The 67330-nt window shown below is 40.1% G+C and overlaps 3 protein-coding genes, 3 long non-coding RNA genes and 2 pseudogenes across 6 annotated transcripts; 3 read left to right on the top strand and 5 right to left on the bottom strand.

The window, feature by feature from the left end:
* The first annotated feature begins 469 nt into the window (after positions 1-469).
* Positions 470-1161, top strand: LOC121790011. Its single transcript, XR_006048179.1, has 3 exons — positions 470-614; positions 705-864; positions 948-1161. It is a non-coding gene; the product is annotated as an uncharacterized LOC121790011 (long non-coding RNA).
* Positions 1162-3167: 2006 nt separating this feature from the next.
* On the top strand, positions 3168-5552 carry LOC121790009. Its single transcript, XR_006048177.1, has 3 exons — positions 3168-3670; positions 4058-4783; positions 5472-5552. It is a non-coding gene; the product is annotated as an uncharacterized LOC121790009 (long non-coding RNA).
* A 189-nt stretch (positions 5553-5741) lies between these two features.
* On the bottom strand, positions 5742-8159 carry LOC121790010. The gene is made up of 5 exons (XR_006048178.1): positions 8039-8159; positions 7870-7935; positions 6912-6976; positions 5961-6047; positions 5742-5882 (listed from the first exon to the last, which is right to left on the bottom strand). It is a non-coding gene; the product is annotated as an uncharacterized LOC121790010 (long non-coding RNA).
* Positions 8160-16531: 8372 nt separating this feature from the next.
* On the bottom strand, positions 16532-18536 carry LOC121790012. The gene is made up of 3 exons (XM_042188316.1): positions 18355-18536; positions 17349-17409; positions 16532-17073 (listed from the first exon to the last, which is right to left on the bottom strand). Exons 1-3 carry the CDS (start codon positions 18519-18521, stop codon positions 16669-16671), a joined length of 633 nt encoding a protein of 210 aa, XP_042044250.1. The 5' UTR covers positions 18522-18536; the 3' UTR covers positions 16532-16668.
* Positions 18537-24618: 6082 nt separating this feature from the next.
* LOC121790013 lies at positions 24619-29436 on the bottom strand (annotated as a pseudogene).
* Positions 29437-36281: 6845 nt separating this feature from the next.
* On the bottom strand, positions 36282-36839 carry LOC121790016. The gene has a single exon (XM_042188318.1). The coding sequence runs from the start codon at positions 36837-36839 to the stop codon at positions 36282-36284; it is 558 nt and encodes a 185-aa protein (XP_042044252.1).
* Positions 36840-37082: 243 nt separating this feature from the next.
* On the bottom strand, positions 37083-37709 carry LOC121790015. The gene has a single exon (XM_042188317.1). It carries the CDS (start codon positions 37707-37709, stop codon positions 37083-37085), a length of 627 nt encoding a protein of 208 aa, XP_042044251.1.
* Positions 37710-56328: 18619 nt separating this feature from the next.
* On the top strand, positions 56329-67255 carry LOC121790014 (annotated as a pseudogene).
* The last annotated feature ends 75 nt before the right edge of the window (positions 67256-67330 follow it).

Genomic DNA, 67330 nt, shown 5'->3' with positions numbered 1-67330 from the left:
ACCGGACCACCTACCGGTTCGCGGTTGAACCGGTCGAACTGGCCGGTCCGGTCCGGTTTTTAAAATATTGTGAGAAACCATATGGTTATTAAGTATAGTTTTTGATACTCCTACTTACTGTGGTTCTTTCATAGTTTTCGTTCTTTGCTTGTTTAGGTGCATTGATTTTAATGCTCCCTCCACGCATAACAATGTGTTTTCATAAAGGATTTCTACGGATCTACATATTTATAGAAGAATTCTATCTCTATGAATTTGTAGATTAAAAAATCCTCTTATTTATTAGGGGAAAATTAGAAAATTCTTGATGCATCTATAAACACCTTTTCTATCATTTCAGATCATGTTACACACTAAAATTACTAACTTAATATATACAATTAATTAGTTTGTGCATATAAAGATGATTCGGTAGTTGGTTTTGGCAAAGTCAATTTTGTAAAATGTTGAATTTTGGGGGCTTCTGGCAATTATTTGAGAAAATAGGGGCTATAAGTATAGGCTACTGCACTTATTTGTTATCAGCGTTTGAGAAATACTTCAAAGAAAATTTCTCGTCGGTCAAAATGGCGGACAAAGAAACCCCACTGCCGTCTCCGTCGTCCGAAATCACGGTATATTCTCTTTTCTACTGTTCCAGTTATTTCTTTCACTTATATTTCATAGTGAATTTCCTATTCAAATTTCACGTTTCTATTTTGCAGCCGTCGCCGTCGTCCGAAATCTCGTCCAAGCAGATTCTTCTACTGTTCCAGTTGTTTCTTTTCCTTATATTACATCATAGTGAAAATTTCCCTCATTCAACTTCACGTTTCTATTTTGCAGCCGTCGCCGTCGGCCGAAATCTCGTTCACTGCTATGACGGTAGATTATTCATTTTCTTTTCCAGTTGTTTTTGCTTCACTATATCCCTCGTTCACTCTACCATCTACCATTCTATTTTGCAGAGGTTTAAGGAATCCATGCCATCTAAAGACAAGATAATTCTTGATCAACCACTACCAAATGCTCTTGGTGAACAGAAGCTGAAGGGGCATTGAGAAATCGTTTCGCCCGCTCAATGGAGACGCAGATTGAACAGGGCATAAGTGCGCGCTAGAGAAGATAAAACCCGATGCTCTTGTTGCCGTTGCTGCCATGAAAATTTGTCCCGGTGATGTTGCTGCCTGCAATCTTAATGGTCAGAGCTCAACTGCTGCAGCCAAGAAAGAAGGTCCGACGACAGAAGGTCCGACCTCAACCATTGTCGATTGCACCAAAAATGATGAGGTGACTGATGAGGAGAAGGACGAGGAGGGTGATCGGGTGGCTAGGGAGTTAATTGCATCTAAGGAAGAGGCGGTAAATGCACTGTTCGACCTGGTGGAGAAATGGGTGGCTTTTCACCTCCACAAGACCACTCCGGCTATGGGAATGGCCTACCGTGCTGCAGGACTCGTCCTCATCACAATTCTGGCGATGCTTGTGCGTACCCACAAGAATAATGGGTAAGCTGGCTTGGGAGTGAGTGGTAGGCTACATAATTAACACTAGATTTGTTGATTGTAGTTCTCATTCAAACAACAATTTTCAGTGAACTTTGTCACTTGTAAGTAAGTGTTACATACTTCATCTACACTTTTACAAGAATGGTCTTTCCCAATGACTTTCTCCATTATTATTACATAGCCAAGTTTTTTATCACAAGAATCAAAATTTCAAAAACAACCCAAAAATAAATGAACATTACTAAATGCTAAGTTCTCCCCATCAGGCGTCACCTTGATTCTAGAAGTCGAGGTTTCAAACCTCAAATCCACCCTCTACAAATAATCTGAAATTCAATCAGTATGCTCTGTTTTATAGATTTATGTTTATTTTGCTTTTTCCTTATTTTGTCTTTCAACAAATCTGACTCACCTATCCAGGATTTTCAGATGAATTTATTCTTGTGTCACTGATGCAAAAGTAGTTAATTTTCCAGAAAATGAAGATTGTGTTTCTTTTAAAGGGACAGTTATGGCAGAACTTAGCATTTAGTAATGTTCATTTATTTTTGGGTTGTTTTTGAAATTTTGATTCTTGTGATAAAAACTTGGCTATGTAATAATAATGGAGAAAGTCATTGGGAAAGACCATTCTTGTAAAAGTGTAGATGAAGTATGTAACACTTACTTACAAGTGACAAAGTTCACTGAAAATTGTTGTTTGAATGAGAACTACAATCAGCAAATCTAGTGTTAATTATGTAGCCTACCACTCACTCCCAAGCCAGCTTACCCATTATTCTTGTGGGTACGCACAAGCATCGCCAGAATTGTGATGAGGACGAGTCCTGCAGCACGGTAGGCCATTCCCATAGCCGGAGTGGTCTTGTGGAGGTGAAAAGCCACCCATTTCTCCGCCTGGTTGAACAGTGCCTTTACCGCCTCTTCCTTAGATGCAATTAACTCCCTAGCCACCCGATCACCCTCCTCGTCCTTCTCCTCATCAGTCACCTCATCATTTTTGGTGCAATCGACAATGGTTGAGGTCGGACCTTCTTTCTTGGCTGCAGCAGTTGAGCTCTGACCATTAAGATTGGCAGCAATAGCACCGGGACAAATTTTCATGGCAGCAACGGCAACAAGAGCATCAGGTTTTATCTTCTCTAGCGCGCACTTATCCCCTGTTTAATCTGCGTCTCCCTTTAAAAGAAACACAATCTTCATTTTCTGGAAAATTAACTACTTTTGCATCAGTGACACAAGAATAAATTCATCTGAAAATCCTGGATAGGTGAGTCAGATTTGTGATAGACAAAATAAGGAAAAAGCAAAATAAACATAAATCTATAAAACAGAGCATACTGATTGAATTTCAGATTATTTGTAGAGGGTGGATTTGAGGTTTGAAACCTCGACTTAACTCTTATACAAGAGGACTTTGTTATCATATTCTGGTTTTTGTTGGTTTTGTCGTCTTAACTCTTACGTGCTAAGACACTTTATTAGTATCTGGGAAATGATATTAAACTGATACAATTGCAAACTGCTGATTCAGATTAGGTAGCGGTGTTCCAGAAAATGGGTTGTCACAAAAATGAAATTCCTATATATGATATGGAGTAGTATCATTAACTATCATGCATGTGTCTTTTTTATGCATGAGAGGACAGCACACAAATATCGTCTTGCTTCATCCAGCACTTGTGTTCTTATTTGGAGAGTTTTACAGTACGGATATCTTATGTTATTGGCCGCCGTAGAGAAGATGTTACACTTTCTTGATTTTAATTAATTATACTTTGTGGTTTCAAAGGAAGAGCTTGAGGAGGGTGTACAAACAACCATATATGATGATTACAAATTTTTGACAAAAGAGGACTTCACTAAACTGAATCTGACAAATTTGATTGGGACCAATCTTATGCATGGTTACTTTGTACGTTATCGATTGTATAAAAAGGTTAAAACTCATAACTTGGGAACAGCCAGATATGAGCATCAAGTTCTTTGCCTCCAAATGTTACTCACTGCTTTAGTCTGCCAATTGTTTACAATATGAACCTCCCACTGTGGCATATGTTAGCTGTGCTAATTAATTGACTATCTTAATGCAGGCACAAAGCTTGGCTGAACCGTTTGCTTATGAGTCTAACATAGAAAAGCAAAAGCAGGAAAAATCAGTCTGATGCGAGAATAGAATTACGGTATGTTTTACTTCACTTGCATTTTGTGTTTAATTGTATCTTTGCTATTTCACTTACATTGTGCAAGCAACTCTATGGGAAGGATTGATGTAAAATGAAACAAGTAATTTTTTATCCTATGGTTGGAGGTGAGTCAGGTGCCATTTGTTCGTAGCAGCCAAAAGTAATGAATGGCCTCTGATTGCCGAAAAAGTGCAATTTTATCCTAAATCAGTTAAAATGATAGAATTAAATTTATGACAACCATGGCAGTCTTAGCTTTGTTTGCTTGGAGATTCAGGGGGAGGAGTTACTATTTTGATATTATCTGCTTTATAACATGAATCATTCTTTAAAGTTGTTGATATATAATTTGTAGGAGTATTTACCTTGCGTTCCTGTTAATAGGACTTTGGCAGCCCGACTTGTTGAAGCAGAGGAGAGCAAAATGATGAGAAGGTTGCTGAAGGTGCTAAGAAGGGACCAAAGAGGAAGAGAGGTCTCACCACTGAAGTTGTTAAGGATGAGCTGTGTACTTTATATATGTTTGAAGATAACTTCAAATTTTTGTAGAGTAAATGATGATTGCTTGTGAAATTAACTAGTAACCATAATAGAACTTATGTCCCTACTCAAGTATGTTGTGTCTTACTGTATATAATTACATAAAACATGAAAACAGGGATAAAAGGCATAGAGAGGTTGGGTATCATATGCTTTTGAGGCACTAGCTGACATGAGTTCATCAATTCAGTTATGTTTGTCCTCTTATTTTAGGTAGTTGGCTGGTTTTTATGGTAGTTTATGGTACTACAAGAGGAGAAATGGACAGTTTTGGCAGTGGAGAGATTTCTTACATAATGTCACGGGTGTGTAAAATCTGTTCAGTGGGTGTTGTAGGTTTAATTTTTGTGGTATATTCTCTCTTCTCCAATGTTATCAGCACCCACCCTTTCTGTAGCAGTCACTCTTATTGCTTCTCTGGTTTTCTTCCACGACAAGATGAATGCTGCGAAGATAATTGCTATGTTGTTGGCGTTTTGCGGCTTTGCTTCTTACACATATATCAGAACTGTCTTGATGATCTTGAGGTGAGGAAGAATCAAAATGAATCTTGTGATGCCATCAACACAGGTGATCCTTGTTAACTGATTCTCCACTTCAAAAACTCGACATTTAGAGGTTCAAATTATTACTCATTTTCTCATTGCAAGAATATTACCAGTACTTGTTAATGCTGCTGACGATTTTGAGACTGCACATGTTAATAGTTTATAGTAGTAATAGAAGATTGGAGGCAGATTTTGCTGATCAAGAAATCTGTGCAATAATAGTTTATAGTTTATATCAGACCAAATATTTCTTATACAGAAGTGTAGAGATATTGCTGATCAAGAAATCTGTGCAATAATAAAAATCCGAATTGAGGTTTCAAATTTTATGTGGGATGGTTTGGTCCATTTATATATTCTGTGAGGGGAATAATAAGAAAAAGAAGAGAGAGAAAAGAGATAAAGCCAAAAGCACTTATTATGAAAAATTTGCATTACTCGACTTCACATTCTAATACGTCAACAAATTTAATCCCAAATTTTAAAAGGTGAACAAACCATATTTTGAAATTTCTCAAAGAATTCTCTGCACAATGAATTTTTTTATAATCAAAAGGATAATCCTACATCACCCGATTTAGCCATTAATCCATCTTTGTAAAGCTTTACCCAATACAGTTATTGTTTGCTTTCATCTTACCATATCATTTTCTGTCTATTGCTATCAGTTAAATATTTTAATAACAATAATAATTCTTATACAAAACCAGATATTGCACAAGATGAAATATGCCTCAAATGAAAATGAACCCACCAACCCAGACAGAATAGAAGACAATGGAATTAGCCTCAGATTATGGAGGCGGACAGAGGAGTCAGGAAAGGAGCCGGTGGCATCAAAGAGCCTTAAACCAGCTCTCATGTCGGCCTTAAGCCATCCATATGTTTGCATACAATGCAGGAAGGAATACGCTACGCTACAAGCCTTCATAAATACAAATAGCAGACTTGCATAGATGTCGTCATGTCATGTACATAATCTCTAACAGCGGCAGTAGTGATTATTCATGAGAGATGGCAGCTACTGGTTTTGCACATCAGACTTCTACTAGTACCACTTTGTACAATATGTTACAGCTCAAACAAGCAGTGGAAACTAGCATCGAGCATCGAGCAAAAATCTACGTTCATAAGGGCATCAAATTAGAATCATTATGTAAAGCAATAGCTACAGAAGGTGGGGTTTTTGGAAATTATACCATAACTTTGTATCTTCACTGTACAATGTCCAATCCAATTGTTCAATCATTTGTTGAGCATCTGTATTTCTTTTGATGCTCTAGATCCTGCCACACACAGAATACTTTTTAGAAATGGATGAACTGACAACAAGGAACACGACACAAGAAATCAGAAATAGCTAAAGAAGAAATCAAGTTCTAAACAGCAAGCACGCCAGCATGTGCTTCAAAGATTTGTGAAGTAGACTAAAGTCCAGTTCAAAACTAATTGCAAGATCAATTTATGTAGTGGAATCAAGTGTACAATAATGGATCATAATCTCTTAAACTGGGATGCCATACATTTCCACATATAACCTCGCTCAACAACCAAAGTCCCTGTATTTGAGTTGGATGGGGAAGGGCCGCCTTCCATGATCTTTTATAAAGTGATGTATACATGCATGCCTTAGTTACTTTGCTTGAGAATTTTGGCTACTTAAAATGGTGCTTCAAAGTTACTGGTCAGCCTGAACCATTGTAGCACTCAAGAGAAGACGAGAATACAAGTACTCCAGCATAAGTGAAACACTAACAAGTTAAAATTGTTTGCACTAACGCTCATCACGCAAATGGGATTCAAGATAAACCATGTAAAGAAGAAACGTGATTTTCCTTCTAGTGATATTAGAGCTATTACCATGTTAGAAAATGTACACATGTTTCACAGTCAACCATACAGATCTTCACCAGGCTGATAATGGACATGGAAAAAAGAATGTGGCCTAGGGAAAAGTTTCCAGATCATCACCTAGTAACCACATTTTTTTCTACTTTTTTATATTTCTCAGGGGTAAGGGACAAAAACACAAAACGAGGTAGTTGCATGCATTGAGATCAAACAACTAGATCAAGTAGGAATGAAGAAAATCCTGAATTATTGACAATATGATTGATCAACCCTAAACTGTATGATGGGAAATGAACAACCTGGATCTCTATCTGCAGGTGACATAAGCTACGGCTTCTTCTAACATGTCTGCAGTGTTCGTTTGCTGCAAACAGTAAAATCAAAAGACAACATCATAACAGTTTTAAACTCTTGAGAATTTGGAAACCAGTTTGTAAAAGGAATGGAGTTAAATCATTTAGGCAGTTGCTCATTTAAAAAGTGAAAGGATTAGTTCTACAGCACTCCAATACGAATGCTGAAAGATATCCAATTTTGACTTGAATAAAGTTCACCAGTTATATAGTAAGACATCAATTCACATCATAAGTCCCCACATCAAAATATCTACGTCTACTTCTTAGTGTAAAGCAGAAAGAAGACACATCATCTAGTAAAGCCATGGGTTCTCATCTCACTTATCCAACGTGGAAAGGGTGCTTGGTCAAAGGGTCTTGATAAGCTTGTGCACCCTACCTGCATCTTGTACATCCGAGAGTTAATGAGGAGCATGAATCAGTTATGCACTATTGTATGTTGTTGGACTTGTCTTGTAGTTGAACTAGGGTTTAGCTAGTCTTCTAGTAGCTTCGTTTATACAATACATAACTGATGCAGCAGTCATTTTGTAGGAGACTCACATTTTATAAAAGAAAGGTTTCATGGCTATTATCCTTTTTAGCTTAGTTTGCAAGATGAAAATGTGTTCAGTGTGTAGAGAGGCCATTTTCAACACTACTAGCATAACATCAAAAGTTCTATCCATGCCATAAGTAGTCTTTCTTGTCTAAAACCTGATATCATATAAATATTTGTAGTGATTAACTATCTGAGTACACTACCGTACATGTAGTGATATCAAATAAATATTTGCTTGTCTAAAAGAGAGGAAATATCTGGGCAGGAACTGATGGAAAGTCATGAGTCATTTAGGCAGCATATTATGTGTTCCTTTTTTAGCACACGACCATTTAGATTAGAAGGGAATGTGATATTCACCTTATCCATATTAGGGACAAGTTCTTGCAGCTTCCTTATCCTGTCACTGATCTGTGTTCTTCTCTCCTATATATAAATTCAAAAGGGGAACCAGTTGGCCAAATGCATAACCAAATCCGTGCCCATAAATAATATGAATGGAAATAATAAAAATGGATTACTTGAGTACCCTTTCAGCAATGCTGCGAGGATGAGTAGCACATAACTGAGTCTTCCAAAAGATTCTCCATCTCAAGATCCAATGACCCACAGGAACCTTGCAGTTGCCTAGGCTTCTCTCGTTTCTTCAGCAATGAAAACAAACATTTACGAAGGATGTCATCAGCATGAAGCACCAAACTTAAAGCTATTTATTGCTGAGAAGAACCTAATCTATTTTTTCCAGTAAGCCACATACACTCCCAATGGAAAAAGATTAGGTCATTCAGTACAGTAAAGACATACTAGATTTAGACCATCCACTACGCGTCCCGCGCCGGGCTCGCGTTTCATCCCGGAGGGACGGGTCCTCCGCGGGACCCGTTGCAACGATCATCCCGTCCCGAGCCCGCGCCCGTCTCGTCCCGTAGCCCGTAGACGCGAGACACGGGACGCGCCGTCCTGCCACATGCCCGATGCTTGCGTGACGCCCACTCACTGGCCCGCGAGTGAGCGTCGTCTCGGATGATGCAATAATTCTTTTTTTTTAATTCGAATTTTAATAATTAAAAAAAATAATTTTCAAACGGTAACCGTTAATTTTTTATTTTCCTTTTATTAATTTTTTTTTACTTTATAAATAATCCTATTTCATACTTATTTCAAACACAAACACACATCTATTCCTCTCAATCCTCTCTATCACTCCAATTTCCATCTTAAATCAACTCAAACAAATGGATCATTTTGAGCAAATGCGTCAATTAATGGAACAATCACTTGAAAAAGATCGACGACGAGAGGCGGAGGAAGCCGCGCCACCCCCACGATGCTCCCGGAAGTACATCAATCGGAACCGGGAGGAAGCCGCCGCACGGTTAGTACGCGACTACTTCTGCGATAACCCGATTTGGGAAGATACCTACTTCCGTCGCCGTTTCCGCATGAATAAACCTCTATTTCTCCACATAGCGAATGTTAATTATGCAAACCGCTACTTCCGTCGCCGGAATTGTAATTATGTCTTTTTTTTTAAAGTTTAAGTTGTAATGTTGTTTTAATTTTAATGAATTGTGTTTGTTTAAATTGAATTGGGTTAAAAAAATTAAAAAATGAAATTGAATGAATAGTAATTAAGGGACGGAGCGTTGCAGGTTCTGTCCCTTAATTAAGGGATGGAGGAAAAAAGGATAGTGGGGCCCTCAAATAGTGGTCAAATAGTAGTTAAGAAACGGTATAGAGACAGCGTAGTGGATGGCCTTAGTGATGTGTCAAATATGTTGAGTTTCCTATTTAAATATAAATAAACAACAGTGACTCAAAGTTGCTATTACCATACAACCAAAGCGCACAAGATTATACTCTCCACTATCAAATACGAATACATGGGAAGTTCAATATGAAGTAAGAACTATCATCACAGCAATTCTCCATATCAATGGGCACAAAATACTACTAGTAAATCATATCACCAAAGAATTTTCACTATGCTTCACATGCGTCGTAACTAAAATGCTTTCTTGCTATCCTTTAAATTTTTGACCTATTGGAAATATGAGCTTACGTACTTCAAATTTAAAGTCCATACTTTAAAATACAGAACTCCACATTCAGAAATCAAAATAATAGTAGTATTTTCCATAAAATTCACTTCACAAAAGTTAATTTGAGGCTATATTTCCCAACTCAACGAGCACATACGTAATTCCAAGAAACCAGTCATCCGTAGTCTTTTCTGAAAAACAGATAGTAATTCATAAATTTCCTTAAATTTCACGGTCAAATGTTCCTATTATCATATGCTTCAACAAGATTCCACCTTTTACTAAAATTATCGTACGAGTTTTGTTCTCACTAAAACCTAGTCTAACCAAAAGCACATATAGAAGCAAAAAATAACGTTGATGATTACTTGCTGAAGCCCTGAACCATTGATCATAATTCATAGCAATCGAGTAGAAGAAGACGACGACTCACGACGAGACTTTTTCGTCGAAATCCTATCCAAATCCTCCGCCTCGCGTGCCCGCTTAGCTGGAATTCCTAAATTTGAAAGAAACTGTAGAATTTGTAAAAACAAACTTATATCAAATCAATTCTCAATATAGAGAAGATAGAAAAGATAGAAAGATATTTTTATTGATTGAAAATATATGAAAGTTACAGAGAAAGAAAGCTAGCTACTTATTTATACTATGGCTCATTGAGCTAAGTTCTAGCTACGGTGCATGTAGGTGCATGAGGGTGATCACATGCGATCATCTCTCGTTTAACTAACTATCAACTAACTAACTAACTGCCAGCTCACAACTGAATTCCTTCTTATTTCTTCGGATCTTCTTCACTTCATTGTCTTCATGCAACGGCTCTTTTCTTCTCTTCACTTTCAACACCCCACTTCAAGATGGACAATACAAACTCTTAAAGTTCATCTTGTCCAATACTCCTTGAAAAGCAGCAACTCCCAAAGGTTTGGTAAATATATCAGCAAGCTGCAAAGTATTCCGAATATGCATAGGCTTGACAATTCCATCCAAGTACTTCTCTCTCACTGTATGACAATCTATTTCAATGTGTTTCGTACGCTCATGGAAGACTGGATTAGAACAAATATGAACTGCAGCCTGGTTATCACAATATAAAGGAATAGCCTTTTCTGTTTTTGTTCCAAAATCTGCCAAAATAGTTGAAGCCCATACAACTTCACAACATGCTTGAGCCATTGCCCTATATTCAGCCTAGCCTGAAGATCTTGATATAGTGTGTTGTTTCTTGGCTCTCCATGATATCAAAGAAGTTCCCAGATATAAGCAATATCATGTCATTGATCTTCTAGTGTCTGGGCAAGCTGCCCAATCAGCATCCGAGAATATGCTCAAGGAAGGCTCTGATTTTCTGGAGTAAAACAAACCGTGTCCTGGTGTTCCTTTCACATATCTCAGTATTTTCTCAGCTGCTATCCAATGTTGTAATCCAATGTTCTTCACAAGGTTTAGAGACATATTGACTAAGTTTATGGACAACAAATGTTATATCTGGTCTTGTGATGCACAAATATAGAAGCCTCCCAATTAATCTTCTATATTTTGAAGACTCTTTCATTACTTTTCCTGCATCTTGTCCCAGCTGCTTTCAGGGATCCATAGGGACTGAAGATGGCTTGCAGCCTAGCAAGCCAGCATCTCTCAATAGATCCATAGCGTATTTCCTCTGAGATACAAGAATGCCATCTTTGCTTCTAGCAATTTCCAATCCCATAAAATATTTAGGGATGCCTAAGTCTTTGAACTTAAAATGTTGAGCCAAAAATTCCTTGAAACTTTCAATCTTCTTTCTGTCATTTGTGGATACTAAAGTATCATCTACATAGACCACTATGCCAAAGAAACCTGCATTATCTTTCTTAAAGAAGAATGAATGGTCTGAGGCTGACTGTTGAAGCCCAAATCCACTCAAAACTTTAGACAACTTTAGGTACCATTGTCTCGAGGCTTGTTTGAGACCATATAAAGATTTCTTAAGTCTACAAACAAGTTTGGTCCCTGGTTCACAGTCGACCCCCTCAACAGACAGCCCAGGAGGTATGTTCATGTAAATCTCCTCTTCTAAGTCTCCATACAGAAAAGCATTGTTTATATCAAGATGGCAGAGTTCCCAATTATTTATAGCTGCTAGTGCAAGTATAAACTTCACAGTAGTGAGTTTAGCTACAGGGGAAAAAGTGTCCAAAAAGTCTACACCTTCCAATTGTGTATAACCTTTGGCAACTAGCCTTGCCTTATATCTTTCTACTGTTCCATCAGCATGGAATTTCACCTTGAAAACCCATTTACAATCGATGGGTTCTTTCCCAGGTGGAAGAGTTGTGATATACCAAGTGCTTGTCTTATTTAGAGCACTCAACTCATCTTGAATAGCTATATGCCATTCTGGAATTGGAGCTGCCTAGAATAGTTGGCTGGCTCAAATACTGCAGTCATCAGAATGACATATCGAAGGTATGTTGGGGATAGTTTTGATAAGGTGAAGTAAGAGGAAATTGGGTAGGGAGTAGTTGAAGAAACTGAGTTACATAAGTAATCAGTTAGATGAGCTGGTGGTATTGTTAGTCTGCCAGCTCTGGTAGTGGTGGAAGAAGGAGGCTGCTGGTGAGATTCTGAAGAAGACGTGAAGGGAGTATTTGATGAAGAAGGATCTTTATTTTGTGCGGCTGAAATATCTAGTGAGGTTGAGTTTGGAGAGTTTGGAAAATTGGATACAGTGAGGTGAGAAAAAGGAAAGATGTTCTTATGAAAAACAACATTGCGAGTGATAATCTCTTGCATGTTGTCAATTTCAAGAAGTTTGTACCCTTTACATCCAGATGGATACCCCAGAAATATACACTTGGAGGCTCTTGGTGAAAACTTGGTTCTATCTCTATTAAGAGTTGATGCATAACACAAGCATCCAAAAACTTTCAAATGAGAATATGAGGGTTCTTTGTTGTATAGGATATGGAAAGGAGTGGTGTTATGAGGGAGAACAGATGATGGGGTTCTATGAATCAAGTATGCTGCAGTAAGAATGCAATCTCCCCAGAAAGTATTAGGTAAATGAGATTGAAAAAGGAGACTTCTTGCAACATTTAGAAGGTGTTGGTGTTTCCTTTCCACTCGAGCATTTTGTTGTGGAGTTTCCACACAAGAATGTTGGTGAATTGTTCCAAAAGGGGTGTATATGGAGGGTATAAGGAATTCTGGGGCATTATCAGTTCTGAGCATTTTAATATTCTTATTGAACTGAGTATGAATTGTGTTAAAGAATTGGAGAAGAATATCTTTAACATCAGATTTGTGTTTCATGAGAAAGGTCCAAACAAATCTAGAGGCATCATCAACAATGGTGAGAAAATAGGTATAACCTTGTGATGTGCAAGGATTTAAAGGACCCCAAACATCACAATGTATCAAATCAAAGGGTGTATCTGCTATAGAATTAGATGATGTGAAACTGAGGTGTTTTTGTTTGGCCATGGGACAGATATCACAAACAGATAGGTTTTTATTAAGCAAATGCAAAGTATCAGAAATACATTTGAGTTTATTTATGGAAGGATGGCCTAGTCTCATATGCCAAGTCAACAGAGACAACTGCATTAACAGCAGATACAGAAACAGAAGGAATAGTACCAGCATCAACAATGAGAGTGTAAAGATTTCCAACTCGTTTACCCTTCCCAATCAAAGTCCCCTGTGAAGTTTCCTGGATTGTGAGTGAATCATGAGTAAAATTCACAACACAAGGCAAAGAAGAAGTTAAGGAGCTGACTGAGATAAGATTGAAAGTGAAGGAAGGTACACAAAGGACAGAGGAAAGAGTTATTGAAGAAGTGAGATGAATTGTGCCTATGTGTGTCACAGTGGCTGTTTCACCATTAGGCAGATTCACAAAGGTCTTACTAACAGGTGAAGATGAATCAAACATGGATAGATTGCAACATACATGGTGTGTAGCACCAGTATCAATTAGCCAAGAATTAGGAGCAGTAATATTAGCAACAAAAGGAGTAAATGAGAATGTACCAGCAAAGCGAGATGGTTGTGGAGAAGGAATTTGAGGTGAGGAGATAGGTGCGGCAGAGATATTTTCTGGTGGAGCCGAAATGGTTTGAGGAGAGGAAGATGTGCCAAGCTGAGACTGCAGTAAAGCCATGAGTTGTTGGCATTGCTCCATAGTTGAATGTATAGAACCTGCTGTAACAGATGAATTTGCAGCAGTGTTAGTAAACTGTTTTTCACTATAATCAGTGATGTTATCCTCCACCAAATTCACTGATTAGGTTGCATAGAGTCTCTGAATGTAGGCTTTCCTCTGCCTCTTCCAAAACTTGGTGGAAAACCATGTAGAACAAAACAACGATCAATAGTGTGATTGGTTTTACCACAATGAGTGCATAATCTTCCTCTGCCATAGGAGGAAGAAGCCGCATTTGCAGCAAACAACTGTTCAATTGAAGAATGAGAAGGAGAAATATAGGCTTGATCAATATTCCTTTGCCTCTCCTCCTGCACAACCATAGAAAACACCTTCGACAGAGATGGCAAAGGCACCACAGAGAGGATAGCAGATCTAATTTGAGAGAATGATGAATTGAGACCAATGAGGAATTGCATTGTGCAATCTTCCTCTTGAGCAGTTTGCCATCGCCGAGCACTATTGCATCGGCAAGTCGAGCATGTACACCAAGCGATCGGTTGAAAATGCTTAAATTCATTCCAAACTATTCTTAGATTGGTAAAATATGAGCTAACATCGTTCTGACCTTGAGTGAGGTTCATGATCTGCTGTCGAAGTTGATAGGATCTAGCTGAATCAGATTGAGAGAATCGATCATGTAGATCTAGCCAGATTTCATAAGAATTCTCCAGATACATTATGCTTGAGCAGATCTGTGGTGAAATAGAGTTTCGAAGCCATGAAACTATCATGCTGTTACATCGAATCCAAGCCGGAAGAAGAAGGTGATCATCATCCGGTCGGAGAAGAGTATCGTTGACAAAAGGCTGTTTATTCTTAGCTAGAAGAGCTGTAGTCACCGATCTACTCCAATTGATGTAGTTTGATCCGGTTAAAACTTGAGATACCAGTTGCAAATTAGGATTGTCGCTTGGATGTAGATAGTATGGACTTGAACTGTCCTCCAAAGTAGAGTGGTTGGATGATCCGCTGCTTTCGGCATTGCCGGAGTTACCGGTGTTGCCGCCATTGCCGCGAGCCATCACAGAAAACCAGAGATAAAATGCGGAAGCTAAAAAGTATTCACTGATACCATGTAGAATTTGTAAAAACAAACTTATATCAAATCAATTCTCAATATAAAGAAGATAGAAAGATATTTTTATTGATTGAAAATATATGAAAGTTACAGAGAAAGAAAGCTAGCTACTTATTTATACTATGGCTCATTGAGCTAAGTTCTAGCTACGGTGCATGTAGGTGCATGAGGGTGATCACATGCGATCATCTCTCGTTTAACTAACTATCAACTAACTAACTAACTGCCAGCTCACAACTGAATTCCTTCTTCTTATTTCTTCGGATCTTCTTCACTTCATTGTCTTCATGCAACTGCTCTTTTCTTCTCTTCACTTTCAACCGAAACCCTTCTGAGCCATTTAGCAGAGACACAAATTCCGCAGGCGAGCTGTTCATTCTCCAGGAAATTACTAAACCCACCGCGATCGACGTCGGAGGCGGTCTAGGTATATCCAAAACGACTTCGGGCAAAACCTGCTCATCGTCCGATTCGAGTAACGCTTCCAACCAAGTTACCGGAGCTGACTGTATTTAGCGAGGCCACCGCCGTCGCTCCGATTCAGCTCAGCGCTTCCGCTGCCGCGCGACGTTTGCATAATTGCATCTGCCGAATCAATTCAATTTAGGAGTAGTTTTTAGGAGTATTATAATTTTTGCATCGCCTCAAGTTCGATTTCGTACAGTTCATTGCAGTCCAGTTCTTTTATATCCAAAATCGCGAGTCTCTAACATTTTTGTGTAAGATTGTTGCTTCTTGTAATAATCATACACTAAAGTACTTTGCAACTTCTTAATCATATGTGGTAATGGTGAACGATTCTTGAATCCAAATCCCTCCAAACACTAAATAGCTAATTTTGGGATAATAAAATGTCTGCATAGGATGAAAATAGAGAGAGGTCACATTTTATTGTATCTTCTTAATCATATTTTAACTAGGTTAGCTATCTTGTTATGCATCCTTTTATTTAGATTAGATTGAGTATTTTTTTTAATCATTTTAATCATATTTTAGATTTTTAGTTTTTGCTTTTTCACTTAATTTTTATATATTAAAAAACGTGCATATATATGGGCCAGCCATTAATCAATAATTAACATAATATTAATAGAATTATTTAGGTTTTTATTTGTTATTTCTTCTCCAACCTGCCGTGTGCGTCTGCTCTTCCTAATAGAATTATTTAGGTTTCTTCTCTTCCTTCCATTATTCTATTTTGATAAACATAAAATTATTTGGACTTGAATGCAATAAATCAAAATCTGAGTATTTTTCATAAAAAACCTTCAATAGGATTGGTTTTGAAGTTTTGAAGCACCGTTGGAGATGCTCTTAAATTTTTACAGATTTTGATGTAATGGAGTTTAGTAATCAACAGTCCAAATTAATTAATTAATTTCATCACTACAAAAAGGATGCTGCAGAGTGCAGAGCTTGTCCATTCCAATGTATCTTCCCATTCGCGTTTAACTTATCATGGCATCAATAACAAACTCTATATAATCTAGAATAAATTTGATATTCCTGTAAATTCTCCTCACAAACAAGTTGGAGCCCAGATATCCAACGGCACCTGAAATTCGAGCAAATTGTGTTATTTTTGCTGGTTTCTCATTTATGCTGAGTTTAAAGACATGCAAACTTACCACAGAGGACTCCCAGACCGAGACAGAACATCATAATGTATCCAAAATAAAAAAATGACTCAATTATGAGGGAATAGAGGGAGTAGAAAGTTAAGTGACTAATTTGAAACAAATCAAAGTTTAGTAATTTGATACAAAGCTCATAGTTTAGTAACCCATTTATAAAATTAACCTATATTTTCAAAACTTCATACACAAAAAAACTCCACCTAAAACTTAAACAGAGCGCTTCCTTACGCCAAAGATGAAGCACCCGACCGCAATAGCAATGACAATAATAGTCGATCCCCCGACCACAAGCATTGGTCCCCTAACCACAGGCTTGTCCTTGATTTTTTCTTCGAGTACCCAAAGCTTGCTTTCTCCTACGGCCACATTCTTTTTCCTTTCAGCCTTTATCTTGCCAATTACAGCATTTATGATGATGAACCTCCGAATCTTCATGATCCAAATCTCCTCCTCCGGATAAAAAAAACCTATTTCTATTAGATTGCGCCATGATTTGCAAACACATTTGCACCTTATAATGCATTCAAGCTGGAGTTTTCTCATGATATATCTAAAGATGTCAGGTGGTAGCTTTCTAAACAAATCAGTTTCCCCTTCCAAAAAGTCGGCGATCTTCATCAACACATGAAAAAACAATTATCACAGAGGATGAAGGAAAAACTATTCTTGTAATTACAGTATGCTCTAATTCAGTTGTTTCTTTTTATCAATCTTACTATGGGTGAATTATGGAAAATTTAGTGCTGCAATAAAATTTCTGACTTTAATAACCTATATTTTGTGCTTCTATCTATGACAAATTCATTGCATACATGTCGTGAATTATATAAAACGGCTACAGATAATACACATGGTGAGAAAGTGCTAAATGAACATGAACATCTAACCTGTGAGTCTGGGGCATTGAAACGAGCCTTGAAAGAGGCCTCACCAACAACAACCATTAGCCTATAGGGGCAGAAATTGAGTAACTAAGGAAACGAATGTTCCATAAGCAGGATAAGTTAATTCATTTTCTTGATTTGAAGCTGAATTATGATGACAAAGAACAAGACACCTAAAGCTATGTACTGTTAGAATTGGAGCTAAAAAAGGTCCTTCATTTCATCGATTAAAAACATGGCAATTTGAGATTTAGTGAATTCCATTGAAGAAGCTAAAAGTATTGAGTGAGTTTAGACCTTCGCAAATCACAAGAGCTAGGCCATTACTTGGAACATGAATGTTTGGCGATAAAGGTAACATCAGGACCTATGCAAACATTTTTATAATGAAAAACAAATAGCCCTATATTAAAGTTTTCTAGTAAAGAGTTGATAGTTGACTCAGGAGGGACTCCTACTTCACATATATTGAGTTTAGAATAACTTCAAGACCCAAGATATGACTTTGCAAAATTGAAACAAAGATAATCTTCACACATGTATCCCTCCCAGTTTGTGTTTTTCTTGAACAAATTTCTACCCTGATTTTGGATCATATACATCCAATTCAACATCTGGTTTTCGCTTACTAATACAACCAATTCAAGATCTGATTTTTAGTTACGGAACCCAAAAAAAAAAAAAAGACATGTGTGTTTTTCTTGAACAAACTCCTACCCTAATTTTGAAGCATATACATCTTGTGTTTGCTTATAAATACAATTCACGTCCAAATTATGGACCATATACAACCAATTCAAGATCTGATTTTTGAATTACGGAAAAAAACGACCTTTGTCTAAACTTGAAATACAGTAGTTTCTATTTTACTGCCGATTCATAGTCTAAACTTGAAAAAAGTTTCAATTTTACTGTCAATTCATAGTATAAACTTGAAATAGTTTTCACTATTTTACTGGCAATTCATAGGGCAGAAAGTAAAATAGACGAGAAATAATAGAATTCCTACCTCAACTGATGAATGTTGGAGAGGGTTTGCTTTTGAGAGAGACGAAAGAATGAGGAGCGGGGGGTTCGCCGGCGTCGGAAAATAAAAATACTGCTTCTGCTTTCTTCTTCAATTTTCAACGGCGAGAGACAGATAAATGACTGAAGTCTATTTTTGGTCCTTAACATTTAAGGATTTTTTGATTTTGGTCCATAACATTATCTTTTGAATTATTTGGTCCCTCATAAATAAAAATCGATCACATTTAGTCCGAAATGGATGGAACCGTTAAAATTTAACAGTCAACGGGTTTTAAATCAATTTTGACCGGATTAATTAATAATTATGTTTAATTAATATCTAATATCTAATTAACCAAAATCTAAAAAATTAGATATCGTCGTGGATTTCTTCGCTGAGGGAAAATTTGATGAATGCTTCGTTCTAGCATGGCGATCCGTTCACAATTAACAAAATATTAATACTGCAAGGGATCCAGTACATTGAAGCCTTAGCGAAGGAATTAACCCTAAATCGGAGGAAATCGGGATTATTACTGAAGATGCTAGCGAGATAGGAGGACCAGGTTCGCCCTAATCCGGCGGCGCCGACGAGTCCTTCGAGCAAAATGTTACCGGCGGCGATGAACGCGATGAAATCCCTAACTCGAGGCGGAGGAGAGAGGATCCACCAGCGACAGGGATCTCGACGGCGAATTCGGTGTAGCACAAGACGGAGAGGAGAGCGGAGAGGCCGGAGACGGCGTAGGAGGCGATGATCGCGGGGCAGACGGTGTCGCGCGTCTCCAATTCGGTAATGCTGAAGATGCCAGAGCCGATGACGGAGCCAGATCAGGTCCTACCAGGTGAGGCACTTCTTCATCTCGTGCTCGGATTGCTTCTTCGCCTCGATGAGCTCGTCGGATTCGGAGGCGCGGCCGAGGAGACGGTCGCGGAGGCGGCGGTGCGGTGGCGGAGAGGGCGGAGAGGTAGGCGGAGGAGCTCTGGAAGGAAGGCTCCGGGAAGAAGTCGTGCTTGCTGAGTCGCGATTTTTCTCTGGGGATGAGGGGAGAGATGTGAGGTCGTCGAGATTTTGATTTTGGTTTGATTAGTGCATCGCATTTGTGGAGAGTGATTGAGATTACTTATAACACAAGAGTAACTGGAGGAATTGGTGGATTTGGCAGATGAGTTGAGATACGGATTTACAGATTTGGATGAATCTTTTTCTTTAAAAAAATAAAATAAAATTCTAATTAGATATTAGACATTAATTAAACATAATTATTAACTTAATCTGGTCAAAATTGATTTAAAACCCGTTGACTGTTAAATTTTAACGGTTCCATTCATTTCGGACCAAATTTGATCGATTTTTATTTGTGAGGGACCAAATAATTCAAAAGATAATGTTATGGACCAAAATAAAAAAATCGCCAAATATTAAGGACCAAAAAGGGACTTTTGTCCAAATAAATATACAAGGTCGAGCCTAATAGTGATAAAATATTTATATATGGCAGAATAAATAAGATAGCATGGATTACGCATATAATTTAAGCAATTTTTAATTGCACAACATTATTATTATTGTTTTTTTTATTATTAAAAAATTATACTATGATCCACTTTTGCTATTATTAATTTGCTACTTTCGCACACATAGCAGTCCCCCCTTATAAATAAAATACCAAGTACTGGTAGTATTATGTAATTGCTCAAATATATTATTAAATTCTCTATTTGCTTAATTTTTTTACTTATTCTAAGAGTTACACCTTACTGTTTATTGCACAAATTTTTGTTTTCTTGTAGTTCGAAGTTTATATTTTTCCGGACATGACAAACACATTGTGATAAAATTACTTCTTCTTACACCGGTCGAAAAGTAGATACGAGTTCGAAACTTATGCAATAACTATGCATTCTCAGAACTTGCTTTTAGACAGTATACCAACCCTAGCATATACTTCTCCCGTCCCAATAAACACGATCCCGTTCCTTTTCGCACGTGTTTTGGAAAATATGATACTCCCTCCGTCCCACTAGAGATGACCCACGTTCCTTTTTTATTTGTCTCATCTCATCCAAGATGACTCATTACTATAAATGGAAACAATTTTATCTCTACTTTATTTCTTCTCTCTTACTACTTTGCTCTATCCACCTAACACACAAAATAAAACTGCATGAAACTTCGTGCTACCCAAGGAATGAGTCATCTTCCTTGGGACGGGGGATTAATACGTCATAGTAGTAGTTATTGTTGATGGATTAATACATCGTAGTAGTAGTTACTGTTGACGGATTAATACTAAATTTATCTTGCCTCCATTTTGATTAATAGAGCCCTATTTTTCTATTTCGAGAAGTTCCAAGATAATTGAGTCGTTTTTATTTTGGCAAAAATTAATTCTCTTTTTTATTCTATTCTCCATTCATTTAATAAACTATTTTAAAAAGATGTCACATTTCTTTTTTTAAAAAAAGTTCACTCTCAAATCAATATAAATATACTATTTTCTCTCTCCACTTAACACACAAAACAACATCTCCTAAAATCCCGTGTCATTCCCCAAGTGTGACATCTATCTTGGGACGGAGGGAGTACCAAATAGTAGTATTATGTAATTGCTCAAATATATTATTAAATTCTCTATTTTCTTAAATATGTACTTTTTCTAAGAGCATCTCCAATGAGACGGATGTCCCATTGGACTTCCACTCGGACTTCCCAAAACACATCCGTCACGTCATAAGGACTTTCCACTACATTGACACGTCATAAGGACTTCTTATTGCACAATGGCGGACTTCCCCAAGAACTTCTCGCAATAAAAAAAAAATTCACAAATATGCAATTTACGTTTTTTTTAAAACACCATCACGGTGGGGGGTTTAGGCTGACCTCCAACCTGTATATATCAAAACGTCAAAGAAACATACATCAACCAAGTCCAAAAGTGACTCGGTCCGCACGAGAGATACAAATCACAAGAGCTAACAAAGCTACTATGGTATCCCCACAGACCGGGTACTACCCATTTAACAATCGAGAGATCTAAAGAGAAAAGGAACATAAAAACATGATAATCACAAGGATGGTGGCCAAGGGTTGGCCAAATCTAAAGGGAAAACAAAAAACCAAAAGTCAAAACTGGTCCATCCTCACTAGCGACTTCAAATACCGAGGATATGAATCCGCATCATAGAAGGTGATGGAAGGGGTCTGGACCCCCCTACCTGCCAGAAAATCGGCTGCCCGGTGCCCCCTCTATAGATGTGAGAGAACCTAACTTGCAGCTGTGAGAGCAAGGTGCGAATGCGAGCCATGTGATGCCTCACATCCGCTGCTCCCCCGCGTCCTGAAGTGAACACCGCGACCACTGGTGCTGCATCCATCTCGACCCAAACCTGTGATGAGAACACCATAGCCATTGTCAACCCGTGAAGAAGAGCTAGAAGCTCCGCCTCAAAGGCTGACGCAGCTACGAGAGACGTGCAAAAGGCCCCCAAGAGAGAACCGTCGGAACCACGAACCACTCCCCCACCGCCAACTTGTCCCGTCGAGGTGATAAAGGCCCCATCGGTGTTCAGCTTCACCTAAGGATCGTCGGGTGGATGCCAAAGCACACTCAAGGACCTCAGAACTCGCGGGTGAGGAGGAACCAAATGCATGAAGTCGACAGCCGTAGTGCAACCGCACCAATGAAGGGGTAGGAGCACACCCGCCGCCACCAAGATCGGCAGATGCCGAATAACCTGCCAAATAACATGAGAAGAACGAAAAAAAATGTCGTGGTGCTTGCAGCTATTCCTCTCCGTCCAAATAAACCAGTATACTAAACAAGGAATAATGAAGCTGATGTGCAAGGCAGTGGCCCTGTGAGAGGACCTCCACCAAAAGCCTAATCTATATGCAATATCAGTGCACGTGTGAATGTGTGTGCTAATGTAAGGGAACCATCCATTGAAGAAATCCCAAACCGATCTCGCCAGAGGACTCGACACAAACAAATGCTGAAAAGACTCGACCGAAAAAGAAGAGACACAACACAGACACTTGGATGCGAGAGAGATACCACGGGTCTGAACATAACACTCAACAGGGACCCTCTGGAGGAGGAGGCGCCCGATGAAGACTGAGATAGTCGGGGTCAGCCCAGCATTCCAAACCATGCGAAGTCCGAAATGTCTAGGGGACCGTGTCCGGATGAGCTCCCAAGCTGAGGCCGTCGAGAACTCGCCATCGCCAATCAGGCTCCATCGCATCACATCCCGTCTACCCACCTCAATCGGAACAACCCTGATAAGATCCAACACATACAAAGACACACCATACAAAGCCAAATAATCATGCAGTTTTTCAATATGCCAAGTATGATCATGCCAAAATCTAGAGACCTCAGCGGCAGGAAGATTAGTCCCGGGCGGACAATAGGTCCTAAGGGGGCGATCCCCGACCCACACGTCGTCCCAAAAACTAATCCGGCCTTCGCCGAGAGACCACCTAATAAAATCATGAACCTGACCCCTAATGCCCGTGAGCCGACGCCAGATAGGACTATCATGCACAGAGTAAGGAGAAATAAAAGCACGACTAGCATGGAAACTTGCGCATGGTGAACTGCGCCCACAAAGAATCCTGCGCGATAAATCTCCACCAGAGCTTGATGTTGAAAGCTTTGACGAGCTCAGGAAAACGACGGATGCGTAAATATGCAATTTACGTAACGGAATTAAAATTTCGACACGAATACGAATGGGGAAAATGCAATAACTTCATTAAAAAATAAAAAAACATACATAATTATATTAAAAAAATTACTCCATCGTCCTACAAAAGATGTCACACTTTCCTTTTTAGTTTGTTCCATAAAAGATGTCACATTTCCATTTTTGGAAAAAGTTCTCTCTCACATTAATATAAAAATTATTTTTTTTCTCCATTTAACACACAAAACAAAACCTCCTAAAATCCCGTGTGATCCCACAAGTGTGACATCTTTTGTGGGACGGATGGAATACAATGCAAACAAAAGAAAATAAAATATCAACGTCCACCCCTCCGCGTCCATAGCTCTTCACTTATATCATTCTGAAGTCGTACATGGGCTTCTGTTTGGCGCATGTTGGCAAATGTGCGGACGCGATGAGCCTCTTCATGGGGTATCCCCATATGTACATTGGCGGTGGCCACGTTGTGGCTTGGACCGGCACCCATAGCATCTTTATTGGTCCACTGAGTTAGTTCACGACCTTCACTTTCGACAATCATGTTGTGCATAATAATACATGCATACATGACATCAGCGATGTTGTCAATATACCACAACCATGAAGGACCCTTCACTGTCGCCCATCGACTCTGGAGCACACAAAATATCCGCTCCACATCCTTGCGCGCTGCCTCCTGACGGCTCGCAAAGTAGATCTTCTTTTCTTCGAGCGAACATCTGATCGTGTTCACAAAGACGGGTCAGTTTGGGTATATCTCATCCGCCAAATAGTAGCCCATATTGTGCTGGTTGCCGTTCACGACGAAACTGATGGTCGGACCAACGCCCATGCATTGCTCGTTGAACATAGGCGACGACTGGAGGACGTTGATGTCGTTGTTCGACCCGGCTACTCCAAAATACGCATGCCATATCCACAGTTGGTAGTCAGCTACAGCTTCAAGGATCATCGTGGATGCTTGCCTTTGAAGCCGGTAGTGTATATTCCTTTTCAGGCGGCAGGCAATTCTTCCACTCCCAATGCATACAATCTATGCTGCCCAACATCCCGGGAAACCCGTGTACCGACCCGTGCATATCTATCAGCTGCTGGCAGTCTTCGGGGCTTGGCTTACGAAGATACTGATCCCCGAATATCTCTCTAACGCCCTCGCAAAAAAACTGCGGACACTCGCGGGTTGTCGACTCGCCAATGTGGAGGTACTCGTCGAACATATCGGCTGCGCCTCCGTACGCCAGCTGCCTGATTGCGGCAGTGCACTTCTGTATGGGCGTGTGACCGGGTTTACCAACCGCATCTTCCCTGAACCTGAAATACTCGTACCGATGTTCTAAAACACTCACGATATGCATAAATAGCGGACGATGCATCCTAAAACGTCGCCGGAATAAGTTATCCCCAAAACGCGGCTCGAGAGCGAAGAAGTCCGCAAACAACCGATGATGTGCAACGATGTGTTCCCGGGTACTATAGCTCGACGACGAAAAATCATGATTTTAGTCAAAAATTTATTTCCATTTTTTATAATCAAATTAGAGTGAAAGCATGATTATAAACTAAAATATATAAAAAGAAAAATTAGCATTCGGTATGTTTTCAATGTATGTCAACAAGTATCAATATTGAGGAGACATGTTAATGTGATATGTGAACAAATTCTCTGATAACAAATTGTCTCATCTGCTCTCTTTCTCTTCTTAATCTTTGTAGTGTGTGACAGAAAAATTGTGTGCATTTAGACATAAGGACGGACTGCAAGCGGACTAGGCATACGAGAAGAGCTCTTCCTCTGTAACTGAATAGGGTGGTGGCAGCACCTTCTTGGCAGCAGAGAAAACATCTGGAAAACCGATAGGGGCTTCAGTAATCGGTGAATCCAATACTGCATCCGGAATGGCATCCAGCGTCTCCTCCAACAATGATTTTATTGTCTGCAAGTTTAGACAATCTATGTCAAGATTGTAATACTTTATGAATATTCACCTAAATTTCTTTCATATTATTATCAACATTGACAAGCATTCTTGTTTTAATTTTTCTGCCAAATTATCTCTGCACTATGAGCACAAATTTCCTCTCATTTAGTTATGAGAAACGCATCATGTAGCATTTGAAAAGATAGTAGCCTACCGGGCAGGTGTGTAAAGCAGCATCAACTTTGCGCTTCCACAAACCATTTCCGGGGATGAATGGAAAAAACCAAGCAAAGGCTGCACGTACAAATAGGCTTAAATGTCAAATCAAAATAGCATATATCTTCTCTAGCTTACTTTAAAAATAGTAAGAAATGATGATGAAATTAAAATTAGGATGCATCCATACTTTTGTAATCTCGCGAAGATTTGGTCTAGGTTCCTGATGTTCCAAGACTGAATCTCCATAAACCTGGAACTTTTCAAGTACCTGCATGGCAGAATGCAGATGGTACTGAGAAAATAAGGATCTCCACAACCACAATAAAATCAGAGAGATAGGTGACCAACCTGTCGCCTTGTTATAGTGCTAAGAGGTGCCCTGTATACTGCACTATCAACATGTCCCAAAACATTCCATGGACTGGAAGAAGGTCATTTTAGTTTTCAGTCAGCATGGAAAGCAAATAAAACGTGAATAAAAACTCATAAGTGTCTACTATTGAAACAGCACGTAGATATGACAAAATGTAGAGATAAATAAGTACATACTTATGATAAGCTGCACGTCCAACCATAACTCCATGGGCTCCTTCTCTCAGAGCTTCATTTACCTAGTTTTTGAAATACAAAATACGAGGGTACCGGAAGAGTGAGTGAGTTATTGTCTTGGTTAATGAAGACTGTGAAGAGAAATTTTACTACTAGTTAAAACCAAGAAGCTCTGAAGAGATATCCTTTCATAAAGCTCATTGCAAACAATTTAAAAGAAAAAAAAAATAGCCCATATGATTCTGAAGAAATTGAGTGTAAACCTAGATACTGATTTAAAGAAAAAGAATAATGCAGGTGCATCGTGAACATATTTACAAGACATGTTATACTTGAAATTACCTCATCAATAGTGTTTATGCCACCATTGATGGTGAACCGCAAATCAGGAAAATCGCGCAGGAGAGCATAGAAGAACTCATATCTGGAAAGAGTTGAGAGAAGTATAGCAATGAGATAAGAAACTAACTGAGGCAATGTAACACGTGACAATGGATAAGATTCAAACAATTTGTACTTTAAGGGTGGAATTGATCTATTTTCTCTGGGGCTGATTCCATTAAGTAGTGCCTTCCTGGAGTGTATTATGAAATGCCTCGTTGGTGATTGAGATGAGACCTTATATATGAAATCACCTGCAGAGAAACAAAAATGGAAGCTCATTATAGAGGAAAAGACTCAATCAGAACATATCCATATGCAGCCAACAATCACAGTAATTGGTAAAAACAACTTTACATGCATGTAGTGAGTCACCAAACAATTGCAAGGCAAGAAATATAAAGAGAAACTCATATCTTATATTGGATGTGTAAGCAAAATACCTTCAAAAGGAAGAAAACTATACAACACTAGTCTATGAAGATGGAAGCACTTACAAAGTTCATTATATGAATCGTGGTCATCGACACCAATTCTGCATTTGACACTAACAGGAACATTTGTATTTGCAGCAATTACCGTCATGGCATCAGCAACAAACTTCCCTTGTAAAAGACAATATGATTAGGTTAGATAGCTTGCTGTAATAACTATTAAAAAATACCTTAAAATTAGTAAGGCACCACTGCACACACCTTTGGATCAAGCATTAAACGCACCCCGAAACAGCCTTTTCCAGCGACCTTTGGACTTGGACAACCACAGCTGCCAACAATGTGTTGAGTATTAAAAATAGCAAAAGTTAGAGAATGGAATAAAAGGTGTATGCCTGTAATAAGAGAACAAACTTGAAATTGATTTCATCATAGCCATAAGGATTTGCAAGTTGAGTTGCTTTAGCAATGTTTTCCAAATCGTTTCCCCCAATTTGAAGTACTATAGGATGTTGCTCTGGACCAAATGCCAAGAATCTATCCTGGTAACCATAAAGATAAATGACATTAGACAAATAACAAAGGGAAAGCCCATGAAATCAGTTATGTTCCAGACTAAATAATACAGATTCACCACTTACCGTAAGGGTGGGAAAATATATCGAAATACTGATATATCGCATTAATCATACTGAAACAATATCTAGAATATCGAAATTTCATTATACAGTGATTTTCAGTTTGATATGATATCATACCAAATATATATACGTGACACAGTGGGTCAACTTGGGGGGACGATGAAGAAGAAAGGGGATGGCGGGAGCTATTCCAGCGGCGAAGCAGTGGTGATTTTAGACGAAGCAGGGGGGAGAGGAAACAGAAACAGAGACAAGAGGACTTTAAACGCAGATGCAACGGTGCAAACCCGGCGGCTGAGGTGAGGTTAGATGGGAAGAGGGTTTAGGATTGAGTGTGTGTTCGAGCATGAATGTGTGAAAGGAAGGTAGGGCGGCAGCTTTCTTAAAATTAGGATTTCAGTAGTAGTATTACTTTTGGCGAGACCTATATTGACTGTATAAATGATTGAATGTATTGTTAAAGTTAGGGTTTCACACATTAAAAAGAAAGGCACAGGTGACAGTTTTATTAAAAATTAGTGTTCCACTTATTTTGGTGTGATTCGTGGGGCACATCTTCTGTGCCCCGCACTTCTGACAACACTAAGAGCAAAGCAGCACATCTTCTATTTGATATAAATCTCACCATGATCTAATCTTGTTCGAAAACATCCACAATGAAGCATTTCCTAAGATCTAGCAAGAGAACTGCCCCATCAATCTTAATTATTCCAATTTTTGGTCTACATAATGTTAGCTTCCATCTTTATTACCGAACCCAGGTTAGTTGATCTTTGATTCTTTTACACATTAATCTTGTAAAATCAAGTCCAACTCGAAGAATTATGTCATAATAAACTTGGATTGGTTTGCCAAAAATGTGCAATATTTGGATCATATCAGTGCATCTTTTCGTTAGGATAACAGAATAGAAAAACAGTGCAAGAAGCAACTACCAAATTCCCCTTCTGAAAAACAATTGTTTCTGCAGCAATCATTTCTGAATACAGCCAAGCTTTTTTGGATATGATACGTGCCAAAGTTCTATAGTGGTTGTCCGTCAAGTCCATCATTGGAGCAATACTGCATATCAGAGTATAGAATTAAAAGATAATCAAGCCAATTGACCACCATATTCAAAAAAGATCTCAATATCTTGAAATCAGATGTATCACCTGAACCACGGTGGAGGGTAGCGGGTGGCCACCATAGTGCTCTCCTTGTGAAACTGGCACTTCTGATTGTAGCGATGCAATTTCCTTGATTTGGTAGGATTTGTATAATATAAGTTGGAGAACAATCTGCCATGGTTTTTCAGGACAACAGAATGAACAGGAGTTAAACAAGTAGACAAAATATGTCCGGTACACTTGATCATCCCTCTAAATGGACCGTGGCCTGCTCTTTCATGTACCTATCCATCGGATAGAGAGTGAAATCACAAAGGGGATGGTACTGAAAAGATGAAACCAAATAGTTGAATCCCACAACTAAATGATTCAAAGATACTCCAGACTAAATGAAGTAACCAACTTCAGCCAAACACATCCTAAAAATCTTAGCTTGGCATTGTTCTACATATATATAACAAAGATCTAAAACCAAAGGTCAATTGCTCATAACCCACTTTCTATAACACCCAAACATGAGAATAAATCAAATTAAACAATACAGATTATAAGATCTCAGACAAATATGCAACCAACTGTGTTAAGCAATTAACAGCTACATCAAAATCACCACTTCACAAAGCCAAACCGTGAATTATCACAACTTGAATCCTTAAACCCCATCCCATTAGTTTCCACATTTGCAAGTTCCAAGAACAGTCACAATTACCTTCCCATCTAAGAACAAAATAGAAATTTTATCCCCCCAGGGAAGACAAAAGAAATCGAAATCGACACACCGTTGCCAGATGTTCCTATGGTTAAAAATTAGTTTTTGACAAGATAAACAATGGGAACCTTTGGAATTAGCTCCATGTTGCAGAAGAGGGATTTTTTGAGAGACGAATAAATACAAATTTAGCACAAAGAAAGAAGAAGCTAAGAGAGAAGAAAAACTTACGAGTTAGTAGAAGAGAAGGCCTAGGTCTTCAGAGCAAAACGAAGTGAATGTAATGTGCGAGTTCAGGGAATTTGGGCCTTTTCTAATTCTAGATTTGGAATCATAGGCACCACAAAATATTTGTAGTATCATCCAAATCTAATTTTTCTGCCAAGCATAAAGGTTCAAATGCCAATCACTCCTTTTTCCTTTTCTGGCTTCTAAGTTCTACTCTACATGTTGTCACTAATTGTTCGATTTTCAGTTTTGGGAGACTAATTGATCGATTTATTATAATTACTTCAAATCGCATATTTTTTTAATTAATTTATTCTAAAATAATAAAATTGGAATATTACTTTTTATCCTAAACATTAGACATGTTATGATTATGATCTAGAGGTTCAAAAATCGGCAATTCTGGCTTAGAGAAACTAGGAACCGTAAGAGCATCCACAGTGGTCGGCGGACAAGCAATAGTCCAGCCATAGCCCAGTCATGCCACATCAGCAGCACTAAATTCCTCCTGCCACATTAGCTTGACAAGCAACTGGACAAGCAATAGCCCAGCCACAGCCTTGCCACATCATCAGCACTAAAAATAAATAATTAACAATCACACAAGATACAGAATTAAATTCACGCCACATATACGGGAAAATTCGATAATTTCATTTAAATTTAAAAAAGGTACATAATTTAACAAAATTAAATAATAAAAAAAGAGGGAACATCATTTTTGGTCCACGAACTTTGCCAAAGTATCATTTTAGGTCCGTGAACTTTGAGTTAGTATCATTTGAGGTACTTTTTACTATTTCCAAGTTTTTTTAGACGAAAATACCATCAATACTGTCACGACCCAATTCTCATTAAGGATAACAAGATTGAGTAATTCGCGACTAATGGGGGATTAAAGAAGCGGGGATAGAAATGGGGTAGAATCTGAAGGACTTGCTGAAGGCCAAATGTGATATTTCAAAATAACAGTCAAGTATTTGATACAATCTCATAATAGAATAATTCGACATGTCAACTGAATCAGAGTTCAATGATGAGACATTACTATTCTCGTTTAACAAAACACAGCGGAATAGGTCCCTACTGAACGACTTCGTGTATGAGGACACGAATCGTCGAGAAATCCACACGATTATTTAATAGCATTGACTCCGATCAAATCTTCTCCATCTTGACGTTCAACCTGCACATTTATAAATACATGCAGGGCTGAGTACAGGAGTACTCAGTGGACACGTGCCGAAAACAAAACATACAAATATAAGTTGTCGTCCATCAACAGTATCACACAGGGGTTTTCTTAAAAGGCCCGAGCATACTAAATTCTTTTGTGATCTTAAAAGTCCGACTGATCAGTCTATGTTCTTCAACTTTCCTACCATGTCTGAGAAACTCGTGTCGTGAAGGTGGCCACCTTCACGACACGAGTTTCTCAGACATGGACCTTCAACGAACACCCTCGCCGGCCAACCTCTCTCTAGGATGGCTCACAGCGCTCGCGCACGAAATTCCGAATAGGATTTGCGGTCCTATTGGGAACCGAATTCTTTATCAAATTTTTGGCATCGCCAAACTTTCGGCATATAGCCCTCACAGACAGGTCTCGAAAACAAACATTTTATGGCATGACAACAACTTTAAAATAATTCACATCTCCATTTTTTAGAAAAGATGATATTTCATAACTTTAAAATATTTGCTTTGTATTCACACTATAGCGCTGGATATTTAAAAGAAAGCCCACCTCGTATGCTTATCTCCAATTAAATTCCTCGTTAGGCCTCACTTGCCCTTGAATATTTTCTCCCTTGAAAATAAATAGTGTAACACGCTAATTAGTACTTGAACTATTTTTCTGAAAAAGAATGCATGCATCCTATAGGATAGCATCTATCTCTTAGTTTCGGCTCATTGGATTTTTCTTAAACCCTAACTCGGCTTTACTGCTCTTCAACACTTAATTATTCTCTTTACTTCTCTTGGAGAAATTCTATTTCTCTTAATAAAATATGGATTCTTAAAATCCCTCCTTAAATTCCTTCTTCTTCGGATTTTTCTTAAGGCCGCCCATGGCGTCGCGGGGCGACGCCGGTCGGCCCTTCGCGTCTCCGCTTAACATTCCCCGTTTTCGGAAAACTCAAATTATTCTGAAATTTATTTAATTAAGCTCCAAGCTTAATTCCTTGAATTAATTCCTTTCCAACCATATTTAAATTTCCAAGTCCGCTAGATTTAGTTAAGTGGCCCAACCAACAAAACTCTCGGCCCAATTCATCTAATTAATTATAAGCCCAAGCCACAATTAATTTGAAGGCCCAATCAACAATTAACTCCAATTGGGTCAAGTACCCATTCTCTCTCTCCCATCGTGATTCACCATCTCCCTCACCCAAACTCCCATCTTCAACACAAGAAGGCATCGGCTCCTTCCTCAAGCTCCGCCTCCACCTTCCGTTTCCTTTCTCCTTCTCGCATCTCCGGCGAGAATCGCGCCTCCTCTGCGTTGCCGCTCCAGAGTCGGCCTCTGCCTCTTCTCCCCAAATCCCCAATTCTCCTTCTCAAACTAAATCTTAGGGATTTCCCCAAATCAATCGAGCACAGTGGCGTCGACTCTCCTTCGTCCACTCGGAGAAATCGCCGCTGTCTCGACAGACTCCGGAGGCCTTCGGCGCATGCTCCTCTTTCCACCGCATTTTCTCTCTCTCCGTCGGTATCGGGGAGCCCTCGGCCACCCGACGGCCGGGCTGCCGCCTGCTGCGTCGCCGTCGCCGTCTACCGTCCTCGGCTCGCCTCGCCGGCCTAAGCTAAGTCCTCTCCCCCCCTTTCCCTTTTTAATACCGTTAATTAAGCAGTGGCTACGCACTCTTCGTTCATTAACTAACTGATCTCGCGGGGTCGTTTAAGAAAGCTCGAGAGAAGCTTGCTATCTATCCTCATGTTTAATGATTTATCGAGAGGCATCTAGTTGTTACGTTGAGATTCTAGTTTCATCGTTGATGAGCTCTATCGATTTGGGTTGCTTTTGTTACTGTGGTGCATCCTATTGAGTTGCTATGTTCTTTAACTCCTAATTGTTCTATATGATGCAAGCTGTTGGTTTTGTGAGGATACCTTGCTTGGTGATTCTCGATTGTAGCGGGTTTTCTCCGTGCGGCCGTAGACTCCCTCGTCCGTTTCCTCCTCCCTGACCTTTGCTGCAAATTTCTATATGTGTGGTGAAGCTTGTAGTGACTAAGGGTGGAGGGAATGGAGGTGGTGAGGCTGCTTATATAGCTCACACAATCTGGCATTTTGTGCCAGATCCTTGGGAGATTGCATTGTCTATTTTGGGGCTGCAGTGTTGGCCTCCTTTTGAGGTTGATGAATGTGTTCTTCATGCTAGATTGGTGATAAACTTGGCTGCCTCCCTTGGCTGCCAGATTGACCTCGGTTGAGGGGATGGGGAATCTGACCCATGATCCCTTTTAAGCATATACCAAGCTCATTTCACTAGGTCCATTTGTCTTGGTTCCTACTTTGGTGTAACTGAATGGGTGGCAGAAGGGAGCTGATCTTGGCTCTATTTTGCAGCCTACAGGCTGACCTATACAGCTCTATTTCTCCTCATTTCCTTATTGAGCTTGTGCCTCCCTCTTCCCTTACTTGTGTCTAACATCTAATACCCCTTTTTGTGTAAACTTTGCAGGTGTAGGCTGCCCTTCTTGGAGTCATGTGGAGGGGATTTTCGAGAGGAAGGATAAGAGAAGGGGATTGGTTCACATGATCATCTTATCTTAATTCCCTCCTTGGTTAAACCCTTATCCTAGGTTGGAGATAGACAAAATTGTATTTCCATTTCCATGTAAAACTTGGTGTTTTGTAACTTGTAATATTCTTACTTAGCATCATGATGTAACAATTGGGATGTACTCACTTTTCTTCTAATAAAAGCACTTCATTTATTCATTATTCTTGCAAAAGATTTCCTTGCACTTTAATTCCTCCAATTTCAAACTTAATTCATTTCAACGTTGGAGTTACAACGAAAATTCTACGTCCTTACAAAGAGGATTAGGCAAATAAATTCGGCTTATCCAAATAAAAAAAGAAATCGAAATTCCGGGGTGTCACATTCCACCCTCCTTAAACAAAATTTCGTCCCGAAATTTGTACGGCTTTACTTGAACAGCTCGGGATAGCGCTCCCTCATTTTATCTTCCAACTCCCACGTGGCCTCTTCCTGCCCATGGTGCTCCCTAAGTACTTTTACTAAAGGAATAGATTTGTTTCTTAACTGCTGCACCTTCCTGTCCAGAATTGCCTTCGGTTTTTCCTCATAGCTCAAATCCGGGTTTAATATCATCTCTTCCTGATGAATCACGTGCTTCGGATCAAACACATATTTCCTAAGCTGGGATACATGGAATACGTTGTGAATGTATCCAAAGCTCGGCGGTAACGCCAATCGATAAGCCACTGGTCCCACTGCCTCTAGGATCTCGTACGGTCCTATATATCGGGGTCGGAGTTTTCCTTTGGCTCCAAATCTGGCTATCCCCTTCGAGGGTGACACTTTCAAGAAAACTTTACCTCTCACCTCAAACTGCAAATCAGTCCGTCGGACATCCGCATAGGACTTCTGTCTGTCCTGAGCCTCCTTGATCCTCTCTCGGATCTTTCTGACAATTTCTATCATTTCCTCGATTACATCCGGGCCCAAAACCTTCCTCTCACCGACCTCGTCCCAATAGAGGGGTGATCTACACTTTTTCCCGTACAAGGCCTCGTACGGAGCCATATCAATCGTGGCCTGGTAGCTGTTGTTATAAGCCAATTCTATCAATGGCAGCACTTGCTCCCAATTGCTCCCTCTATCGAGCACTACTGCTCTCAGCATGTCCTCGAGCGTCTGAATTGTTCTCTCCGATTGTCCATCGGTTTGTGGGTGAAATGCCGTGGTAAAATTCAGTCGCGTCCCCAGCTCTTTCTGTAGGCTCTTCCAAAATCTGGACGTGAATTTGGCATCTCTATCCGACGTGATCGTCGCTGGTATGCCATGCAGACGAATGATTTCCTTTACGTACAACTGGGCTAGTTTTTCTGATCCGTACGTGATAGGGATCGGTATAAAATGAGCGCTCTTAGTGAGACGATCGACTATTACCCAAATCGCGGTGTTTCCTCTTTGGGATCTAGGTAATCCTGTGATAAAATCCATGGCTATGTGTTCCCATTTCCACTCGGGAATCTCTAACGGCTGTAACTTTCCATAGGGTCGCTGGTGTAGTGCCTTCACTTGTTGACAGGCAAGACACCTCTCGACGTAGGAAGCTATATCTCTCTTCATGCCATCCCACCAGAACTTCTTCTTTAAGTCCTGATACATCTTTGTACTCCCTGGGTGGGCGGTGTATGGGGTATCGTGCGCTTCGCTCATTATCTCATTTCTGAGCTCCTCTTGGTTGGGTACACATAACCTCCCCTCAAACAGGAGCGCATTGTCTGCCTCTTCCTGGAAATTCTCTTGTTTGTCTGTTCTCAATTTCAAACGCCACTTCTCTAGAGTTTCATCCCGTCTCTAGGCCTTCTTGATCCTGGCCCTTAAATCGGGAACAACTACTAGAGCCGAAATTATGCTATCCACCGTCTCAGGTGCTCGCACCATCTCCAAACTCATTCTGTCGAATTCTCTAAGTAGTTCTTCCTCCTGGGTGAACAGGACTGCCAGTTGGTGCTGACTCTTACGGCTCAACGCGTCTGCCACAATGTTGGCCTTCCTTGGGTGGTAGTTTATGCCACAGTCGTAATCTTTCAGTAGCTCGAGCCATCTTCTCTGTCTCATGTTCAAGTCCTTCTGCTCGAAGAAGTACTTGAGGCTCTTGTGGTCCGTGAAAATCTCGCACCTAACTCCATATAGGTGGCGTCTCCAAATTTTCAACGCGTGAACCACTGCCGCTAGTTCTAGGTCGTTTGTTAGGTAGTTGAGCTCATGTGGTCTGAGCTGCCATGATGCATAGGCAATCACCTTTCCATTCTGCATCAATACACACCCAAGTCCGCTCTTGGAAGCATCCGTATAGACAACGAAATCCACCCCTGATTCTGGGACTGCTAATACGGGTGCACTGGTCAATTCTCTTTTAGTAGCTGGAAGCTTGCCTCGCACTCGGGAGACCATGAGACTTTGGTTCCCTTCTTGAGTTGCTGAGTCATCGGCCTTGCGATCTTTGAAAATCCCTCAATAAACCTTCTGTAGTAGCCAGCTAGTCCGAGGAAACTTCGGATCTCGTTGGGCGTTGTCGGCGCCTTCCAATTCCTTACTGCCTCTACCTTGGCAGGATCTACTCGGATTCCTTCTGCGGTCACAATATGTCCGAGAAAATTCACCTCCTTGAGCCAGAATTCGCACTTGCTGAATTTGGCGTACAACTTCTCTGCCCGTAGCGTCTCTAGGGCAAGCCGCAGGTGTTCCTCGTGTTCGTTTTTGTTTTTAGAGTATAGCAGCACGTCGTCGATGAAGACTAGGACAAACTTGTCGAGATATGGATGGAAAACGCGGTTCATCAGATCCATGAACACCGCCGGTGCATTCGTTAGTCCAAACGGCACCACCATAAACTCATAGTGACCGTACCTAGTTCGAAAGGCCGTCTTGGGCACATCCTCTGGCTTAATCTTCAATTGGTGATAACCTGACTTCAGGTCCATTTTGGAGAACACACTGGCTCCCTTGAGCTGGTCAAACAGATCGTCGATCCTAGGTAACGGGTACTTGTTCTTGAGGGTTAACTTGTTAAGCTCTCGGTAGTCCACACACATTCTCATGGTTTCGTCTTTCTTCTTGACGAACAGCACAGGTGCTCCCCACGGCGAGACGCTGGGTCTGATGAATCCCAGGTCCAGGAGTTCTTGCAACTGTACCTTCAGTTCATCCAGTTCCTTTGGAGCCATTCGATATGGTGCCTTTGATACCGGGGCAGATCCTGGTCTAGATCTATGGTGAACTCTACTTGTCGGTCTGGCGGTAGACCCGGTAGTGTGTCAGGAAACACATCTGGAAAGTCGCGAGCGACTTCGACTTCTTCTAATTTTATCTCTTCTTTCTCTTCTTTGTTCAAGTAGACAAGGTACGCCGGGGGTTTTAAAGGAAATTTGCCTTTCTTTGCATAAGATGGTGGCATGGTTTTTAGCCAGCCAGTCCATTCCTAGGATTATGTCTACGTCCCACATAATCATAACACTGAGATTGTTCGCTACAACCTTAAGTTCGCCCAGAGTGATTTCTAAGTTCGAGCAAGTACGAGATATTTCTATCCGTCCTCCTACTGGGGAAACTACTTCCATCCTATGTTCAGATTCTTTCGTATCAAGTTTCAGAGTAGTCACGCAATGAGCAGATATAAAAGCATGCGAAGCACCAGTATCAAACAGAAGCATAACGGGTGCGTTGAAAAGCTTACCCATGCCTGCTAAATTTCCCTGGTTCACCTCGGGCTGCTTCTGCCTCATTGCATAAGCCTGAGCCTGTGTCGGGAGTTTCAGCCTCTGCTGCTGATTCCTTGGTGCCTGCTGTGAATTTGATCCAGGTCGAACATTCATTGCGCGCAGTTGTGGGCGCTGAGCTGACGGGTGAGGTTTTGCTCCCGTCCTTGGATTCTTGTTTGGGCAGTTCTTAGCAAAGTGTCCAGCTCTTCCGCAGTTGAAGCAAGTATCAGCCCCTGCCTTGCAGATGCCGCGATGCAGCCGGTTGCATGTGAGACACGGACTAGGTCCTGACGTGTTCCCCTTGAATGATCCGTGGGTAGCTTGGTATCCGCCATATTGTGGCCTGCTTGGTCCATATCATCCCTTCTTAGGATCAGGCTGAGCTCGTGGTCCCTCCCACTTTCTCTTGTCCCTGGGTGCTTGGGACTGAGTTGGGGATAGAGTAGGGTTCACAGTTGGGGCAGTCTTTTCCCCTGGCATGGCTGCCTCGATGTCCAGTGCTCGTCCCAGAGCCTCAGTGTAGGACAGTCCTCCGTGGCTAGCCAGCGTCATGCGTATCTCGTGCCTCAGACCAGTACAGAACTTTTCAGCCATCTTGGCGTCGGTATCTACCTGATCTGGGGCGTACCGAGCCATCTCACAGAACATCCGGTCGTAGTCTGTTACCGACATTCGTCCTTGCTTCAGATGATAGAATTCAGCTTCTTTTTTCTTCCTGTAGCTCTTGGGAATATACTTCTCATAGACCTCAGTTTTAAATTCATCCCAAGTCATTTCTCTCAGTTGCATCGGAGCCATAGTCTTTTTCCTCGCCTCCCACCAAAAGTCCGCGGGTCCAGTTAGTTGAAAAGTCACACAGGACAATCGCTCCTGGTCGGTGCAGTGTAAGAAGTCAAATATGCGCTCCAGTGTGCGGATCCATGTTTCTGCCACCGTTGGGTCTCCTAACCCGTTAAACGTTGGTGGGTTCTGTCTCAGAAACATCTCTTCAACCCAACGGTCCTGTGGTTGGGGTGGTGGCAGGGGTGGTGACGGTGGTGGAACTGGCGATGGAGGTGGTGTTACCTCATTCCACTCCTCTTGCACTTCCCCTTCAAAGATTGGAAGGTCGTTTCGGGCTTGACCTCGACCCCTTCCACGACCTCGGCCTCGTGGCCTGCCAGCCCTTCGTGGTGGCCTCCTGTTAATTTGTGTAACTTCTTAATAAGTATACAACACACACGATAGCTAAACAAAAAACGTGGATCTTCAAGATATAAATGAACACCGCTTTTCAAGATAACGAGATTTCATATATAATCGCAAATCCAGTACATCATAAGAGGTTGCCTCGAAAGGTCTTTTTACCAAAAGGAACGCACATCCAAGTACGCATCATGAAGTCCCGGTACTGCAGAACATCACCAAAAGTACTTAGCCACTGCCCGTCTAACAGCTCGGGTCTTACGTGCTAATCCAAAAGAAATCTACTAAAACCTCAAAAGAAAACACTACATCGGAATGCCATCATACTAAGACATTTCTGTTAGGGTTTTGTATACTATAAATCACCTTTCGAGTGATTGCATACTGTAAAACTCTAATGGTTATTTTCCAATAAATGCAACAGATTATTTTTGTCATAATGTTGTTATGTTTTACATTTAATGGTTGTTTATTGCATATTTAAATGTATAAGCAAACGTAACAAAGTCTAAGTCTTTGTTTTAGTAGACCGGTTGAAAGAAGGAATAGGACCTTGTTAAACATGGTCCGTTCGATGATGAGTTTTGCACGGTTACCTATTTCGTTTTGGGGACATGCCTTGCTTTCTGCAAGTCACATTTTAGACAATTTACCATCAAAATCCGTACCTAAAACTCCATATGAGTTGTGGACTGGGCGTAAGCCCAATCTAGCACATCTCAAGGTTTGGGGTTGCCCGGCTCATGTATTGGAAAAGGATCCAACTAAGCTAGGATCAAGGACGAAGGTATGTTTGTTTATAGGGTACCCTAGAGGGACGAAAGGCTATGAATTCTTTAGCCTCCGGACAAGAAAGTCATTGTGAGTACTCACGCGACATTCTTAGAGGAAGACTATGTAATGAATCATAAACCCAGCAGTGAAGTGGCTCTTGATGAGCTAACTTCTGTCACAAGTTCCATTAACCAAGAACAAGTACCAAGTGTACAAACAATTCCCGAAACTTCAACTTCTACTCAAAATATTGTAGTGCCGCGCCACAGTGGGAGGGTCTCGCAAGAGCCCGACAGATACATTGGTTTGGGAGAATCTATGGATCACTCCTCGGACAACAATGTATTAGATCCCTGGAACTTTGCGGAGGCGCAGACAGATGTCGATCATTGCGAATGGGTGAAAGCAATGGATTCAGAACTACAATCTATGATAGACAAAGACGTCTACGATTTGTCCGTCCTACCCGAAGGCTGTACTGCGATTGGGAGCAAGTGGATATATAAACGTAAACGTGGACCCGATGGACGAGTTAAAGTCTTCAAAGCAAGACTAGTGGCCAAGGGGTATACCCAAAAGGAAGGCATCGATTATGATGAGACCTTCTCCCCAGTGTCCATGCTCAAATCGATCCGGATACTGTTGTCTATTGCAGCTTATATGGATTGGGATGTATGGCAGATGGACGTTAAGACTGCGTTTCTAAACGGCAGTCTTGAGGAGACCATCTACATGGAACAACCCGAAGGATATGCCATAAAGGGCAAAGAACACATGGTTTGGAAGCTTAAGAAGGCCATTTATGGCCTCAAGCAAGCATCTAGATCAGGGAACCAATGTTTCGATCAAACTGTTTGCAAGTTTGGATTCGAAAAGTGCCCAAGTGAAAGCTGCGTGTCTAAGAAAGTTGATAAGGGGAATGTAGTGTTCTTAGTTTTATATGTAGATGACATTCTTCTAATTGGAAACAATAAAAAGATGTTGTCATCAGTTCGAACATGGTTATCAAACCAGTTCGAGATGAAGGATATGGGAGACGCGGGACACATCCTCGGGATCAAGGTTCTTCGGAATCGAGAGAAGAAGATGTTGTGCTTATCTCAAGAATCTTACATCGAAACAGTACTTAGTCGTTTTAGCATGCCGGATGCCAAGAAATGTTTCTTACCTTTTAGACATGGCATTCATTTATCTCAAGAGATGTGCCCTAAAACGCCGTCTGAGATACAGGAAATGAGAAGGATTCCATATGCTTCGGCAGTTGGAAGTCTCATGTATGCTATGCTTTGTACTAGACCTGATATTTGCTTTGTTGTTGGCATGGTGGCAAGATATCAGTCGAATCCGGGCCGAGGACATTGGACTGCCGTAAAGAACATACTCAAGTACCTTAAACGGACTAAGGGCTATGCTCTAGTTTACAATGCAGCCGAGCTCTGTCCTTTGGGATATACTGATTCAGACTTTCAAGCTGATCAGGACTCGAGAAAATCTACTTCAGGATATGTGTTTACCTTAGGAGGTGGAGCCGTAATTTGGAAGTGTGTGAAGCAGAAATGCATCGCGGACTCGACCATGGAAGCCGAGTATGTGGCCGCTTCGGAGGCTGCAAAAGAGGCTGTATGGTTCAAGAACTTCCTTATGGATTTAGGTGTGGTTTCGAATCTGCCCAAGAGTATCACCATTTATTGTGACAATTCTGGTGCTGTGGCAAACTCGAAAGAACCAAGAGCTCACAAAGCGAGCAAACACACAGAGCGGAAGTATCATATCATTAGAGATATCGTGCAGAGAGGAGACATAAAAGTGGTCAAGATTGCGTCAGAGAACAACCTGGCAGATCCTTTTACAAAGGCTTTGGCTGTGAAACCGTTCGACTGCCACGTTGAAGGGATGGAAGTTCGACTCATTCAAGACCTCAACTCGCTTTCAGTATAAGTGGGAGAAATTTAGACGTGTGCACTACCATTTTGTATACTCGAAAGCTGTTTTGAGTATAAGTGGGAGATTGTTAGGGTTTTGTATACTAGAAATCACCTTTCGAGTGATTGCATACTGTAAAACTCTAATGGTTATTTTCCAATAAATGCAACAGATTATTTTTGTCATAATATTGTTATGTTTTACATTTAACGGTTGTTTATTGCGTATTTAAATGTATAAGCAAACGTAACAAAGTCTAAGTCTTTGTTTTAGTAGACCGGTTGTGGGTGTCGTCCAATTTAAGGTAACACGGTCAGTTCTAAACAAAGAAAAATAAGAATTTAACAACCTAGATAGGCCTAGACTACCTATCGCGAAAGGTTGCAATGTCAGTCCGGTTATTTCTAAGCCTTATTGAAATAAGATGACGTTGGTGTGGTATAGCACTGAATGGATCTAACAGCAAGACGAGTCTTTATGCTATCTACTGAAAGACGGTGTCTTGATAATTAATTTCTTAATCAATGTACGTTAGCATTGAGCATACGATATTGAGTATCCACTACTTTGACTTACCAAAGGTGCGAGTTTTTCGTAACCCAACGATCCAGGTATATTGGGTAGTGGTGATCATTATCTAGAGGTGCTAGGATTGCTATTATGTTGAAACGTGCGAGAGGAGAGTCTCGTTTGATAACATCCACAAGAGGAGCTCGAAACAATGTTTTATTATTCGGAATCTAGCTAGTTGGAGTTTAATTACTCTATGAATAATAAATAAGAGTTTCTTGCTAAGTCCACTCTTGGAGAATTAAATATGTTAATTAATTAAGTCCATAGCAGACAATAATTAATTAATGGATGTTTCTATCTTAAGCACGAGAAATAAATTGAACGCGAATAAAGGAAACCCGGAATACTTGTAATTTCGGATTTAGAAAGGCAGTGCAATATTACTTCTGTAGTGGCTGCTTGTAATATTTCAATATAAGCTTATATTAAATTGTGGGTTCAATTTAATTAGTAAAAAGCTAATTGGGTGAGGCCTGATCCAAATTCTTCCTTAGGTCACTGACTGGGCCCAATATGTGACTTATATAAATAGGAGAATAAAGGAGACAAAAAACACACCTTTTTCCACTCACAAATTTTCATCCACTCCTTCGAGAGAGAGAAATCGAAAATTGCCTTCCTCCGGGAGCTGAGTTCTGTCTTCGTTATTCAAGTCCTAATACGTTGGTGAGATTTGCCCACACAAATATCGGCGTATAGTCCGGGACACCAGTCAGAAGATCTGAGGTCTTGTATTGAAGAACTTCACGTGGAGACGGAGCGAGCCATCATCGATTCTTGATTGAATCAACAAGGTAAATTGGCTAATTCCGTAGTAAGCATGTTTTAGGGATTTTATATGCTAAAGCATGTTTTAATTCAAGTTATGAGCATGATACATGTGAAATTTGCGCGAATAGAATTTGTCTAAATAATCAGCTAAATAGATCAAATTCATGTGATCGGATATTGAACGCACGCTTCCGCTGCCAACCCCTTCAATTGGTATCAGAGCCAGTCTTTGGCTCTGATTATTTGGATTTAAATTTTGCGAAATTCATGTATGCATGTGTTATTTGATTGCGAAGCATGTTCTTGGTGTTTTTGTTTAATTTTATGCATGATGAACTCAAGAACTATTGAATCAAAGAACTTGAATTGCTCGAACGCACCACGTGCGATCGAGGTAGGGATGTCGAGACAGTGGGAGCCGGGAGCCGTGATCACGGGGCGACGCGCAGACGAATGGTGGCTCGTGCGCGCCGCCGGCCGAGACCACACGCACCAGACGGAACCCGGGTCGAGGTCGACGTGGCGGTGACTGGCGCGGAGTGGTGGTTCGTCTGAGAACCACCGAGACACCGCGAGACACCAGGCCAACCCTAGGCGGAAGGCTTCCCGAGACGAAGCTCCAGTCGTTGCCGAGACGTGTGCGCCATAAGGCGCGACGTGTGCCGAGACGAGAGGAGAATCCCAGCTCGGGAGGGACGAGACGGGCGATAGCAACTGGCTGAGAGCAGCGCCGCAGTCGTGCGCGCTGCTGGCCGAGAGTCGCGGGACCCGACGAGTCACGACTTCGAGACGGACTTAGCGGCTGGTCGAGAGCTGAGGCGCCTGTGCGCGTCTCGCTGGCTGAGAGTTGCCGAGACACCGACGAGCCGGTGGTCTAGCCAGGCGGCCGAGAGCATGTGCGCACTCGTGCGCTGCTGGTCGAGACGCTTCATGCGTTCTGATCCGACGACGAACTCGTCGGATTTTCGTCGTTCATCGTCCTTGCGAACCTCGTGCGATGAGATAACGATGAAGGATTATTTTAATGATTATTTGATTATTTTGATTAAAAGATATCATTAAATATTATTATTTAATGGAAATAAAATCTTTTTGGAAGATTTGTCTAGATTTTAGGAATATTTTTATTATTATCCATATCTATGGAAATAAATAATATTATTTTATTCCTAGATGATATAGATGAGAATAATTTAATAGTTTCCTAATATTTATCTAGATTTAAGGAATATTTTTATTATTATCTAATGGAAATAAATAATGATTATTTTATTCCTAGATGATATGGATGAGAATAATTTAATAGTTTCCTAAAATTTATATATATAAGATCCTAATAAGGACATATATGTATGAATACATTAAATAATAAAATATCTCTTCCTAATCTTGAACAAGGAAATAATTTAAATTTATTTTTCATGTCTTATTAAGGATTAAATAATTTGTTTATTTTAGATATACCTTATAGTAGACATGAATAAGAATAAAATTCTAGATCAACAATTTCCTACAGGAAGATAACAACATTAATCTAAAGATTTAATTATCTAGTAGATTAAATACCAACAGAATTTAATTAAGCCTTAAACTGCCTCAAGGCTAAGGATAATTAAAGTAAAACCATAACCCAAAATATCTAAGCTATAATTACGAACTCAACGTTTGTATATGGTCTCCATCAATTGGTCTGCAATTTATGAAGCCTTTTTCTAATATTATCGCCACCTGCTCTGTGGGGACAATAATCATAAGAAAATATCAAGTTCATGAGGGCGGACTTCTCAAATATAAATAGTATGAACTAGAATGTAGTTTCCAATATTATCGCCACCTGCTCTGTGGGGACAATAATCCTAAGAAACTGCGAGATTCAGAAGTTCACACAGGATTTATGAGATAGCTTGATCTTGTTAGCTGCACATGAGCATTGTTATGGGAGTGTGTTGTAGAAATGAGACTCTGTAATGCTAAAGAGATGGTCTTTCTTAGTCAACATTAGGCGGCCATGCCACTCTGTGGTCTCTGGACTATTCGTCGGTGTTGTGACCAGTAAAATTGTAGGATTTTAATGCGTATTTACTTCCTCTGGAGGGTACAAAATTTTAATTTTACAGTTGTAAGATTTTGAAAAGTTTTATGGTTAATCTAATCAAACTTCTTACATAAGTTTATGACAATAGTAAAATACTCTGTTTTGCAGTGAAAATCAAATCGTCAATATGTCGTTTAATCCTCTTTCCGCAATTCTCAAACAAAATAAACTCGAGGGCCAAAATTACATAGAATGGAAAAAAAATTTGGACATCGTTCTCACAGCAGATGAGTACATCTTTGTGCTCACCACCCCGCGACCTCCAGTGCCGCCGGCTAACGCTGCGGCAGGAGTCAGAGATGCACACAGACGGTGGCATAAGGCGAATGAGATGGCTAAGTGCTACATGTTGGCTTCTATGTCTTCGGTACTCAAGCATCAGCATTCAGCCATGGAAACAGCCGCCGAGATTATGCAGAATCTCAAAAATCTTTTTGGTACTCAGAATCGAACGGCTAAATCTCAAGCCTTTCGGAGTATCATGTCGAAGACAATGAAGGAAGGCTCATCTGTGAGGGATCACGTCCTCGAGATGATGGGCCACCTCAACCAAATTGAGGTCTTGGGAGGGACCATCGATCCCGAGTCCCAGGTGATTATCATCCTTCAAAGTCTTTCCCCTAGATTCCAACAGTTCAAGCTCAACTTCGAGATGAACAAAAGGAATTATACCTTGGCAGAGCTGTTGACTGAACTTCAGTCGGCAGAGGACCTTATGGTCCAGGCTAAGGCGGCCATGATGATTTCGGCGCCTCGTTCCTCTGGCTTAAAGCCTAGCAAAGGAAAAAGGCAGGCACCGAACTCAGGACCGGCCAAGATAGCTAAGGGAAAGAAGAAGAAGAGGGCTAACAAGAAGCCCACGGGGAAGTGTTTCTAGTGTGGAGAGAAGAGGCATTTGAAGCCAGACTGTCCTAAACGGGGCAAGGCTACAGGTATGCACCAAGCTCTAGTAGTCGAGTCTTGTTTGACTTCGACATCAATCTGCACTTGGGTTATTGACACAGGAGCCACTGATCATATTTGTTTTGATCCTGACTTAATGCAGGTGACAAGACGGCTACATGATCGCGAGATCGAAGTCCAGCTGGGCGACGCTACCAAAGTGGCAGCCGTTGCAGTGGGAGACATTTATTTGCGTTTTAGTAGTGATAGATTTTTATTTTGAAGAATGTTTTGTTGATACCTTCTTTTAAAGAAATTTAATTTCAGTTTCTAAATTGGTTTATGATGGATATTCGATTTCTTTTAATGACAACTGCGTTATTAAGAAAGATGGTTCTTATATCTGTCGTGGTATCATGGAAAACAATCTGTACACAATCACTTCTACACAGTTTAATAATCGCAAATCAGAACTCAATACAACATCGAAAATTTCAAAGAAACGAAAGGAACCTTCAAGTTCAATGAACGAAACGTACTTGTGGCACCTTAGACTTGGTCATGCCAATGAAAGGAGGATCCATTCTCTTGTTCAACAAGATCTTATCAAAGGTCTAGAGGAGGAACCTTTTCATAAGTGTGAGTCATGCTTAGAAGGCAAGATGACCAAGAGGCCTTTTAAGGCTAAGGGCAATAGGGCCAAGGAAGTACTTGAGCTCGTTCATTCCGATGTATGTGGACCAATGTCTACTGAGGCAAGAGGTGGTTTTCGATACTTCATCACATTTATTGATGACTTCTCGAAAATTGGATATGTCTATTTGATGCGTCACAAGTCAGAGTCTTTTGACAAGTTTAAAGACTTTAAGACTCTTGTGGAGAAGTATCATGGAAAGAATATCAAATGCCTACGATCTGATCGTGGAGGCGAATACCTCAGTGCCGAATTTTTGGACTACTTATCGGAGTCGGGAATTGAATCCCAACTGACTGCGCCGGGCACGCCCCAGCAGAACGGCGTGGCTGAAAAAAGGAATAGGACCTTGTTAAACATGGTCCGTTCGATGATGAGTTTGGCACGGTTACCTATTTCGTTTTGGGGACATGCCTTGCTTTCTGCAAGTCACATTTTAGACAATTTACCATCCAAATCCGTACCTAAAACTCCATATGAGTTGTGGACTGGGCGTAAGCCCAATCTAGCACATCTCAAGGTTTGGGGTTGCCCGGCTCATGTATTGGAAAAGGATCCAACTAAGCTAGGATCAAGGACGGAGGTATGTTTGTTTATAGGGTACCCTAGAGGGACGAAAGGCTATGAATTCTTTAGCCTCCGAGACAAGAAAGTCATTGTGAGTACTCACGCGACATTCTTAGAGGAAGACTATGTAATGAATCATAAACCCAGCAGTGAAGTGGCTCTTGATGAGCTAACTTCTGTCACAAGTTCCATTAACCAAGAACAAGTACCAAGTGTACAAACAATTCCCGAAACTTCAACTTCTACTCAAAATATTGTAGTGCCGCGCCACAGTGGAGGGTCTCGCAAGAGCCCGACAGATACATTGGTTTGGGAGAATCTATGGATCACTCCTCGGACAACAATGTATTAGATCCCTGGAACTTTGCGGAGGCGCAGACAGATGTCGATCATTGCGAATGGGTGAAAGCAATGGATTCGGAACTACAATCTATGATAGACAAAGACGTCTACGATTTGTCCGTCCTACCCGAAGGCTGTACTGCCATTGAGAGCAAGTGGATATATAAACGTAAACGTGGACCCGATGGACGAGTTAAAGTCTTCAAAGCAAGACTAGTGGCCAAGGGGTATACCCAAAAGGAAGGCATCGATTATGATGAGACCTTCTCCCCAGTGGCCATGCTCAAATCGATCCGGATACTGTTGTCTATTGCAGCTTATATGGATTGGGATGTATGGCAGATGGACGTTAAGACTGCGTTTCTAAACGGCAGTCTTGAGGAGACCATCTACATGGAACAACCCGAAGGATATGCCATAAAGGGCAAAGAACACATGGTTTGGAAGCTTAAGAAGGCCATTTATGGCCTCAAGCAAGCATCTAGATCGTGGAACCAATGTTTCGATCAAACTGTTTGCAAGTTTGGATTCGAAAAGTGCCCAAGTGAAAGCTGCGTGTATAAGAAAGTTGATAAGGGGAATGTGTGTTCTTAGTTTTATATGTAGATGACATTCTTCTAATTGGAAACAATAAAAAGATGTTGTCATCAGTTCGAACATGGTTATCAAACCAGTTCGAGATGAAGGATATGGGAGACGCGGGACACATCCTCGAGATCAAGGTTCTTCGGAATCGAGAGAAGAAGATGTTGTGCTTATCTCAAGAATCTTACATCGAAACAGTACTTAGTCGTTTTAGCATGCAGGATGCCAAGAAAGGTTTCTTACCTTTTAGACATGGCATTCATTTATCTCAAGAGATGTGCCCTAAAACGTCGTTTGAGATACAGGAAATGAGAAGGATTCCATATGCTTCGGCAGTTGGAAGTCTCATGTATGCTATGCTTTGTACTAGACCTGATATTTGCTTTGCTGTTGGCATGGTGGCAAGATATCAGTCGAATCCGGGCCGAGGACATTGGACTGCCGTAAAGAACATACTCAAGTACCTTAAACGGACTAAGGGCTATGCTCTAGTTTACAATGCAGCCGAGCTCTGTCCTTTGGGATATACTGATTCAGACTTTCAAGCTGATCAGGACTCGAGAAAATCTACTTCAGGATATGTGTTTACCTTAGGAGGTGGAGCCGTAATTTGGAAGTGTGTGAAGCAGAAATGCATCGCGGACTCGACCATGGAAGCCGAGTATGTGGCCGCTTCGGAGGCTGCAAAAGAGGCTGTATGGTTCAAGAACTTCCTTATGGATTTAGGTGTGGTTTCGAATCTGCCCAAGATCATCACCATTTATTGTGACAATTCTGGTGCTATGGCAAACTCGAAAGAACCAAGAGCTCACAAAGCGAGCAAACACATAGAGCGGAAGTATCATATCATTAGAGATATAGTGCAGAGAGGAGACATAAAAGTGGTCAAGATTGCGTCAGAGAACAACCTGGCAGATCCTTTTACAAAGGCTTTGGCGGTGAAACCGTTCGACTGCCACGTTGAAGGGATGGGAGTTCGACTCATTCAAGACCTCAACTCGCTTTCAGTATAAGTGGGAGAAATTTAGACGTGTGCACTACCATTTTGTATACTCGAAAGCTGTTTTGAGTATAAGTGGGAGATTGTTAGGGTTTTGTATACTAGAAATCACCTTTCGAGTGATTGCATACTGTAAAACTCTAATGGTTATTTTCCAATAAATGCAACAGATTATTTTTGTCATAATGTTGTTATGTTTTACATTTAATGGTTGTTTATTGCATATTTAAATGTATAATCAAACGTAACAAAGTCTAAGTCTTTGTTTTAGTAGACCGGTTGTGGGCGTCGTCCAATTTAAGGTAACACGGTCAGTTCTAAACAAAGAAAAATAAGAATTTCACAACCTAGATAGGCCTAGACTACCTATCGCGAGGGTCCTGTACCTCGGGCACTGGCGAGTCGGTCAGCAAGGGTGGAACCGATCCATAGCACACAAAGCGAGTGAACACTGCTGACAGAAATCTAGGGAAGTCTCCCACCAAGTCTTAAGCAGGGTAGGCGGTGACTATGTACTCATCGGCCACCATGGTGGCCCATTCTCTCCATCCATCAGGGAGCAAGCTTAGTAGGTGAACTATGCCGTCGTATTCGGTGACGTTGCCATGGAAGGCCGCATCCCACCATAGGCGCTGAAAGTGCACCAAGAACTCCCCCAGTGAGTCACCATAGCACCTCTGATAGGTTTGGTAGGCCCTCACATACTCTTCGGGGCTAGCACCCCTCCTAACCCGCTTCCGTGCGGTAAAACGACGACGAGCCATCTACACAAGGATACGACTTCGAGTCAGAGAAGGCAACGCAAGAAAACAGAATTCGAAAAACACAACGTAAGCGATGCATGCGAGTGTAAGGGATCATCCTCTAGAGCCACTATACTGCGTGATCTATCATCAAATGACTAAGTTCTCATCTCAAAACTATCATTCTACAAGGTCTTGGTGAAAACATCAAATCTTTCTCAGTCTAAACGAGTGGTTCGGTTACAGTGAGGATTTATCTTGTGCTATTCCCTTATAGCATCGTTCCTCGCCCTTTTGTCTCAAGAGTTGCCCCTCTTGTGCTCTTATGCACTGGGCGTCGGCTTCCTTTGTGAAAAGTCGTTTCTCTTGGGTTCACGCTTTTGTGCTTAGCTTCGTGATACATTATCTATCTCACAAATCGATTGCTCGGGAAAGCAATCATAGGATTTATAGTTCAATCTTTGTAGTTCCAGTTTGAACTACATTCTCTAGGAAAGTTCTTATTTCTTTTCGATTCTTCTTTATTTTCTTTATCAGGTGGGCATTCTCGTCGCACTTGGTTCTAGCGACCTCAAAATCTCGCTTCTTTAACTTTCACCTCGGTTGAACGTCCAGGAGTATTGATCGAGTCGATTACTTGGGAGGATCTAGCGAACAAGTCTAGATCTTAACTGAAGAAATGTGTGGGTAGCAGAGCCGTAAAGAAACTAGGGCACTGATACCACTCTGTCACGACCCAATTCTCGTTAAGGATAACAAGATTGAGTAATTCGCGACTAATGGAGGATTAAAGAAGCGGGGATAGAAATGGGGTAGAATCTAAAGGACTTGCCGAAGGCCAAATGTGATATTTCAAAATAACAGTCACGTATTTGATACAATCTCATAATAGAATAATTTGACATGTCAACTGAATCAGAGTTCAATGATAAGACATTACTATTCTCGTTTAACAAAACACAGCGGAATAGGTCCCTACTGAATGACTTCGTGTATGAGGACACGAATCGTCGAGAAATCCACACGATTATTTAATAGCATCGACTCCGATCAAATCTTCTCCATCTTGACGTTCAACCGGCACATTTATAAATACATGCAGGGCTGAGTACATGAGTACTCAGTGGACACGTGCTGAAAATAAAAAATACAAATATAAGTTGTCATCCATCAACAGTATCACACAGAGGTTTTCTTAAAAGGCCCGAGCATACTAAATTCTTTTGTGATCTTAAAAGTCCGACTGATCAGTCTAAGTTCTTCAACTTTCCTACCATGTCTGAGAAACTCGTGTCGTGAAGGTGGCCACCTTCAACGAACACCCTCGCCGACCAACCTCTCTCTAGGATGGCTCACAGCGCTCGCGCATGAAATTCCGAATAGGATTTGCGGTCCTATTGGGAACCGAATTCTTTATCAAATTTTTGGCATCGCCAAACTTTCGGCATATAGCCCTCACAGACAGGTCTCGAAAACAAACATTTTATGGCATGACAACAACTTTAAAATAATTCACATCTCCATTTTTTAGAAAAGATGATATTTCATAACTTCAAAATATTTGCTTTATATTCACACTATAGCGCTGGATATTTAAAAGAAAGCCCACCTCGTATGCTTATCTCCAATTAAATTCCTCGTTAGGCCTCACTTGCCCTTGAATATTTTCTCCCTTGAAAATAAATAGCGTAACACGCTAATTAGTACTTGAACTATTTTTCTGAAAAAGAATGCATGCATCCTATAGGATAGCATCTATCTCTTAGTTTCGGCTCATTGGATTTTTCTTAAACCCTAACTCGGCTTTACTGCTCTTCAACACTTAATTATTCTCTTTACTTCTCTTGGAGAAATTCTATTTCTCTTAATAAAATATGGATTCTTAAAATCCCTCCTTAAATTCCTTCTTCTTCGGATTTTTCTTAAGGCCGCCCATGGCGTCGCGGGGCGACGCCGGTCGGCCCTTCGCGTCTCCGCTTAACATTCCCCGTTTTCAGAAAACTCAAATTATTCGGAAATTTATTTAATTAAGCTCCAAGCTTAATTCTTGAATTAATTCCTTTCCAACCATATTTAAATTTCCAAGTCCGCTAGATTTAGTTAAGTGACCCAACCAACAAAACTCTCGGCCCAATTCATCTAATTAATTATAAGCCCAAGCCACAATTAATTTGAAGGCCCAATCAACAATTAACTCCAATTGGGTCAAGTACCCATTCTCTCTCTCCCATCGTGATTCACCATCTCCCTCACCCAAACTCCCATCTTCAACACAAGAAGGCATCGGCTCCTTCCTCAAGCTCCGCCTCCACCTTCCGTTTCCTTTCTCCTTCTCGCATCTCCGGCGAGAATCGCGCCTCCTCTGCGTTGCCGCTCCAGAGTCGGCCTCTGCCTCTTCTCCCCAAATCCCCAATTCTCCTTCTCAAACTAAATCTTAGGGATTTCCCCCAAATCAATCGAGCACAGTGGCGTCGACTCTCCTTCGTCCACTCGGAGAAATCGCCGCTGTCTCGACAGACTCCGGAGGCCTTCGGCGCATGCTCCTCTTTCCACCGCATTTTCTCTCTCTCCGTCGGTATCGGGGAGCCCTCGGCCACCCGACGGCCGGGCTGCCGCCTGCTGCGTCGCCGTCGCCGTCTACCGTCCTCGGCTCGCCTCGCCGGCCTAAGCTAAGTCCTCTCCCCCCCTTTCCCTTTTTAATACCGTTAATTAAGCAGTGGCTACGCACTCTTCGTTCATTAACTAACTGATCTCGCGGGGTCGTTTAAGAAAGCTCGAGAGAAGCTTGCTATCTATCCTCATGTTTAATGATTTATCGAGAGGCATCTAGTTGTTACGTTGAGATTCTAGTTTCATCGTTGATGAGCTCTATCGATTTGGGTTGCTTTTGTTACTGTGGTGCATCCTATTGAGTTGCTATGTTCTTTAACTCCTAATTGTTCTATATGATGCAAGCTGTTGGTTTTGTGAGGATACCTTGCTTGGTGATTCTCGATTGTAGCGGGTTTTCTCCGTGCGGCCGTAGACTCCCTCGTCTGTTTCCTCCTCCCTGACCTTTGCTGCAAATTTCTATATGTGTTTTGAAGCTTGTAGTGACTAAGGGTGGAGGGAATGGAGGTGGTGAGGCTGCTTATATAGCTCACACAATCTGGCATTTTGTGCCAGATCCTTGGGAGATTGCATTGTCTATTTTGGGGCTGCAGTGTTGGCCTCCTTTTGAGGTTGATGAATGTGTTCTTCATGCTAGATTGGTGATAAACTTGGCTGCCTCCCTTGGCTGCCAGATTGACCTCGGTTGAGGGGATGGGGAATCTGACCCATGATCCCTTTTAAGCATATACCAAGCTCATTTCACTAGGTCCATTTGTCTTGGTTCCTACTTTGGTGTAACTGAATGGGTGACAGAAGGGAGCTGATCTTGGCTCTATTTTGCAGCCTACAGGCTGACCTATACAGCTCTATTTCTCCTCATTTCCTTATTGAGCTTGTGCCTCCCTCTTCCCTTACTTGTGTCTAACATCTAATACCCCTTTTTGTGTAAACTTTGCAGGTGTAGGCTGCCCTTCTTGGAGTCATGTGGAGGGGATTTTCGAGAGGAAGGATAAGAGAAGGGGATTGGTTCACATGATAATCTTATCTTAATTCCCTCCTTGGTTAAACCCTTATCCTAGGTTGGAGATAGACAAAATTGTATTTCCATTTCCATGTAAAACTTGGTGTTTTGTAACTTGTAATATTCTTACTTAGCATCATGATGTAACAATTGGGATGTACTCACTTTTCTTCTAATAAAAGCACTTCATTTATTCATTATTCTTGCAAAAGATTTCCTTGCACTTTAATTCCTCCAATTTCAAACTTAATTCATTTCAACATTGGAGTTACAACAAAAATTCTACGTCCTTACAAAGAGGATTAGGCTAATAAATTCGGCTTATCCAAATAAAAAAAGAAATCGAAATTCCGGGGCGTCACAAATACCTTAAAGTGTATATATTTTTAATAAATTTATCATATACTCATATTTTTTTATAAATATCTTTACAATATATTTTTGACAAATTTTCTAAATATAATTTGACCTTAAATATTAACACTTAATTTTGTGACATGCAAGTAAAATTGCTTCTTCAAATTTTTATATTAATTTTTTTAAAAAATTGAATAAAGAACTTTCTTTAATAATAAAAAAATTAAATAAAGATTTTTATAAATATCTTTACAATATATTTTTGACAAATTTTCTAAATATAATTTGACCTTCAATATTATCATTTAATTTTGTGACATGCAAGAAAAGATCTTTATTCAATTTTTTATTATTAAAGAAAAGTTCTTTATTCAATTTTAAAAAAATTAATATAAAAAATTGAAGAAGCAATTTTACTTGCATGTCACAAAATTAAGTGATAATATTTAAGGTCAAATTATATTTAGAAAATTTGTCAAAAATATATTGTAAAGATATTTATAAAAAATTATGAGTATATGATAAATTTATTAAAAATATATACACTTTAAGGTATTGAGGGTATTTCCGTCCAAAAAAACTTGGAAATAGTAAAAAGTACCTCAAATGAAACTAACTCAAAGTTCACGGACCTAAAATGATACTTTGTCAAAGTTCGTGGACCAAAAATGATGTTCCCTCTAAAAAAAATTACATAATTTAACAAAATTACATAATTAAAAAAAAACATATCGTCGTGCAGTCCTCCGCGCCCACAACTCTTCAATTAAATCCTTTTGGAGTCGAATATGAGCATCCACTTGGCGCATGTCGGCATGTGCCTGTAGGCGGCCGGCTTCATCGTGAGGTACCCCGCTTCGTACGTTGGGGGCGGCCGCGCCGTGGCTTGGACCGGCTTCATTATGGTCGTTGGCCCAACTAGTCAGTTGTACACCTTCATCTTCGACAATCATGTTGTGCATGATAATACAGACATACATTATATCAGCAATGTAGTCGACATGCCACAAACGCGTTGGACCCCTAACTGCCGCCCATCGAGACTGGAGCACACCAAATGCGCACTCCACGTCCTTGCGCGCCGACTCCTGTCGTGCCGCAAAGTTGGCCTTCCTCTCATCTGATGCACATCGGATCGTCTTCACAAAGACGGGCCACCTAGGGTATATCTCATCCGCCAAGTAGTAGCCCATATCATGTTGGTTGCCGTTGGCAACAAAACTGATGGCCGGACCGACGCCCTGGCACTGCTCGTTGAAAATGGGCGACGAGTTGAGGACGTTGAGGTCGTTGTTCGAACCGGCTACCCCAAAATACGCATGCCAAATCCACAGCCGGTAATCAGCTACGGCCTCGAGGATCATCGTGGGATTCTTTCCCTTGTAGCTGGTCGTGTAGAACCCTTTCCAGGCAGCAGGGCAGTTCTTCCACTCCCAATGCATACAATCTATGCTGCCTAACATACCCGGGAACCCATGCTTCTCCCCGTGCATCTGCATCAGCTCCTGGCAGTCTTCGGGGGTTGGGCTTCGAAGGTACTGCTCACCGAATATTTCAACCACGCCCTGACAAAAATACTTTATACATTCAAGGGCAGTCGTCTCGCCGATGTGGAGGTACTCGTCCCACATGTCTGCCGCGCCTCCGTAGGCCAGCTGCCTGATTGCCGCAGTGCACTTTTGAATAGGTGTGTGGCCGGGTCTGCCAGCCGCATCGTGCCTAAAGCGGAAACACAGATATCGACGCTCCAAAGCGTCGACAATACGCATAAACAGGGCCCTGCTCATCCTAAAACGCCGCCTGAAAAGGTTGGCGTTAAACCGCGGCTCTGGTGCAAAGTAGTCTTCGTATAGCCGCTGATGTGCAGCTACGTGATCCCGGTCAATCACTGCTCGGCGGTGGACAACGGGTCGAGGTTGAGGTACGCCGACTGCGAGGCCCGTTGTAGCAGCCGGTCTATCTCTCGGGACTTATAGGCATCCAAATGTTCGTTCAAACGCCGTTCGTACTCCTCAGCATCCCCACCACTACCACTACTACTACCACCCGCGTTACTCATTTCACGTTGTTGTTGATCTTGTACAGAAATTAAGATAGAGAAAGTACTCGTTAAAACAAGTGGTGCAAATGAAAATGCCGTGCAAATCGCGTATATATAGTGTTTCGAAAATTAAAAAAAAAATTCGCTCGCCGGTTCCTCGCCGATCTGGAGGCTGCAATAGCGGCGAGCCGATCGGCGAGAGAATCGGCGTGCCCTCGCCGAAATTCTCACCGATTTGGCGCTCGCCGGCTGCAATAGTTCGGCGAGCCGCTCGCTCGCCGACCACTGGAGATGCTCTAACAACACCGCCAAAGGTTGTGTCAGTTTACCTATTTCTTTTAATTATTTTATGGGTTTTAAATCTATAAGAAATTATAAAATAAATTTGAATAAGATAATATGGGAAAATTAAATCTTAAGCTTGTTAATAATTGATAAATATTTGCAATTTTATTGAGTTGACGTTGTACCATGCACATATTACACTTACAAGTGAAAACGTAGCCAGCGTAGCAGACTAGATAGACTGTCGACATTGTAGTCCGAACAAATAAGGAATAGTGGATAAAGAGAAAAAATACAAAAAAAAAAAAAAAAATAAGCTTAGTTTGAATCTTTGAAGTTAGACTTCTAAGACCGCGTAGTTCTCTTGCCCAGCTTACCTATGACTGTTCAGCTCATTGTGCTGGGACAAGTCCTCTCTCGTTGTCACTCTCTACACAATGTTCCAATCTGGCTCTTGACATCTGAAGTCTGTATGTGCTCAATCATCGAGTAACATAGTGACTTTCATGTTTCTCGCGAAAGTCAACTCTTTTTGTCATTTAAAAGCTTACTCAACGACGACGGTGGAAGCTAGAATGACAAAAATGTTAGAGTTTTATTTACGTTGTTGCGAATCAAATATACAATATTTGATCCTTTGACTTTGAGTGGTTTCTACATGTTTTCGGGCTTACAATAGTGCGCTATTCCCATTGTATGAGGTGAAACGAGACGTGAAATAAAGCTCAGATTGAGACTAAGCTCATAATAAAAAACATGAAAAGTGTCAAATTTGACAGACTGCCCAGTTTACGCCGCTGACTCCATAACCATTCTAGCGAGTCGTTGGGTCTGTACCTTGCGACCAGCTAGAATGATGCACACTCAAGAGAGATATCAACGAGTCACTGGGCAGTGACCTGCTGGCAACGACGCTAGCCCACGACTGCCAATTTGTGAGTTGTTTTAGGTGTTTTTGAAGGTAGAATATGGATCATTACAGGGCCGTCCCGACAAAATCAGAGGCCCTGTGCAAAAATCTAAAATGAGGCCTACCACTATAGAAAAAAAGACAATGCATTTTAAAGCTATATGATAATTAAAGAAAAAAAGACAATGCATTTTAAAGAAATATACTATAGAAAAAAAGACAAATTGATGCGTTTGCGCTGCTCCCAATCGCAATGGCCGACGATGGCAGGCGCTGCAGAAGCGATCAACGATGGCTCTGGTGAGCTGGTCCCTGTTGTGGCGTTTGTCGATGAGGAACACCGAACACGAACAGACGGCTCCCAGGTCTACGATCGGGAAAAGAAATCGATCAGAATTGGAGTCACGGTGCTAGAAAAAGGCCTGGGCGTTGCTATACAAGAGAAATAGCTTTGTTGGGCTGAAAAAATAGGAATACATGTATATGGGCTGAAATATTTCAGAGGCCCCTGAAAATTGGGGGCCCTGTGTGGTCGCACAGGCCGCACGGGCCAAGGGACGGGCCTGGATCATTATTATAGACACATGAAGATTCAGAGAAAACATCATGGAATAAGGGAGGAAACAAGGGAAAGAGATCCAATTCAATTATGAGTGGCTAACTTTCTTCACTGCTCTTGACATGTAGTAGGTTAAAATCATTACATATGTTGATGAATGATTTGCTTTAAGCTTTGCTTTAATTGTGGTTATTTCATTCCACATGTAGTTGGTTAAAATCATTACATTTGTTGATGAATGATTTGCTTTAAGCTTTGCTTTAATCGTGGTTATTTCATTTCACAAAATTTACCTTTGTAGCCCAATTAAATAATCGTACACCTCCCCATGGTTTGACACCTTTAATACGACAATTAGTTTTGTATTCTTGCGGCAGTTGTAATATTATAGACATTTAATTAAACTCAATTGCTATTCATTCATTAATATAAAAGCTTTAAAATTAGACATCAACTGTAAAGTATCTTTTGAGTGCTGCTTGCATATTGTAAAAATCTTTGTTTATATTTGAATCAATGAAAAGAATTATTTCCTCACAATGTGTTCTTTTTGTACATATAAGATGTGTTTTGATGCATTTAAATGTATAAGAAACAAGTATGTAGAATTCATTTGCTGAAGTAGACTAGTTGGTATCGTTCACACTAAGTAACACAATCGGTTCTTTGCATACCTATTACGTGAATTATTTCAAGTTCTTTGCATGCAACTTGTGATGCTGCACGAATAGATTTAGTCTGAATAGTCACCTAAATAAATCATATGTTTTGATTTATTTAAACCGCAATATATTCCGCTTCAAACCTCAACAAAAAATACCTTAATCAATGATACGAGTATGAGAAACTCTTTCTCATGCGTTGACCATTAATGAAGGACATCAATTTGTTTATGAAGGCCTACATCATTGAAAATAGAGTGTGATTCCAAGTACATGTCTAATTCACTAGTAGTTCTAGTCCATGTGTATCACACAGAGAAGATAGACGTATCTACTTTAATCGATGGAGTGAGAGAGTGGTGGAGGTAAGTGTGCCTGCGACATGGTGAGGGTGGTCGCACGCCGACGACCACTACCACAAACAGTTGCTCAGTCACCGCTGGCCGAAGCATCGTGCTAAAAGTGACAACTTTAATTGACGAAGAGAGTGTGTATGTGAATGAGAGGGGTAGAAGATGGAGATCCATCTCAAATAGTGTATAAAGTTTAAACCCAAACGGCCAAACATTTTTATGGATAATAGTATAGGCCCAACAGTGCAAAATGGTAATGTAGAAGCGGGTTTGGACAGGCTTTCGAAATTTTTGTCCAACGTACAAAACAAATGGAATGAATATATAGGTTTAAATCCAAAACCTACAAAACAATATCATACCAAAATTATACCCCCGCCTTGTTATTGTGGAGTAACTTTATGATTGAGGGAACTAATTTCTCCTTAAATTAGAAAATTACATGTATTAATACTAGACCTTGATTTTCTTGATCTTGTGGTTATGATTTGTTCTCTAGTTATTTGGTTAAGGGGTGTTTGCCATAGATCACTACCCTATATATATATATGTTATGTTTACGTGAAGTCCAGCCCTTACAGTTAATTTTTTCTGCGTCCGCCCCTGAGAGGGGTAGAAGATGGAGATCCATCTCAAATAGTGTATAAAGTTTAATCCCCAAACGGCCAAACATTTGTATGGATAATAGTATAGGCCCAACAGTGCAAAATGGTAATGTAGAAGCGGGTTTGGAGAGGCTTTCGAAATTTTTGTCCAACGTACAAAACAAATGGAATGAATATATAGGTTTAAATCCAAAACCTACAAAACAATATCATACCAAAATTATTAAATATTATATTGTTAATTTATTGAATTTCGCTACCATATTTTCAATATGGAAGATTTTCAATAAAACAAACAAAATGCGGTGCATTATTTCGCAATTAATGTAACATCCATATCCTTTTAGTGATACCATAGCTGTGATTTTGAGTGTTGTCTATTTAATTTCCTTCGCACAGCCAAAGCAAGGCTGGATCGACAGTAATTACAAAATTATTTGACAACACTCATCTAACTTGTTTTTTATGAACAAGAGAGTGAAATTGAAAGAAGAAAGTTACGACTATGAGCCGTCGTCAACCTTGGGCATGCAATGATACTATAAAATACTTACCAACAATTTGTGAATCTCCAGTCCCACCTTTTACCGTTTGAAGGTCGTTGAAAAACCTCCCCCCATTTCCTCAATTCAGTCCCTAATCTAAAATTCCCCTCAAATCCACACACCTTTTATAATTATTTCCCCATCTACCATCCTCATTCTCAATTTCTATCTCATCAACTGCCCCAATCTGTTATGTGGAGTTGGAATCGAGGGCTATAGTTTTGCTGCTGACAACAGGAAATGGGGGGATATCGAAGCGGATCATGCCGGTCTGCGACACCCTCTGCGTCTGTTGCCGGCAATGCGTCCCCGATCGCGCCACCCCGTCAAGCGCTACAAGAACCTTCTCGCAGATATATTTCCTAAAAATTTGGTGAGCGCAATCTTATAAATTCACACACTGGATCACCGATCTACTTATTGTAAGCGGTCGATTACATTTTCAATTCACATAGGACGATCGTTAATTTTGGATCATCGCACTATATGATGGAAGTCAGTTTCGTTCCTAATCTGATTAAGACTCGGATTAGGGCCCTGGAGGTTTCTGATGACCAGAGTTGGAGTCAAAATTTCACTCTGTGCATACAACGATGTAGGATGAAGTTGTATTAGTTCATACTCATAACTTTTGTTTTAACTTCTGTTACTTCTAAAATGTCTTCAAGTTTTTCAATGGATCACTGTCCTTACACTATTTAGTGGGCGAAAGTGTAAATGCTCTCTCTCAGTTGAGTTTGTAACACTCAAAAGAGAATGTGACATGAGACCATTTAAGCACATGTATGGAGGTTTAGTTAGAATAACAAATATGTTTGATTTGATTGGCTTCAGAATAACTTCTGAAGTAAATTTCTCAAAGATCTAGAGAGCAGGAGTTTGGCAGAACTATCTAAACTCTTAAGAATCTCACGCTCCATTTGAAGATATCTATATTTCTCCCTCATAATATTTTCTCATTCTGGCCCTCTTTTTTCAGGATGAAGAACCAAATGACCGAAAAATCAGTAAATTGTGTGAATATTGTTCAAAAAACCCTCTACGAGTACCCAAGGTTAGGTCTCTCAGTCACATTCTGTGTGCATGATTACTAGTTTTCTATACTCATACTTATCATTATCTCTTCAGTATCATGCTCCATGCATTTCTCTTATCATCATCTGCACTGTATGAGTTTATTTTCCTTATTGTCATGGAACTATTCACCTTTTTCATTTAATAGTTGTAATGCTTTATATTTTTTTGGCTCTAAGAGACTAGTATTGACTGTTCATGGCTTATCAAACCAGATTACAAGTTTACTTGAGGAAAGATGCTACCGGGAACTGAGAAATGAAAACATCAAGTGTGTTAAAGTTGTCATATGTATCTACCGGAAGTTGATTATATCTTGCCAGCAGCAGATGTGAGTTCAATTATATTCCTCTTCTAGTTGAGTTGTTATTATCCAATTTCTAGGTTTCTGTCCATAAAAGATTCTTACATTTGCTAATTGCGTTCAAGAGTGAGGTTCTTACTTTTCTCAGTAGTAACTAGTAAATATGAATCTATCATCATATTCCCTGTTGAACAAGTTATACAGAACACAAATCTGGATGGATCCAATCTAACAGGGCCTCGGCTTCTCTGTTGTTCCTTCTTGAATATTTGAATGTCAGGGATCACTTTCTCCCAAGTCCCAACCATTTGTCAGCTTCCGAGTTCCAAAAGTAGAGTGAATAAAATGCAATACAGCATTTTCCGCCTCTATGATATTTCTTTTTTCTGTTGTAAGAGATTATGCTTTGGAAATAATTGACAAATACAGTGAAAAAATAATTCCATTGTTCTATTAGCCTAAAATAAGTTATAGATACTGTAGAAAAGTATCGAAACATATTAGAGAAAAGTAGTAGTTCTTTATTATCACTTTACATAGCTCCTATATCTATTACAAGAGACTACGCCTGACTAGAATACATAGCTGATGTGGGATACTTATTCTACAAATATGCAGATGTGATCATATGAGTACCTTGGCCTTCAGCCAGGCCTGAAATAATAATTTCTGCCATGTTACTCATAAGTTTGTCATCAGGTGTTGTGTTGCATTTCATCAAGTAAGAAATATTTGATCTAATTTTGCAGGGAGAAATACTAATATTCACAACCTAAATGAAACTATCTCAAATGGATGTTATAATTGAAGTGTCTCTAGTTCTTGGCTGTAATTTAGAGTGGATATCTACCATGTTCAAACATTTTAAGCATTTATGTTGTGCGTTTCTATCATTTTATAGAGGCCATTTGGCATGACTAATAGTGCCATGTATTTTCTTTCAGGCCTTTGTTCGCTGGTAGTTTCCTCAGTATCATTCACATCTTGCTTGAGCAGACTAGGCAGGATGAAATACGAATCATTGGTTGCCAAGCTCTTTTTGACTTTGTAAATAACCAGGTGGTATTCTCATCCCTTTTCATCGATATCTGCATTTGAATGACTTAACTGACAAGATAAAAAATTCTTTTTTTAGAAGGATGGTACCTATATGTCAAACTTTGAAGGTCTGATTCCAAAACTCTGCCTTCTAGCTCAAGAAATGGGAAATGATGAAAGGATATCACAACTACGATGTGCTGGGCTTCAAGCACTCTCTTCTATGGTAAGTTCATTATCATACATCACCAATTTCAAAGAAACGCAAGCCAGCAGAGAGTGATTTTTCTTGCAATAGTTTTGTGTTGACTAAGTTATAATCTGCCGCATTCATGCTTTCTACAGATCATTCTTCTCGCTAGGGTCATTTCTTGTCAAAGAGCTTTCAAATTTCATACATGTGGCAGCATGAGTCGAAAAATCTGTTGCACTTCCACCCCATTTTTGAAATAGCTTGTTTTAATTGGGTAGAATAATTCCCTATTAGAGTAGCTGTTAGCCTGTTACAAATCAATGTCTTCGGCAATGAATCTTTGAAAATTAAAATTCTCTATTGAGAAATCACATGTTCTGGGAGATCCGAAACATGAAATAGATAAGGGAATTTGAAACTTAAAACTTCTACTCATTTTAGTCAATTCTATGATGCATAAAGTTCCCCCGCCCCCTGCCAAGTAAATTTTGATCATATTGATAATTTTGACGAAGTATTTGATGGCAGATTTGGTTCACGGGTGAATTTAGTCACAAGTCAACGGAACTTGACAATGTAAGTCTTTTTCGAGTTTTCCGTTATATTTTATTTTTTTATGAAGTTCTTAACTGTCCAAGTCCTTGCAATCAACGTCAACTTCATATCTGAATCATTCTGTACACTTACATTCTCACCTCACATTTATTGGAACCCGGGCCGAAAAAGTGTGAGCACACTTATATTATCATTTTAGCCCGTTCATCAAAAGTGTGCACTTTCCACTTTTGGAACTACCACACCACTAACTTCTTACATTTTACCCTCACTAAATCAACTTATGTACATAAAAAATTAAAAACCAAGCATGACTCACAAACTTACTAACATTTACGATTAAATACAATATCCTTAACAAATGTGGGTCTCATCATTTCCTCTCATCTACATACTTACACTTACCTAAATTTTTTAGAACCCGTGCCAAAAAAAAAGTGTAAGCACACTTATAACGGACATGAGGGAGTATATGTTCTATGAGCCTATTTAGGTAAGAATCTGACAGCAGTTAACTCCATCCTATGCAAAACTTATTGAGAAGTAACCTTACATTGAAACTCTTGATATACGTTAGATGTACCTGGGCCCCCACCTATTGCCCCACTCAAATCCCTTTGCCTGACCAGAACTCAACGAGAGAGTCCAGCTTACGGAGCCCTATTCTACTAAATTATAGTGCTAATGTCACTTAGGGTATCCACTATGGGGAGCCCGCGGCTATAGCCGCGGGTTGGGGCAGAGGGCGGGCGGGCTATAGTGGAGAAGTTGTCCGCCCGCGGGGCGGACACCGAAATGGGGGCGGTAGGGGGCGGACGGGCTTCAGCCGACTCCGGGGCGAGGACGCGGCGAAATGGGGGCGGATGCGGCTATAGGCGCGGCGCCTATAGTGGCGGCACCGACCGCCGCGGCTATAGCCGATTTTAATTTTTTTTTTTTTACATTTCAATTTTAAATTTAATTTAATTTTAATTTTAATTTTAATTTTAATTCTACTTCGTATGGTCGTGTTCTTCTAATTACGTATAGCCCGATAAATTTGTTCATAATTACTTGAAACATTATAAAATGAAAGTTGATTATAAAATTTGGGGGCTATTGGAGGTGTCCACTATAGTGGCGGACACAAAATTTTGGGGCTATGGACAACAAAACTGGGGCTATGGACAAAAACTGGGGCGGGGCTATTGGGCGTGTCCGCCTTATAGTGGACACTCTTAGGTGTCTATTTGAGCTAAAAAACAACTCAATCATTGATGTGGGACTGATGCTATAAATTATCAAGATTGGGCATGTTTGCATCTTATTTCTAAAAGAAAAATTTGCAAATGAGAGTTTTATAATGTAACAAAATTAGGGAATCCTTGTTTATAGGAAACTGAATAAAATTCTTCACTATAAAGAGAAGGGACTATTGGATGCACAGTAGGATTCATTTGCAAATAAAGCAATTCTCCATGTAGAGAATATCATTCCTTCATCTAGAGAAAAAGTCATTCCCTCACATAAATGCTGTACTATTCACTAAGTATGATACTCTCTCTTGCTTGGTTGGTTCTCTATGGAGATTCAGATTTCACCTAGAACATCAGCATTCTACATTAGTTTTATATGCTTGGCATGTATTGACCATAAGGTTAATAATATATGTTCTTCGGGCAGAAGCTTTTTCTTAATCCAAAAATAACTTTATTTGCTTGTTATTTTGAGGTGCCTTACCTCCCAAATTGTGCACACTCAGTGATATTGCTAGATAATGGAGGGATATAGAAGAAGGGATGGGTGTGTGCACTGCTTGCCCATTTATGCTCATTCTTTCCTCAATAAGTTCTTTGCATATATTAATGAACTTACATTAACGTATCATGCCTACTTCTCTATCTCCTGATAAGGTGTGTTATTGCTACTTTGCTGCTGATTAATTATATCTTCTTTATCAAAAGATCAGGTTGTTTCTGCTGTCCTGGAAAATTATCAAGACACTGATAAGGAGACCAATTTTTCAAATAATAGTATCCAGGGAAAACAAATGCCTTTGTCATCAGATATCCTGAAAAGAGATATTTCTTGGAGAAGGATTGTTAACGATAAAGACTATTATACCACGTACTATCTCATTCCGGAACTTTAGTACACCATTTTTTTTAATTTTCTCTGAATGCTTTGATTTGTTGTCACTCTCTTAGCAATAGCTTCCTGTAAACAGATCAGATAGAGGTTGCCCTAAATTCTGGTCAAGAGTCTGCTTGCTTAACATGGCAAAGTTGGCAAGAGAGGCTACAACAGTGCGGCGTGTTCTTGAAGCTTTGTTCTGTCACTTTGATCGCAACAATCTTTGGTGTCCTGATCATGGGCTTGTCCTTCCAGTGCTTCTGGATATGCAATCTATAATGGAGAACACTGGTCTTCATCTGTTCAATCGTCTTAATTTGTTTTGATAATATATCAGTAAAGCCACCCTTTTGTATTGTGTTGCCTTCTGAGTTCAGCGTTTCTGGTTCTAATAACTTGCAGGGCATAACACTCATTTCTTGCTGTGTGCCGTGATCAAGCATCTCGATAATAAGAATGTTCTGAAAAACCCAAATATGCAGATAGATATTGTTCAAGTTGCTATCTCCCTGGCTCGAGTAACAAAGGTCCAGCCGTCTGTGCAGATTATTGGAGCGTTTAGTGACATGATGAGACACTTGAGAAAAAGCTTACAGTACACTCTTGATGACTCAGAATTGGGAGATGAAGTTATTCGATGGAATAAAAAGTTTTATGCTGTTATCGATGAGTGCCTTGTTCAATTGTCTTATAAGGTAACTATTTATTATCAACATATTTAATAGATACCACCAGTAGCTTGACAGTAAATTATTGTTCAAATGAGCACGCTGTAGCGAAAATGTTTTTGTGGCTGTAATCTACAAATCAGTTTCCAAAAAACACCAACTCTTTCTCATGAGGACAATAATTTAATTAGCTGTCAAAGAGGACTTAAAATAACATCGATTTTTATGGCAGGTAGGAGATGCAGTGCATATCTTGGATGCTATGGCTGTGATGATGGAGAGCATTAGCATGACAGTTATGGCTAGAAACACCATTTCCGCTGTCTACCGTGTCGCACAAATTGTAGCATCCAAACCAAATATATCGTATCAAAACAAGGCATGGCTCTTCCAAATTCAGAAATATGATTACGTCTCATTTCGAGTTCAACCTTATGCATGTAAAGTCGTCTTACATAGTTTTTACTTTGGCATAGGCTTTTCCTGAAGCATTACTCCATCAAATACTTTTGGCCATGGTCAGTTCAGACCATGAGACAAGGCTGGGAGCTCATCGCATATTTTCAGTTGTACTTGTCCCTTCAGCTGTCTGCCCACAAAGACATGTTGAGTTAGAGAGGACACTTTCCAGATCTGCTTCTGCTTTTTCTTCTTCTGCTGCTTTATTCGAGAAACTAACAAAAGAAAATGGTTTGCCCCTAAATATTATTGACCAAGCTGATGACATTTTAAATTCTACTGAAGAAAATCCAAAGACCAATCCTTGCTTACTCGACTTACATCCAGCTATATTAGAAAGCCTACTTTCAAGAGACATTCTCTACCTCCAATTTTGAGTAATGTGGAGAAGGAACTGGTAACTTAGTGGAAATTCATTTTTAATATTTATTCAAATGAACATTAAGGTTATTGTTTGGTGACACTGTATGAATTTTCGCAGAAAGGAATATCTCTGAAGTTAAAAAGCCGGCAAATCAGTCTCTTGCTTTCTTCGATCTGGGTACAGGCGACCTCTCATTTGAACACTCCTGCAAACTATGAAGCAATTGCTCATACATACAGCTTGGTAGTGATATTTTCACAAAACAAGGTAATAGTTTATGTGGTGAATGCTTCTTCACTAAGTAACAAAAGTCCCCATTACTCAATGAGCTAATAAAATAATTCAAATAATTTGTTGCACATGTTTTATAAAGACTGATAAGTTGGAGAATTATTGCAATAATGCCTACATAAATACTAAAGCTTCTAGGGAAATACTCCCTGTCCCAAGGTAGTTGGGGTATTTCTTTTTGCGCACGGGATTTAGAAAATGATGGGGTAAAGGTTAAAATGGAGAGAGTCTAGTAAGAGAGAGGATAAAGTGAGAGGGATGAAGAGAGAGAAATTATAAGGAAATATGGACTTTTTGCCAAAAGGAAATGACTCAAGTACCTTGGGAACATGTTCACAGCCATAGCCTACTTTTCTTTAACAAATAAAGAGATGTGCGATTAATCCATACCCTTTAATAATGCTTATTGTTACAGTCAATATCTTATAGATCAAAACAATACTATTGTCTCGTTTCCATATGCTTTTCATGGATGATTTCCCTGTTGGAAAAGTTTTTCCATCATATGTGTTACATGCAAGGGTTTTCACCTGAATAAGTTTTACAGCTTTGTTGACACCTATTCTTTTGATGGTTGGGTATCAGAAAACAAGTATTGACATTCTCATTCAAAGTTTCCAGCTAGCAATTTCCTTAAGGAGCATATCTCTTCAAGGAGGTCAGTTCCAATTATTGAACTTGAATTGCAGATATTTGTGAATCTATATCAGTGTATTTATCTTGAGACGAATGGTGGCGGGTATATCAATCACCAAAAATGCTCAAAAGCGTACCGTTGGACCTCTAATTTCAAGAGTATTCTAGTCTTGTTTTGTACTTTTAGCTTGGGGATGGGGGTTGCGAATGTTTGCTATATTGCAGTTTTACCCACTCCTTGCCCTTCTTTGTATGATACATAATTCAGCAATGGCTTGAGAGCTTCGCTCCATTATGTACTAATGCAAACTTTCTTCCCTACAAGATGTGATTCAAATTCTGTATTCAGAGTTACAACGGCATGTGGGATTTTGATGATATTGTCGCTTAAATTGTACCACTATTGCTAATATAGCTTTCCTTGAAGAAGAAAAATATACTGGGAAAGATGCATAATGGAGATACATTTTGGATTTTATGCTGGATATAGATTATATATATATATATATATATATATAATATAATTCCTGGTGAATATTAATTGTAAAGTGATACAAAAGATTACGATGATAACTATCAGATTTATCGATGCATAATTTTATTGCTAATGCAAAGTTAATAAACCTATCTCACTCATTTTTCTAGGCTCACTTCAACCATCTCAGCGAAGATCACTTTTCACCTTGGCTACATCGATGGTCATTTTCTTATCAAAGCCTACAATTTTCTTTCTCTTGCCACCCATGCCAAGTCTGCCTTAAGGGATGAAATAGTAAGTTCAAAATCTGTTCATTTTTTACATGCCCCTAGATTAATTAAGCCTTGATATTTTTTATGATCTGAATGA

Source organism: Salvia splendens, unplaced genomic scaffold, assembly GCF_004379255.2.
Source record: "Salvia splendens isolate huo1 unplaced genomic scaffold, SspV2 ctg387, whole genome shotgun sequence".
Taxonomy (NCBI): Eukaryota; Viridiplantae; Streptophyta; class Magnoliopsida; order Lamiales; family Lamiaceae; genus Salvia; species Salvia splendens.
The sequence above is the reverse complement of the archived record's forward strand: the minus strand, read 5'-3'. Positions and strand labels throughout refer to the sequence as shown.

Bases quoted from the DNA above. Each gene is read 5' to 3' on its own strand.
- LOC121790012 (XM_042188316.1), bottom strand. From the start codon at position 18,521: ATGTTAAGGACCAAAAATAGACTTCAGTCATTTATCTGTCTCTCGCCG. The intron at 17,410-18,354 runs GTAGGAATTCTA...CTGCCCCTATAG, and splicing joins TCCAACATTCATCAGTTGAG to GCTAATGGTTGTTGTTGGTG. The intron at 17,074-17,348 runs GTTAGATGTTCA...GTGTTGATGAAG, and splicing joins TCAATGCCCCAGACTCACAG to ATCGCCGACTTTTTGGAAGG.
- LOC121790016 (XM_042188318.1), bottom strand. From the start codon at position 36,839: ATGAATGTTCGACCTGGATCAAATTCACAGCAGGCACCAAGGAATCAG.
- LOC121790015 (XM_042188317.1), bottom strand. From the start codon at position 37,709: ATGTTTCTGAGACAGAACCCACCAACGTTTAACGGGTTAGGAGACCCA.